General features: G+C 42.5%; 1 protein-coding gene across 1 annotated transcript; it reads left to right on the forward strand.

Moving 5' to 3' along the window:
• Window positions 1–13,149: 13,149 nt before the first annotated feature.
• Window positions 13,150–54,342, forward strand: cplx1 (complexin 1; the record flags this gene model as incomplete). Its single annotated transcript, XM_084455981.1, has 3 exons — window positions 13,150–13,180; window positions 46,810–46,985; window positions 54,145–54,342. 3 exons carry the CDS (start codon window positions 13,150–13,152, stop codon window positions 54,340–54,342), a joined length of 405 nt encoding a protein of 134 aa, XP_084312107.1.
• Between the last annotated feature and the right edge of the window lie 17,747 nt (window positions 54,343–72,089).

Raw genomic sequence — 72,089 nt, forward strand, 5'->3', positions numbered from 1 at the left:
ACTTCAGGGACTATGTGTAATTAATTATCCTTAGAAATAGAAAAGTTAGAATATTACAGTAGGTTGATATTAGCCCTTTGAAGTCTTGGGCTATTTTGGCTGTTTTGGGGCTTTTTTTGATTTTGGGTTTATATATCACATTTAACATGACAAATTTGGTAGGCTGTCATTTTTTTCAGCACAATCTCACCTATATGACCGGACAGTTATTTTTCATATGTCTGGTAATCACGGTTTGTTTACATTCTGCACTGTGTTGAAACAGTCAGGTGATTTGATCCTGCCAGTGTGATTGGCCACTCCTAAGGGTCAGACTGACTTCCACCTTATTGCTTCTCTGGGGTTTTCCTCATTTGTGTGATGAAGAGCTTCCCACCACTTTCATTTGAGATCATAAATCCAGGTCGACATGTTGCCTGTTGTTTGTTGGCTGCAATTTGGGTTAATTCGGTTATTGCAGAACCTGAATCCTTCAGTTATTGCAGAACCTGAATGAAGTGCCTCCAGATCCCATGTACTGTAGTAACAATGCCAATCTGAAAACACTCCTTCTTGCACCCTAGTCCTTCGGTAAGCTCTTACACCTCCCTGTTTACATCAGATCAAGTCTTCATATGGATCAACATGTGAGCTAGGCCAAGACATTTGATTTGGAATCCGGCCTTGTGACACTGGCCTCCTTTAAATGCACACAAGCACACACAGCCTTCCCCTCCTGGTAACAGGTGAGCGTGGCTCAGCGACGAGCCAGTGAGCATTCCTCATCCGATCCCGTAACCACTGGAGCAGCACATGAAGACAGGCCGAGGTGACCCCTAAGGAAACGCAATCCCAGCTTCCCCTGCATGTCTATAGCTTATGGCCGTATTCAACTACTGTGCCTAAAATCTCATGGAGAATTCCCATACTAAATGGACTGCACTTATATAGCACTTTTCCATCTTAGCGGCACTCAAAGCGCTTTACAACTACTCATTCACCCATTCACACACCAATGGCGGTAGCTGCCATGCAAGGTGCTAACCTGCTCATTGGGAGCAATTGGGGTTAGGTGTCTTGCTCAAGGACACTTCGACATGTGGACAGTCAAAGCTGGGATTCGAACCACTGACCCTTCGATCACTGAACGACCCACTCTACCAACTGAGCTACAGCCGCCCCTAAACTAGACTAGTGTCTATAAAGCTGGACAGACTGTGGAATAAAAATGTGAATGTTATCTGGTTGATTGAGTGCCTTGGTTTAGATCCCACCATACCACTGCAAGTCAAAGATTTAAGACACCTCAGTGGGATTCTCCAGGGTGATGAGTCAGGCATCCATTAGTTCTCTTTTCTTTTGTAAACTGTGTGTGTGTGTGTGTGTGTGTGTGTGTGCGCGCGCGCATGTGTGATTTCCCACAGTCCAACAGTTTTTTGCCTGTGGACAGTTTTATGTTTTACTGGAAGTGCTGCTGCTGGAGTTGAGCGCTTTGAAATAAAAAAGAAAGAATACTTGGTGCTGGAAGCTTTGAGGAACATTTTTTCAAAGACAGATTGAATTCCAAACGAGTCGAAGACAGAAGGGTTTACTGAAGTATGAGTGTATGTTTACTGAAGTATGAGTGTGAAAAATCAATCAATCAACCAATCAATCAACCAATCAACCAAAAAAACAATCAACCAATCAATCAACCAATCAATCAACCAATCAATCAAATACCATCTCAAGTGATAATCAGGGGTGATACACGTGTACATTGTGGTCCATGGTTTACCTGACTTGGCCTGTCATTTGATTATCAGGTATTCAATCAGCTGCTCCTGCTTTGAGATGAAATAGAAGGAAATGAGGACAGTGGTAAAATGTTTTTTTTTTCCCTCCCAATAAATTTACAGATAAGCTGGAGGCATCAATATGGTGCTCTCTGGACATTTTATGTAGGATAACTGAGCCAGTTGTGACCTATTTCAGTCATACAGCAAATAAATAATTGTCTGTTTGAGAATGCTGTTTCTAGTCATGGGATTTGGAAAAATCCTCTAGGGTGAATTTCGGGGAAAGTCTAATTACCTGTTTCCCCCAATCCTGTTCAAACCATTGCTATTGGGATTCTTTCAAATAAAACGAGCTAGAGAGATACAAAAAAAAAGATGATTAAAATTCTCTGTGAGCCCTAATTTCAGGACACACATCAGTCTGTTACAACTGAATACTGAAGGGCCTTCAAAATGTGAACATTAACATATGAAAATGTGCAGACTTCAATGAATGTTGAAAGAGGCCATACAATTCTGCATATCCCCTGGGTTCCTGGTGAAATGAGGCAATGAACTATTTAGGTTATGAAGGTATTAAAGGGGTAGTGTGCTATTTTGGACATTTAGGCCTATATGTGGTCTGTCTAACATGAACCTAAAACATAGAGACCATAATTTCACTGATCATTCCAGTATTGAGCTAGCTGCAGTTTTTCTGCAGGCTCTCACTGGGCTACAATGGAAGTCAATGGGGTACCCGTAAATGCTTAAAAACTTTAAATGTGCTGTTCCGAGACTAGAAACACAGGGTGTAATCTTACCGGTCTCAATATGCTCTCCTGTGAAATGTATCATAATCCAAATATTTTTGCATGTTTGGCATGGCTTTGACATAAGCATTCCCCTGGCGCTTATTTTCACTGCTCCCATGGAGGACTATTTGCAAGTCATGACAAACACCCACAATTATTGCGATACGTACTGAGACTGGTAAGATTATACCCTATGCTTCTCATCTCGGAAAAGCACATTCATCATAGTTTTTCAACTAATTTACGGGTGCCCCATTGACTTCCATTGTAGCCCAGGGAGAGCCTGCATACAAAAATGCAGATACCTGTAGCTCAATACTGGAACGATCAGTGAAAGTATGGTCTTTATGTTTCAGGTTCATGGTAGACAGACCACAAATATGACTAAATGTCCGTCCACTACCTCTTTAAAGCTGGTATTGTTGTACCCACGGATACCTTAAAATCCAGCCTATAGAACTCACCACTGGAGATCAGTGTATACTTTGTTTGATTTGATCTCATTGGCAATACTCAATTAGACCTGACGAAGGCCCAGATAGGGTTGAAACGTTGCCATCTATCATCAGTTATTCACAGTTCAAAGTCAACCCAGCACCAAGTAAGATGTGCATATGATTACCTAAGTAGGTTTTACAGTTTTTCAACAACACTAAACCCTATTGTCTGAACCAAATGCTCAGTTGCCTGAACCCATTTATTGAATTGATCACCCTTTTGGCAAAACCATAAACACTTTTCACCTAGTTAGACACAACTTGCACATTCTCACTCACTAAAACACATTTTGCTGCACTTGTGATGCATAATGGTAAGCACTATGGATGCACCGATTGCAAAATTCTGGGCCGATGCCGATGTTTAAAATAACAATCCGGCCGATGGCCGATGCCCCATGTTTATTTTATTTTATTTGTATTCCCCCTTTTGTGCCAGGGAAACAAAGAAATGAAGTGTGTCCAAAATGCCAATTTTTATTTCACTTTAATTTGAAAGCAAACTACACGTGCGTTTGCGGCGTTATGTCACGGATCTTCTCCGAATCTGTAGCTGGGTAGGCTACGTTTTGCAACAAAAAAAGCCATAATTGTTGCGAAATAACATCGGCCACTACCATCGGTGAATGTCATTTTATTTGCCGATGGGCCGATGGCAGTCAACAAGGCCAACATTGGCCGATGCCGATGTTCGGCCGATGCATCGGTGCATCCCTAGTAAGCACAAGTAGCAAAGGTTAAGCACAATTATACAACGGTTAGTTCTGGTTCTTGATTCTGATTGGCTGGAAGCCGTGTTAAAATACTTTGTAACACACACCTGGGACCGCATATCATTCCATTTTCAGTATGAATGCGCCTCCCATTTGATCCAATGCATTGTAGTTGTTCTGCTTTGCTTCGTGCCTAACAACGCCCCCTAGCTGTTATAAAATCACTATAACACACGGCCTCTCGTGGTTTATTGCTTAATTAAAGCACAGGTGTCAGTTTACACACAATCACATAAAATTGATCACACTTGTTCCTAATGATGTGATGAAACCAATATAAGCCAGTTTAGAGAGCACACGTTGTTGAAGGTTGAACAATGGACAGAAACAGAGGAAGAGGAAGGGTGTGTGTAAGAGGGGAGGGGGGGGGTGGGGGGTTATTGTCCATGGAATGACATTGAGGGAAGCAGGAGAAAGAGTGCAACCCAACATCAGCAGATTCACTGTGTCCACCATAATCCAGAGATTCAGAGCAGAGAACTGGTAATTGCTTTTTTTGTCATTGAAAGTTTACAGTACATAACTTTTCCAATACAGTGAAGAAGGCTAGGGAGGGAAGTCCATCACTGTTTGTATGTTACTGCATGTATGTTTTTGTAACTGCATGTTCACTTTTTGTAGAATTGCAAGACTGCCACATGAGGGTGGAAGGACACCTTTGTTCTCCCAACAGCAAGAGGCCCTCATAGTTGACATTGTCCATGAAAACAATACCATTAGACTGTGTGAAATACAGCAGAGAGTTATTGAGGATGTAAACTTTGAAGGAATCAACAGTGTCAGCCTTTCCACCATTGACCTGACCATGTCCTCAAACGCAACAGGGTGCGCATGAAGCAAGTGTACAGAGTACCCTTTGAGCGCAACTCAGAAGGAGTCAAAGAGCAACGATTTCAGTATGTGCAGGTACTGTAGGTGTACATTCAAACACATTCAGTGTTGATGGTTTACAGGCCAGTACTACTGTATACTACTCTCAAGCTACATGACAATGCAATGTATGTAAATCAGGAGGAGTGCATAAATACATACATACATACAACGATTTGTATGTTACTGCATGTATGAATACTAACAATGTATGTAACAATACATACTTACTTACTGTTACCTGTTACGGCTCGCCCGTCCTTGGCGCTGCCAAGGGTCCTCTCCACGGCGCTCGAACTCACCCGAGTTTCCAAACTCCCACCACTGGGATTGGGGCGCGTTCCCGCTCCCCCTCACCTGACTCAGACCCGGAGGTCCCCAGCACCTCCCCTCACCGGACTCAGACCCGGAGGTCCCCAGCACCTCCCCTCACCTGACTCAGACCCGGAGGTCCCCAGCACCTCCCCTCACCTGACTCAGACCCGGAGGTCCCCAGCACCTCCCCTCACCTGACTCAGACCCGGAGGTCCCCAGCACCTCAGCCACGCCTTACGGCGCTGATTGCTATTGACGAGCTACGGCTCGGCTCTGCGCACACCTGTCCCGAATCACTCATCACCGCACCTGTTCCTCATCCTGCAATAGGCTCTGTGCACCAGCTTCACTTCTTCCTGAAAGTCACTTGTCTTCTTTATTTCCTGTCCAATATGATTGGATTAAGTGATTAATCAGGTGTGCACTGGTTCTGCCGCACACCTGATTAATCACTTAATCCAATCATATAGGACAGGAAATAAAGATGCCACGTGACTTTCAGGAAGTAGTGGAGCTGGTGCACAGAGCCTATCACCTTCAGCCTACTACAAGAACCCGGTCTACACTCCACTCATCACCAGATCTTACCAACCATACATGTGGTGTAGTAGGCTACAGCCCTAGCCTACATTTTTGCCGCTCGTAAATTGTAGTGCTTTTCCCTCGCCTGCTAACTGCGCACATTGCTGGGTAGACGTCTACCTTCTTTTTTTTGTTGCTCATTGCCATTTTGCCTGTGATCATTATCACTCACCCTCCTTTGTCCTCCTTGTCTCTCCAGAACCCCGGACAGTGTTGCCAGCTTCTTTTGATCACATTTGGCCACAATAAATAGCATTGGGCGGTTGGGTTGGAAAAAATAGCATTGGGCGGGCGTTTAAAAATATATATATATATTTTAAAACTGGCTGGACAGACGTTTCAATTTTATCCAATGATGTTAGTAATAGGGTGGGAGATGTGCACCTAGTCCAATAGGGGTGAGGGAGCTCTCCCTGTTCAATGCATTTGATTCACACCGTCAAGGAGAAGGCCCGAGGTCGAGGTCGGAGTCAAATCTAGCTAGCTACCCCCGAAGAAACCTAAAGATGCCAACGTTGGGATGTGGGATCAGCAGGTTTCTGTCATGATCACCGCATCGATGCCTTTTGGCTGCAGGTAGAGGCCTTTAAAGATGCCGGAGGAAATCTGTGCTTTCAGGATGTGGCACTTGGCGCAATCATATTGCTCACTCTGCCCATATCAAATGCTCATGTGGAGAGAGCATTTTCCCAAGTGACGCTAAAGATGATGGCAGAAATCGCATGGGATTACCGCTGCTTTCTGCTCTCATGGACGTGCGCTCGGTCTACGGAGCGGTTTGACGGCTGTTCCACCCTCCCCGACAGTTGTTGGGGAGCTTTGACTCAACCATCTATTAATACTTGCTAATTAGCAAATTCACCACATGTACATAATTTTACATTGACAAGTTACGTAAGAAGTTGGAATGGACTAATGGCCTGTTCGGCGTGACGGTAAGACATTTTTTATTTAATACTATAGCAGGTGTTTCTGGATGTCGCATCATTGAGTGATTCATTACTTGTGTCTCTGCCTGCTTGCCTGCCTGAGTGTCACACTCCTGACTCGGTTATTGTAGGCGAGCAGGCAGGCTATTCATGGGTGGTTATACAGGTGGTTATATAGGCCTACCATTGGAAGTTGTGTAGTCTAGTCCACTTGTTTCTTGTCACCACTAAAGCTTGTTATCTAGCTTGTCATCTTGTTATCTATCTCTCTTGTCTATGACCGCAACATCGCCGTTCCTATATTCATGATATAGCCATGCTTCTCATGTGTTATTATAATTTGTTGCCTGCATTATATCATTTTGACTATTTGATGGGATTACGCATCTTTCTCTCTCTCGTAGACTGTGTGTAGGCGTGTGTTGCAGTTTACCACATGAGTTATTATTATTTTCACTATTTCAACAAAGGCATTTTTCTTAGCATGCACTGCTATATATTATATACTATAATATTTGGGTGGTTTTTTATCACATTGGGCGGATTTTGAGCACTCATTGGGCTGGAAAACATCACACCAATCTGGCAACCCTGACCCCGGCCCTCCTCCACAGCACCGTGCCAGCCTGCACCAGCTCCACCTCCACCCCTCTACATCACCGTGCCAGCCTGCACCAACTCCACCTCCACCCCTCTACATCACCGTGCCAGCCTGCACCAACTCCACCTCCGGACCTCGTCCACAGCACCGTGCCAGCCTGCACCAACTCCACCTCCGGACCTCCTCCTCAGCACCGTGCCAGCCTGCACCACCTCCACCTCCGGACCTCCTCCACAGCACCGTGCCAGCCTGCACCAACTCCACCTCCACCCCTCTACAGCACCGTGCCAGCCTGCACCACCTCCCCCTCCAACCCTCTACAGCTCTCTGGAGCGCAAGGACATTTTTTAAAATTATTATTAAGTGGCAGTGTTTGCGGCACCTATTTTTTCACTCCCGTTGTTTTTGTGGCAAACCTTTTTGTGGCTCCCCTCCTTTGTTCTATTAAACCGCCCGCTGGGCTTTGCCCGTTCTCCTGTCTCCCAAGTTGGTCTATTGGGTCCTAGGCGAACAAACCCTGACTCACACATGCATAGGACTACATACATGCAGTAATACTCTACAGCACAGGTCTGTATTTCTGTAGCATTTACAAAACTATATTTCTATAGAGTGTCCGAACTGTATTCCATGGAAAGACCCCGTGAATAAATCTTTGTCGATGAAGCTGGGTTCAATCTGACCAAGAGGAGGAGGAGAGGCCGGAACATAATTGACCGATGGGCCATTGTTGAAGTCCCTGGCCAGTGTAGTGGCAACATTTTCAGTTTTCCACAACCTTTTCAGCCTAGCCTACAATCACTAGCCAGGACCTAGAGACACAGAAGGGCAGCCTCCAGCCTGCCTGTAAATCCTTTGTATACATTGGTGTATATCCTGTTATGCACTGTATGTATACAGTATTTAGAGGTATATGCAGATGCTGGTTGCCCTGCAACTGGCGCGTTTTGTTTTAATATCTGTGTTGCTTTTATGGCTCTGCGTGTTACTAACCCTTTTCTGCCTCCCCTCTCCCTAGTGCCTCTCTCTCTCCCTCCTACCTTCTAACCAGGTCCAGTGGATGCCCCACTGTCACCCGCAGACCACCCTGAGTCTGATAGATACCCCCGTGTCTGCTGTGGATGTCCAGTACAGCCACTAACCCTGTCCTCCTCCCTAGTGTTTCTCCCTCTTATACTCTAAACAGGTCCTGTGGTCTCCCCCTGTCTCCTGCAGGCCACCCTGTAGCAGGCCCTGGAGAACCACACCCCCCAGTCCACACTATGGCTCCTGGAAAGGCCCCCTGCCTCCCCATGACTAGCTCATTCCCACTCTGTGCATTTAGTTAACACACACACGTACACACAGACATACACTAGTCCACTTCCGGCTTTAGGCCTGGACCTGGGCCCAGTACCCCCTTCCCCTCACCCTAATCCGGGTCCGTATGCTTTTCCTACCCCCACCCATATCCCTGACCCCTGCCTCTACCTGGAACCAGGCACACACACTCACACTCACGCACACAGACATACACCAGTCCTGGGCTCAGATCCCCTTCCCCTCACCCTAATCCGGGTCCGTATCCTTTTCCTACCCCCACCCTTGAAGTTAACGACTTCAACGAATACCTGGGTTCCTGGGTCAACTCATCAGAACAGGACCTTGAGGTGAGAAAAGCACTGGCATGGAGGGCCCTGAATGGCATGAATAGTGTGTGGAACTCCAATCTCCCTCGACACATCAAACTGAGCTTCTTCCATGCGACCGTGGAGTCTGTCCTCCTATACGGCTGTGAAACTTGGACCCTGAAGCCCACCCTGCAGAAGTCTCTGGATGGGTGCTACACCAGAATGCTGCATGTGGTGCTAAATGTCAACCAGAACCAGCATGTTACCAACAAGCATCTGTATGGGGGGCTACCAAAGCTGAGTGAGAAAGTGGCATCCAGGAAAATGAAACTGTCTGGCCACTGCCACAGACATCATGAACTCCCAGCCAGCAAGCTGGTGCTCTGGGAGCCGACACACGGGCACCGATTAAGAGGACGTCCCACACCAACATACGTGGATGTACTGAGGAGGGACGCAGGAGTGGACAGTCCTGCGGAACTGGCTGGATGTATGGACAACCGATGTATGGACAACCGGATTGGAGACTTCGCTGTCAAGCTCGTCTGAGGACGACCTAATGATGATGACCCTACCCGAACCCCTGCCTCTATCTGGACCCAGGCACACTCACACTCACGCACACACAGACATACACCAGTGTTTGCCATGTCTCTCCTATGATGTTTTTAGCCCTTTTTGCTCTAAAAATGTAATTTAATGTAAATGATTGCTCTATAAATGTTCTTAGCCGTTAGACAAACATACTCCAGGAGCTTGCTCGATTGTCTCGTTGAGGGTCAGGGAAGAATTTTTTACAGCTCACCCCTGGGTGATACTGTACTGATACAGGCCCCTGGGTGATACTGTTTTTTTTGCTTCCCTCTGGAATATGTAGGGGTGGGACCTATGCCCACCTCCCTTGTTCTCTGTAAAGCACATTGTGTTGCCTCTGTGTATGAAATATGCTATAGAAATAAAGCATTGATTGATTATCACATTATGTGCTGCCATAAGCAATCGTGGGGTTCTCCACCATCATGCCACCTTGGGACCATATAACACCCAACGTCTTCTTACATTTCTGGGTGGTCTTGGAGATGTGTTGTTTGGGCGTGAGCAGCAAGAGGAGCAGGCAGAGCATCCTGTCTATGTCATTGTGTGGGACAATGTCAGTTTTCACCTCACTGTCCAGATCCAAGAGTGGTTCAACATCAACCAGCAAGAGTGCCTCAATGTTTGCCTTCTACCGTATTCCCCTTTCCTCAACGCAAGGTTTATGAGTGAGAACCCTACACCAGGGAAAATCTCCTGCAGGCTGGGGAATTGGCCTGTGATGACATAGGTGAGTGAACTCTTTATTTGCTTCCCTCTGGAAAATTAGGGGTGGGATCATTGTATGCACATTCTCCTTTCCCTTCCTCTCTGTAAAGCACATTGTGTTGCCTCTGTGTATGAAATGTGCTATACAAATACGTAATACTGGATCTGAGGGTTTTTCCCTCGTTGCTTGGCTAGGGAGAATGTGCTATGTGATGTGGATGAAGTCCTGTGGCCTGACCCGGCACCAAGACATGATGCTGAGGCCGAATGATGAAGCAATTGTTGAGTTTGATTTTGTGCTTCTCATTCATATTTTGTCTTTGTCCTTTTTCTTTATTTTTACTGTATGCAAGTGCTGAATGTGCTTGATAAAAATAAAATATAAATGAGTTTTTATTTTATGCGAAATGCATTTACTTTGTAAACAATAATAATAATAAAAAAATGCCTGCAGCTACATGCCCTGAACATCGTGTTTTCCATTCTTTGATGTAGTGTGTAATGACTGCTCAGTAGTGTTTTTAATTTTGACCGGCTTGGGGTATGATCTGACAACATTGTTTGGTTTTGAGTACAGATTAAATTGTTTTGGGACGATTGTTTGGTTTTGCAAGAAGAGTCAAGAGGTTTTGTGAATGTAGTTTGAAAATTGGGTTTTGTGTTGAGAAAAGGGTGGAGTGTGTCAAGAAATGTGTCTAAGCAATTGGGAAAAACTGTAAGACTCAATTAGACGACATCACTATTGTATTCATAGTCAGATGGTGATTGTGATGAAACAACTAAGGCAAGGCAAGTTTATTTATATAGCACATTTCAGCCACAGGGCAATTCAAGGTGCTTTACATGAGACATTAAAAGCATTAAAACAAAAAGCAAGACATTATAGACATTTAAAACAAAAAGCAGGAAAAATAGAATACAGGAATAAAAGTTACAGTGCAGTATACAGAAACATCTTAGAAAGCAGTGGCAAAAAGAAAAGTCTTCAGGCTTGTTTTAAAAGAACCAAGAGTTGCACAAGAACTAAAGCACAAGTCTGTTTGTTTTGTGCATCACAGTGCTGTGTGACCTGATGTCATATGGGAGTGAGAGGGCAGTAGTGGGCACTGTTACTGTAGCTCTACAGTGCTGCTCTACTCTCTGTGTGGGAGGAGAACATATCTTTGAATGTCAGCTTTGAAATTCCATTGGAGGATATGACACCCACTTCCATCTGTAATCCAGGCTATTACACAGCTCTACTCTTGATATGTGCATCTTCACTAAAACAAATGTTTTGTAACAAGGTCTTCCTGTATAGTTGAATCAAGTTTTCAACCACTGTACTGTGGCTGAATAACATTTGTCATGGCACCCTGTTGATTTGTCTGCATTTACTCGAATCATATACTTTAATGGTGCATGAATGTCTGTCGTCTGCCGTCTGTCTTGAAGTAGATGTATAGTAGGCCTACTGTATAGTACACCCATATTATATTTATTGTACAAATACTATAGTAGACTACACACACTCCCATCAGCAGCAGCATAGAGAGAGAGAGAGAGAGAGAGAAAGACGGAAAGAGAGAGAGAGAGAGGGAGAGCAAGTCCCAGCATTGCTTGGTAGAGACCAAGAAAATAACTGGCAATAGGCTATGGCAAATAAACCTACACATATTTGGCTACATCTCATCTGACACTCAACGCAAACACACATTTCAGAGTAGGCTACATTTAGGAAGCTGCTGGCTAGTGAATGTCGCCATTTAAAACAACATAATCAGCAAACATTTAGGTCAGAGACAGTTAAATACAGTTGTCCTATAGGTCAGAGAGTTAAAAAATAAATAATAAATCTGGTGGAGACGGGAGGCAAGGTTACAGTGGGTCATGAAAGCATCTGCAAGGACTGGCTGAACGACTCATGAAGATATTAGCGAGAGGGGCGGTGCACGACTGGCCAGCGTCAATAATTGATCGGTCTCTTTCTGTGTGAACGTGGGACGTTTCTGCTCCATGTGATTGAGATTCAGTGAGTTCGTTCATCAGCAGCAGCTGCAGTTCCCTTCATAAACACTCTTATAGCTCCTGTGCAAGAAGAAGCAAGGACGTCCTTTTCTACTCGGGAAGCTGGAGATGATACGCGCGAGCAGTTAACAAACAGGCTTTCACAATCTTCAATTACAAAACAATTTAATTTCGGAGAATCTTTGACTAATCGTCTTTGAAATTATTCTAATCGCCGGAGAGGTAATTATGACTGCTGAAAGAAAATCCTAGTGTCGGGTCTACCCGGTTGAGTGGGAAAAGAGAGCTATCCACTGGCTATAGTGCTGAAACCAGCCTTTGAACGAACAAGGAAGTGATTTTGAATTAGGCTACTGCGATCTATTATTTGATTATTTGGGTTTCACCGACAAAACGCATTATATTACTGCATACACAATGCCATAGCCTAATGTAGCCTACATCTAAACGCATGTTCGTGTATATAGGCACGACTATCGTGTATCAAACACCTCTCATCAACGGACACTGGGTTTAGGCAGCTGCGTTCACTTTCACATTGGGGTCGGAAATTAGCCTACTATTTACCTCTGCAATTTTTCAAAAAGTTTTCTCATTATGAAGAAGATGTTTATATTTGTATAGATTTTATATTTGATCATTGTTTTTGATAGCCTATAGGCTACTCTAGGCAAAATTGAAGACCTCAAAGACATAGTTGATTTAAGTTAAGGTGAGCTCACAGTTCTCGAGATTTGAGACTTTATGAACACGCTATTGTAAACATACTACATGCTAAAATTGCTAAATTAAATGTGAAAACAAAGGTGCTGTTGGTATTTTGATTGTGTTTAGGTTTTGTGTGGCTTTGGTTGACCTTGGTGTCCTTCATTTGGCGCATTGAAGACAATCAAGATCCTTGATAACACACTCAACTCACAGTATACAAATAGCACTGACTGTAGATTGCATGTTTTAAAAAGTTATCTGAGATGAGGTTAGGTCAAGTTTCAAGTTTGAATCTCATATTTTATTCTATTTCATTTTAGATCTGACCCTAAGGGACTATTTTCCTGTTCCACCTGAATGTAATATCGTGAGGATAAAGAAGGCAGGAATTAAAAGCCATCGTCATGAATTTTGTTATGAAGCAAGCTTTGGGAGGTAAGTTTGACCGTTTCATATTCGCCTACTGCAGCAGTGATGATTCAGTTGAAAGTGGGTTACAGGTCCATAGGGCTATAGGAGAACCTTGGCTGCCGCTTGAAAACCGGAACATCATCTTTTAGTTTTTGCCCTTAAAGCTTTAAGTTGTGTTGACATGTGTGCAGTAATACACTCACTTGACATTGATTGTGCTTTTAAATGGGAGTTCATCATTTTCACGTTTGCAATACCCTTTGTGCCACCAGTGTTGGGCTAGGTCCTTTTGTCGGTCCCTGTTGCTTGCTCTAACGGTTTTTGCAATACCCTTTGTGCCACCAGTGTTGGGCTAGGTCCCTTTGTCGGTCCCTGTTGCTTGCTCTAACGGTTTTGCGCATTAATTTCATCCTCTGCAGAGAATCTCCGCACATATGTGGCTGTGGTGCAAAGCCCCAGGCCAAGAGAGCCGTTCACTGTAACGCTCTGATTTGGAACAGAGGTTGAACTGATATCATCAAAAGTACAGTCTGTTCCATAGCTACCTGTGGCTCATAACAGTTAGAAAAACAGGTCTCCTCCAGCATAGGCATATGGTTTTTATATTAACTTATAGGCTACATCATGATTTATCCTACAGAGCTTAATTTCTTGACACATTGTCAACCTGTTAAAGACTAACTGATCAAATTTAATATAAGTAAATCTAATATTTTACAATTTAATTCATGATAATGAACAAGTCTAGAGAATTATGGTGTTTTTGTGTGTGGAAATAACATGTTATTGTACAGTATATGCATATGCAAATCAGTCTGTAAAAAGTGAGAAATATTGTCCAAGTGTCTCATATAGATATAGGGAAACCTATGCTGCTATAATCCAGTGATCTGTTGTTAATCTGTGTACAGCTACTCCATCACCCCCACCCCCTTCGCCATATAAACATGATTTAGCATAGTCATCCTTCTAAATCCATCATCAGGGCCTTTTGACAAGTCAGCTCTCAGATGAGATTCATAGTCATGCTGGTTAGGCAGACCGGGGCTTGAAAGACTGAAGGAACAGGATTTGTTTCATTAAACAGCTGTTGGATAAGGATGGTTGTCAGGGGAGGCATGGGGTAGGTGCCCACATCCACTTCAGTCCAGTACACAACTCCATCGATAAAGAAAATGAGTAGAATTCAGTGAACTGTATGTGAAGGGATTTCACACTTGGAGAAGCTGAGGGATGTCAAGGTCTTCACCTTCAGCTGTTTTTATGGAGCCAAGTTTTCTTCTGTCTCTCCCTGGAATGGTTTCTGTGGGTGGTTGATCCAGTTTGGCTGCCTGTTCCCCTTAAGAGGAAGGAACTCCTTCTCTTCTCATCTATGATGAAATTGGATTGTGCCTTTGTTTGCCAGAGCAGCCAGGTCATTTGAGCACCGTGTGTTATCATGTTCACCACCCTGTTGCACGTATGTGATCTGCAACATTGTCCAAGCGAGACTGTGCAAAGCGACAGTGTTATGTGCAGTCCACTGGGAGGTACTGTGTGGCAATGCAATTGCGTGGTCTGCTTATTACAGAGACATTTATTGCGCAGTACATCAGAAGAACTGCTCGTAAAAGGAATGAGAATTCTCGCTGCCCCTCCCCACCCCGCCACTCCCTGGTGGACCACGGAGGGGGGTGGGGCGTCAAAGATTAAAAAAAACAAGACAAATTGATCTTAAAACGGCCTTTGATATCAACAGGGCTGATGCGGCTGTAAATCAACTCAGACCTTGGGCCAGGAGTAAAGGAGTAAAGGTGTCTTAATGTGCGACTTCTCCGCGGCAGAGAGTCTCTCTCCTGACTGTCACAGTAAATGTAAGGTTGAGGCCAGGCAATCACAATCTGCCGAGTCGCCAGGGGTATTTGGTCGGGGGGATGTGAGGGGATTAATAAGCAGACCTTGGCAAGTATTTGATAATAAAGCCAGAACTGAACTGGAATTATGGCGACCTAGGGCCTGTTGTAAAAGATGCAGTGGTGCAAGGTTATCCTGAGATGGGTGGACACACACACACACACACACACACACACACACACACACACACACACACACACACACACACACACACAAAAAAGGATCCAATCTTGCAGTAATCAGGGGGAAGTGTGGGTGTGTGTGTGTGTGTGTGTGTGTGGGGGGAGACAGACCTCCTGTGTGGAATGGATGTAACCGTGGGTAGAATTCACAGAGATATTTGGAGGGTGTACAGCAGGAATATACACTAATATGCACTAGTGTTTGTAAATACACACATATGGAATTATATTGGACACACACACAAATGCACAAGCACACGTGCATGCACGCACGCACACACAAACACACACACACACTGCATGTCTGTGGGTGGCACAGGCACACACACACACACATACACAAACCACAGACACATACAGTACACATACACACACACACCTTGTGGGGGGCAGTCATGTGGAGACAGGCTGCTCTGGCCCTCCCCATTAACCTGGTAATGAGACTGACATGGTGACACATCCTGGTGAGCTGCACCTCTCCACTGTCATCCATGTCCACAAGGTATGAAGGGAACGAAGCAGGAAGAGCTCAATGGCCACAACACAGCAGAATGACAGTAACAGTGTACTGTAATACCGTCAGGAGAGACTGGGCTACGATAGGTAACCAGACATAGATTGGTGATGCTCAGATTTTACAGTAAGCATACAGTAGAATGAATTAGGAGAATCTATCTATCTATCTATCTATCTATCTATCTATCTATCTATCTATCTATCTATCTATCTATCTATCTATCTATCTATCTAATCTATGACCCTATAGGGTTCACCTCTATAGATTAGGCTAAAGGACTTGAACGACATAACCCCATCAGCGTTAATATACAGTCCAGTATGGATTGTTAGACATAGAAGCAAGGCAGCCAGATGTATTGATAACTCTCCTTACGTGGTCCAAAGCTAAGCTCCTAGCCTCTTGGAAGACAAAGCCGGAGCAAAGCAAAGCTACAGTATCAATTGTATTGGAAGAGGGTGTAGGGCAGTCTAATCATGATTCATGTATTGGAGTGTGTCCTTATCAGTCCCTTGGCTGTCCTTGCAGGGTCTCCTGAAGGTCACAGTATGTGTGTGTCCCTGTGGTCATGTAATAATCATGATAGATTGACACAACTCATCCTGGGAGTATATTGTGGACTATTCTTGCCCCCACTGGACTAGATGAACACTAAGGGAATTCCCTAGTGGTTTCTAGATCCTAACCATTAAACCATGGGGGTTTTCAGAATGTTCAATGTTGACCATCTTATGCAATTCAGTTTTTCTGTTAGATTCAGTACAATGGGCCTACATATTTAATCAATGCCAGTTGTACAAGCAATCTCATATTGGACATGGTATCAGAGATTGTGTTCTCCTCTGTCGTCTCCTCTAAAAGGTGAGTAGAATCAGATTTGGAGTGGGAACACAATTGAAAACAACTGACAATTTGATCTGAAGCAAATGTTGCCAAATGACACCTGGATAGTGGCAACGCTGTAGCGCTGTTACATGTAGCTGCTGTGTCAGGCAAGGATGACATCTTCTTACTATAGTTCCAGGAAATCGCTCCTGCTCTGTGCTCTCTCGACCAGAATTCTGCGTGCAAGTCTGTAACCTGATTATCTCGACAACCGGACACTGTTTGAAGTTAATATGTGGCAGGTGTATTGCTCAGGACCCAAGGATGTGCATGTGTCATGCGTGAAGTTGTTTGGATGAGCTGTTCTCGAATTGACAGTGCTATGCCAGTTAAAAGTTGTTCCATGCAGCAGGATACACTCCGGTCCACTGCCACAGTCAACACCATACTAAGGTGTGCTTGAGATTGCTACCAGGAGCTAGCTAGATAGCTACAGATAGCCTTCCATTAGCATTCTAGCTTACGGTAGGAATAAAGAAAGGTCAAATACGTAATGAACAGAATATGTTTGATGTGCATTACAACCAAGCGTTGTAGTTGTTACAGTATGTTTGTCCTTCCACTGGATAACACACGAGGCTTAGGTTTACAGGAAAGATGGAAGCTAAGCTAGCTAGGTAGCTAGCTACAAAGATGGATTGGTAGATATCGAAGCAAGGCAGCCTAAACGTGATGGATGTATTGATGGCTGTCCTTGCAGCCTCCCCTGAAGGTCACAGTACGTGTGTGTCCCTGTGCTCATGTAATAATCATGATGGATTGACATAACCCAACCTGGGAGTGTATTATGGGCTGTACTAGTCTAGTGGGGGTTGGCCAATGAACACTGTCCACTAGGAATTCCCTAGTGGTATGGATCTAGGGGTATAACGATACACTAATCTCACGATACGACATTATACACGATATTGGGTTGACGATAACGATACGATACACTAAGGCAGGGCTGAAAATTAACACCCGCCAATGGCGGGTAAAATTTCCATTTGGCGACTAAATTTCGGAGGCTATCCGCCATGCTGGCGGGTAAATGTTTGTACCAAGAGTCATGTAATAAATTATGCGCGCGATGTCGTCACATCAATGCCATAGACCGGCGTTCTGTTTGTTGTGTGTTGCACTTAAATAGCTCCCCCACTGCACCAAATAAAGTTTTCAGTCACATGACTGTTGCGGAGCCTCGCGCACTAGGAGAGACTGGTGACGCGAGGCTACTCACGCACAGAAAATCGTTCCCATTTACCTCAGAGGATGTGTGCTACTACAGTCGACTACTACTTTACATGATGACAGGCTGTGAATATGTTACAGTATATATATTTTGTTCATAAACACATAAAGACCATGAGGTGAAGGCTTGGATCATGTATATCTCATATTTGTGTAGGGTTAGGTAGTTATGGATAATTCTACACCGGGGAAGTGAATGCAAATGAATAATTGAATTTCTATGGATTCCAATGTTTCTAGGCATCAAATTGAAACAGATGTAGGCCTATAATGTGACAAAAAAGGCAATTTATAATTTTGGCCGGTAAAAAATATACTCGGCTGGTGGATTTTTTCATCTACCAGTTGGCAGGTGAACCAAAAAGTTAATTTTCAGCCCTGCACTAAGGGCAGGTGTGAAACGTTGCAGTAGCGCTGCTGTTCACACCAATAGTGCATTTCTCCACATCTCTACTCCACTACACTTTGTGAATTTAGAGCTTAAAGGAGTAGTAAAGGGAAAATGCATGTTTAGCTCTGTTTTAAGGTTACTTATGATCATATACAATGGTTCAGATCAAAATGTTGACAAAACTAGCACTTTTGAGAAAGTCTGATAATTGCTCTACCACCGTTTTGGTAATACAATGGATGTGGGTGGGCACCTTGAAAAATCATTCAAAAAACATGTTCAACTCTCAATTTCAAAGACAAGAAACTCACCGAGGTGTAAGTTGGCGTTCTGACATATAACTTGCCATAAAGTAAGATTCTAGTTCATCTGGAAAGGCTTTTTTAAATATTTAGCATAGAACTATTTAGTCGCAGCACATACGTGTGTAAACTTCCGCAAACTAGGTAGCCTAGCAACATAAACAATAACAATAGCTACCGTAAGTAGTTCCGCTTCCTGAATCCCCTCTGCGGATTGATCTACACATCTACAACGGCTTCAATACAAGTCAATGGATTTCATAAAATGATCAATAAAACCCTACAGGATTCATACTTTGCGGCGAATTTGATGTCAGAACACCAACGGACACCAATTACCCCCTCGGTGAGCTTCTTGTCTTTGAAATCGAGAGGTTAACATGTTTTTGAATGATTTTTCAAGGTGCCCACCCACATCCATTGTATGACCTAAACGGTGGTAGAGCAATTAGCAGACTTTCTCAAAAGTGCTAGTTTTGTCAACGTTTTGATCTGAACCATTGTATATGATCATAAGTAACCTTAAAACATGGCTAAACATGCATTTTCCCTTTACTACTCCTTTAACTGTTGTAATATCATGGATAGGCCTAGACAAAAGACGTGTTTGTTACCAGCGTTGTGTAGCCAGCGTTCACTGATATACAATAAACATATCACAATATTGTTTTCACCTTGACGATACATATTGTGACGTTTCTGTATCGCGATATACTGTATTGTGGCACGATATATTGTTACACCCCTATATGGATCCTAACCATTAAACCATGTTGTTTTCAGAATGTTGAATGTACATACTGTACTGTACAGTAGACCAGTATACTGCTGTGCCAGTGAGATTCAATGCAATGCAGCATATTTTATGTCAATTTCATTTGTACAAGGAATCTCGTTTTGGACATGATATCACAGATTGTGTTCTGTCTCCTCTAAAAGGTGAATGGAATCGTATTTGGAGTGGGAACACAATTGAAAACAACTCACAATTACATTAGAAGCAAATGTTGCAAACTGACACCTGGATAGCGGTTAGGGTTAGAGTTAGGGTTTTTACTAACCCTCCATGAATGAATGATGTTGAGGAAGACTAAATCAATATGAATAAAGCAGGATCATAAAGGCATTATTACAATTACCATTATCATCAGCATCAACGGTAAACAGATAAACAACATACGCACAGCGCACACATACACACGCTAAAACTATATCTGGGAGGCGTTGCTTAGTCATCCGTGCAACTGAATGAGCTATATATATATATATATTTTTTTTTTTTACCACAACACGACACAGCTTCAGCTCCACGAGACTAATTATGTATGTTTCCAAACGGCTTCTTTTTTTCTCCCTCACATTGCCTGGGTATCAAAACAGTCTACTTGTGACTCCGGGGGGTCGAGTCTGCATGAGCACCGCCGTTTACTGATTTGCGCGTTGACCTAGAAAAGACTAATGGCGCACACTGAGGCGGCAATTTTTAACTAGGTAAGGAGAATGGGTAGAGTGACCAGGAAACGTGTGGGAGAATGGTACTGTGAAGGGAGGGATGGAGGGAGGGAGGGAGGGAGGAGAAGAAGAAGAAGAAGAAGAGGGGATGAGTATAGCAACCATGACTTGGCCAGGTGGTGTTTCACCCACTGGTCCAATGAGAAGATAGCAGGGTGATGTAATGGGGGGGGGGGAATGCTGTTATGGGCACTTACATGCAGCTGCTTTGGCAGGCAGAGATAATGCACACACGTACACATACGCGCATGCACAGACACACACACACACACACAGTCTTGAAGCTGTTCTCCAGGACAGACAGGCTTGCAGACAGAGTGTGCTGGGGGGCGGGGCATGGGGGTGTTCAGACAGAGTCTGCCCAGCAGGACTGAGAGCGTTTTTCAAGGGTCAGCAGCTGTACACTCTCCCCCTGGCCCTACTTGGCTGTGCCAGGGTTTCTTGGCTCTGGGCTCTCTACAGCCGCCTCTGAGCCCCCTGGTGCAGAGACAAAACACCTGCCACAGTCACATGTTGAGGACACACACATGGGCCAACCTCAGGTGGTGAGAGTGGGCAGCCACACCTCATCTTCCTTACCCTCAACACTGGTGCGCCCCAGGGCCCAGGGCTGTCTGCTTCCAGCTGCTGTACTCCCTGTACACACGTGACTGCGTAGCCACCTTTGATTCCAACTCCATTGTCAAGTTCGCTGATGACCAGCTATGGTCAAGTTCGCTGATGAACATCACTGCCAGCTATGGTAGGCCTGATCTCCAACAATGATGAAGGAACCTTGACCTGGAGGAAGTAGGGTGCCTGACTAGGTGGTGTCAGGACAACAACCTTCACCTGAATGTCAGTAAGATGACGGAGATGCTGGAGGACAATGGGAGGGAGCAGGAGAGGATCTACAGCCCTCTAAACATCAATAGGACCCTAGTGGCAAGGGTGGACAGCTTTAAGTGTCTTGGTGCCACCAAGGACCTGACATGGACTACAAACACAGACACCGAGGTGAGGAAGTCACGGCAGAGACTGCACCACCTCAGACGTTTGAAGAAATTCAGTGTCTCCCCAGATACTTCCGTTTCTATACACAATTTAGAGCATCCTGTCTGGGAACATCACTTCCTGGTATGGGAGCAGCACCATGCAGGACGGAAAGGCCCTGCAGAGAGTGGTACGGTCAGCAGAATATATCATGCAGGGGGCACTCCCACAAGTCCAGGACATCTACTGTACATCAAATGGTGCAAGAGCAGGGCCAGTAGAATTGTGAACGACTCCAGCCGCCCGGATTATGGACTCTTTTCTCTGCTGCGGTCGCATCCACAAGGCCAAATTAGAGAGGCTCAGGAGGAGCTTCTACCCACAGCCCATCCCCGATCCTGGGGCTTCAAAATGAAATTATTTTTCACTCGGTTCGTTGCGAGCAAAACCAATATTTAATGTTCCTCTTCTTGCATTTCGCCCCCCAAGTGGTGTTCCTGAACCAGTGAGAACAAAATAAAATACAGCATTTTTTTTTCAGTAGGCCTAGCCTACAGTACATATGTACAACTAATTTAACACTTCTGGTCGCGAAGGTGTGTTATTATACAGTCTGTGTCACAAGAAAGAAACGAAAGCACTAGTGAATGTAGTAGTAATGATGATCTCGGGGAAAGAGAAAACCTCAGGCTAAAATGCCTGTTCCACACTAACTGGGAGTGTAATGACGCTCATTGCGAGTTTGTCTGCCTGGCCATGGAGGGCTCTATATGTGATCACAAGGACCTTGGATTGGATCCACAAACTAACATGAAGCCAGTGTAAGGAAGGAGGTTAATATAGGGCTGATATGACATGACCTCCTGGACCTAGTCAAAAGCCTGACCAAGCTATTCTGGACCAATTGTAGACAGACCAGGGATGACTTACTGAAGCAGGTGAAGAGTGAGTTACAGTAGTACAGTAGATACTCACCTCACAGTAGATACACACCTCACAGTAGGAACTCACCCCACAGTAGATACACACCTCACAGTAGATACTCACCTCACAGTAAATACTCACCTCACAGTAGATACACACCTCACAGTAGATACACACCTCACAGTAGGAACTCACCTCACAGTAGGAACTCACCTCACAGTAGGAACTCACCTCACAGTAGATACACATCTCACAGTAGATACTCACCTCACAGTAGATACACACACCACAGTAGATACTCACCTCACAGTAGGAACTCACCACAGTAGATACACACCTCACAGTAGATACTCACCTCACAGTAGATACACACCTCACAGTAGATACACACCACAGTAGATACACACCTCACAGTAGATACTCACCTCACAGTAAATACTCACCTCACAGTAGATACACACCTCACAGTAGATACACATCTCACAGTAGATACACACCTCACAGTAGATACACATCTCACAGTAGATACTCCCCTCACAGTAGATACACATCTCACAGTAGATACTCACCTCACAGTAGATACACACACCACAGTAGATACTCACCTCACAGTAGGAACTCACCACAGTAGATACACACCTCACAGTAGATACTCACCTCACAGTAGATACTCACCTCACAGTAGATATACACACCACAATAGATACACACCTCACAGTAGATACACATCTCACAGTAGATACTCACCTCACAGTAGATACACACCTCACAGTAGATACACACCTCACAGTAGATACACATCTCACAGTAGATACTCACCTCACAGTAGATACACACCTCACATACCTCGTTCTGGCTCTGGGCCATGAACCACACAGTGCTTTGATCTAATCTGATTCTGCTTGACATTTCATTAAGTTGACATTATCATCAGTAATTTCCTGCCATTGCCCCATCAGGCAACATAATGCCAAGCAGCACTTCAGAATATCACACTGCTACTGTTATTATTATTTTGCAGAGCTATTTTGAAGAGCACCGTGCATTATCACAAAATAGTAATAATTGCTATTATTCTGCCTTTCCTTTTAAAGTACAGCACTAAAACTGAGATTTGAATAGAACAAAGGAATATAGTTTGTTTCCTGTGGTTCCAAAAATATTGAATATTTGTTTATTAGGTACCTCTTTATTTCGCTGCCCAGTGAGGTTCTAATGTTGGGTCGATTATGTAAAGGAACCACTACTATCGAAAATAGACTGGTGATGTCAGCCATTAGATAACCCAGTTTTCCACTCGGGTCTCCGACACAGTGTGACACTTTCCCCTGTACCGTCCAGTGGGAACAGTGCATCATCGGCTGGCAAGGTGTAGAAGCCCTTTGGCCGGAACAGTATTGACCCTCACTGTTTCTCCTTGACAACCATCCAAGATGGCCGCCTCCATCGTATGTCATCTTGGCCCCATTTCCCACAGACAGGTTTAAGCAGTCCCCAGCGTGGCGGGGGTGAGATATGGTTCCCTCGGCCCTCTCCAGCCTTCTGCTTGTCCCCTACCCCCTCCTCTCTGTGCCTAAATCAAACATATAGCCTCGGCTCATCAGCTACTTCCACCCACCTAGACTCAGTTGAGGATGTGTTCAACAGCCTGGCTCTGTTATGGTGCACTAGGGCCATTTATCATGATATTGTGTGTGTGTGTGTGTGTGTGTGTGTGTGTGTGTGTGTGTGGACATGCTTAATTGTGTGCATGCCTGTGTGTGTGTGTGACTGTAGGTGTGAGAGTGAGAGTGAGAAAGAGAGAAGGTGTGTGTGTGTGTGTGTATGTGTGTGTGTGTTGGGGAGTGGGTGGTAGTAGGCGGTGTATTTGTGTGAAATATTGCACAAGGTCAAACTGAAGTCTTAGTAGATCACATGTCATACGGTGATAGACCACCCACTGGTTTTCATTTTATTAAGCAAGGCTCGCATTTTCACCCTCACCACGCGGTACCCTAGTAAAACTGGGAATAGAAATGTTACACTCCCAGTTTAAGTACTGTATCCCAGTGCATTGACCCAATAAAACCCCATATAATCACGACTTACGGTTGACAGTTTCACCACAGTTTTGTTTTCAGATTTTCTATGAGAATTTCCCTCAGGGTGCTGCATTATGGTTCAATTCGAGGGTTCACCTGAGGGTCAATGCGTCTCTCCTTCAATTAGATCAATAACCCGCCCATCGCTCTGCCAAAGACTCATTATGTGAGCTTCTACATGTACAGTATTCCCATATGGTGCACCGACTGCATTCATTATTAGAGTCAAGTAAAGTGCGAGCAATACGCCTGGTTGGTTGTTGCTATGCTGAGCGTACCTCCAGCCCTGTAGCTGTGGGGGCCTATGGAGAGGGACATGTGGACTGGGTTTGGTTTGGCTGGTGGGGGGGGGGGGGGGGGGGGGGCTGAGGGGGCAGAGTAGTGCCCTGAACTCTGCTGATAATGTGGAAGCCTGCGTCACACGCCATCTGTCCAAGAGGAGATTCCTCCTCCTTCACTTTCCAATAGATAAGAGAAAGAGAAAGAGACTTGGTGCGGTGAAAGTGGCCGGCTAGCATTTCAATTGTTGAGAGAGCTGGTGGTCATCAACCATCAGAGATGGTTTTTGTCTGTTGGCGGGTGTTTAGGATAGGATCATTACGCACATAACAGTTTGTTTTGGGGGAGATCTTAATCGCTTATCTATCAAGAGGAGTGGAGGGGCTATTTCATAATGGAGTCATTGGCCCTTATTTACTAAGCGATCGCAGGACAGAAAAGTGAGCGTACGGTCATTTCCACGCCAAGTTTGGCATTTATCAATTTGGACGTAAGCGGGACTACGACCAAATCTCACGTCAAGTCTCAGCTTGTGTACGCAAGCTTGAGAATATGAGACTGATTCTGACTGGCATCTAAGCGCAGCACAACCACATAGGCATGGCAAAATATTATATTTTGTAAAGGCATCTTCTATGTGTCATATATCCCTAACATACATGGGTATTTTCCAATTGTTTGCAAGTAACAGTAACAGTAATGTTGGAGAGATCACATGCGGACGCTGTCGTACCATAATGTCTGCGCTTGGATCCTTTGATAAATGAAGGCCATTGTGACCTGTTCCTTGGATGTGACTAATGCATGTGCAACCTGTTTATGTGCCAGCCAAAACTGATTATGACTTTATAAACAATTCCAAGGCCCACTATGAAACAATATGAAGATGAGTCCTGTGCTCTCTGGTCCTCATCCACACTCAGTGCCCTTGCACTAATATGCCCTTCAACACATCTGCTCTCATAATTCATATCCTGCTGGAGGGAGATAGGGAGTTAGTTACTAATGATGGAACAGTATATCTTTCAACTGTATTAGGTGCCTGTGCCTGCCTGTGTGGAGCAAAGCTAGATTTGTTTGGAGGCACTGGGTATTGTTTTGCCTGAAAATATTTATTTTGGTGTTACACAGCCAGACTGTACTGAGCAGGACCACGGTTTGGACCCACTATTTGGGTATAATACAAAATTATCACTGCCTGTTGAAAGAGTTCCTAGGGAACTGTGTTTTCTTTGTAAGGCGCATTGGAAAAAATATTTACCGATTTACTGCAGGGGATAGACATGCTGATTGCTTTGCAGACCACTTCGTACACATCGATAACACACAGCATTTTCCCAGCATCCAATTTAAAAATTCCCTTGCTTGAGTGTTTTACTCTGTGGTCTTTTCAATTCTGAAGTAATTCAGTCCACCTCCCTCGCTCATGAGTCATGAATAACAGATCTGTTTTTGAGTTGTTTTTGTGACTTCATGTGACTTTTATCAAGATATACAGGCGAGAGATGTGGGTGTTTTAGAAAAGAGTGCCGTGGGCGAGATGGAGAACCTCTTCTGACCCCAGGAAGCTCGATGGACTCCCTTAAGCTCACAGCCCGACACTTAGCAGCTTGTCAGAGAACCGGAGCAGCCATCACAATCTGTTCAGGTCAAAGTTCAGTTACTCTTTCTAACTTCTGGTTTATGCTTACAGGGTATTGGTGAACTGAAATAAATAGTTCCACAAATCTAATGCATGTTCAGGGAATGGATTCTTTGAGGTGTCATCTTTTGATATGTGGGACTGCTTGCGCGCTTTCGCAGCTGGAGAAATTAGATCCTTTAAAGCTTATATTCTTAGCATAACATTTTTAGCATATGTGCATTAAGCTGACATAAAAATAAAATATTCAACAGTAACAAATAAGTTGACTAAATCCCCGGAGGACATTTTCTGGTAATGGGTAAACATGCTCTAACGTCTGCTGCTAAGATGGATACTCCTGGAAAACACAACACCAAAGCAATTCTAGTTAGACTGTAGATGTGAAATAGAAGGCATGGCATGGGAATGCCACATTTGCCTCAATTTGTTGATGGTTAATTGGCTTGGGCAGAAAAGTGGATGGAATTGATAACTTACATCTATGTTCCTGGCAATGAGTCATCAACAACCATCTGAAATAGTGACTGCTTTAGCACCTATTGGAGATGTGCCTCTCACAGCAATAGCAAATAATATCGCTATATCAAAACAGATTGAAAATGCAGTGCTTACTTGCTGATGGATGGGAAATGGGCCTCCCTTTGAACCACAAGAATCAGAAAGGGTTGAAATAACTCAGACATTCACACAAGGGCGAGGGAGTGAACAGAAATCAACGGAGATTGTTTTGTGACACAAGCTGAATCAAAGGCAGCACTCTCATCCATTCAACTCATGTCTTTGTAGACAATTATCTCACTGCAATACAGTATGTCTCTGTTCAGACATATACCAGTTGAAGTATTATGTCCCCTTATATGACAGAACCATGTGAGGTCCTATATTTTGGCTACACACACACACACACACCTTCAGGCACTGGGATCGAACCGGGGACTTTGTGATCCCCAGCTGGCTGCGCTACCTCCTGAGCTATGTGCCATAATCACTTAAGAGTTGCATCTGTGGATGCATCATATTTCAGGTCAGAACAGGAATGTGAGATGATGTGGAACACAATTCTCATCACAAAAGAAATAATTAAATCGGCTTTCAAGCCATTATTGTGTATAACTGCACTATTTAACAAATGAAGTTCCTTCCAATTTTAATAAGGTAACTGGAATACAATAGGATTGTTTTTTGTTGTTGTTTTGTTTTGTTTTTTACCCTGCTTTTTACTTTTCCTTGGTAGCGGCACACAGTGATCTTCCGGAGGGTTCATTGACAGGTTGGCTATCAGGACAGTGCACAGTTCTGACATCAATGCTAAGCTTTGTCCTCTCAGACAAAGGCACAGAGATATCTCCTCAAACATACCCAATACAAACAGCAATACAAATGAGCCGAATAAAGACCTTTTGTGTTTTTTTCTTGCATGCAATAAGGTATTGATACATTTTGGGTGCGTTTTGAATCAGCTCTGTGCTATTCAGGGTGAAAAATGACAAAGACAACCCTCTACTTCTGTCTTTCATGTTTGAAAATACACCAGTCATGGACGTAAAGAGTAAAATTAAAGTGTAGTCAACCGTATACAGTATGGTGGTTCCACATAAATGCATGAACTCACAGATGACATTATGCCAATGCAGAGCCCAGACAAACTGCAATATGGATTTCCAGTACTTTGCCCATTACCATGAACACGTACACTAAGAAGCAGTGGACCTAGCTGGAATATCGGGAAGGCTATACATTTTCAAGATCAGTAATTACATTTTACTGGGATTCTCTCAACTTCGTTACAATGAATGAAACACAGTCAGCCAGACTCAGGAGGTGATTAGATTCATCCATTTGCAGCTAAAGCAGACGTAACAATATAATGACTCCAAACAGGCCCGGATGTCTCTTCCTTAGAGATTAATGGCTACCATGAAATGAATAAAACTACTGTATTTAGGGGCCAGGCAGCGTATCTGCCGGAACCCTATTGTATTTGCCAATATTATTATTATTATTATTCTCCATCTCCCACTGAAGTCTGAATTCCCGTGGACAAAAAATCACCAAACTTTGCAGATAGCTCCAGTCCTATACCCAAAGTCCTCAACCTGCATTGTAGGTCAATAAACTTGAAGGTGGCGCTACAGCAACAGTCTCAAGTTTAAAACTTTAAAAAATCATAACAAATCAGCCATAGGTGCGTACGTGCACGTGAATGTAGTCCCAAGTGAGACAAAACGTTCATATGCTCTGACCTTGCAGGAATTTTGAAGTCCATCACTCAGATTTTTTCATAAACTGTAAAACCTATCAAACCTATCTCCTCCCACATTTTTTGTTCAATTGACACCAAAATTGATATTCTGTATCTTCAGACTGTCCTTACCAAACGATCCTCACAGATTTTGGAAATATGAAAAATTGAGCCCACAGCGCATCAAAAAGTTTTACTGTTCTGTATACAGTTCCTATGAATTCTCACCAAATCAATGTCTGATCATCCTCATAAAAAGTAACAACATTGGCAACATATCTTATTTCAAATTTTTTTTTTTTTTTTTTTACAGTATTCTGAATTATACCCTCAAACGGTCAATGGAAAAGAACATATCTAAACCTAACTCCTCCCACATTTTTTTTCAATTGCAACCAAAATGCACACACTGCATCATCAGACAGCCCACACCAAACGATCCTGACAGATTTTTGAAATATCAAAAGCTGAGCGCATGATGCATTAAAATGTTTTACTATTAGCAATACTGTACATTTACTACAAATTCTCGCTCAATAAATGTCCAATGTTCATGAAAAATCAGAAAATTGTCATGACATGGCAGATGTAGTATGATTTCTTTCAGAATTTTATCTAAAAAAAATATGTTTAATTCTGTCCTCTGAAACCAACACTTTCTACAGAGAAAACTACACTACCCACAATCCAACACAAGCTCCACCAATCGGAGACATCACTGTTAGCAACCCTACCCAACCCCGAGGATTACAATGACTAAATTGATTGATTGGCCACTGACTGAGCACACAGCTGCTGAAGTTAATGTTCAACTATGAAGAAAAGCAAACAAAACTTGTAAAAATGAATAAACATATCTCATCCCACATTCTCAATCAATTAACACCAAACTTGCTACATTGGATCTTCAGACTGTCATTCACAAACTCATTGACCAGATTGTTGAATTAGCAAAATGTAGCTTACAATGCATCAAAATGTTTTATAATACACAGTACTGTCAACAGCTTTCTCTTTCCTTTGTTGTATATTATGAGACTGATCACTTCAGCCACTCATCCACATTTTGAAGGGCATACCATCATTATACAGTATGATGCAACTTCTATTGTTATATCCTTTCCTTTGTTTCAGTGTGTATACTTTAATGAACAAACATCTTTTCACGTGGGCGTTTACATATACCACACGTTCAGTGTTTTATGATGAAACAGATTATGACCTCTTATCCTGCACCCTGGTGACTAGCTTAGTCAATTTGTGAAGCCAAACATTAAACTAATTAGCTCAGTGAGATAGAGGATGTTGGTTGGTGTCAGAGGTTACAAGTTCGATCCTCAACTGATGCCAAATGAACATTGGGATGTCAACTTTCTGGTTCTCTTCCTATTCTCTTATTGCTCCTAAATTTGTCTGGAATTGCCCCGGCTAATCGCTGCGTAGCAGGTTTACCTCATTTCAACACACGTTTGTGTGTGAGAGCATTTCTACCTATTCCCATGACAGGTTTTTCTTCCATTAAAAAAATGTTTTAAATTCTGAATAATGTTGGCGAAGCACGACATTTCATCATAGTATAATTTGTAATTCATGACATTCCTCCCTGGGTTTTTCATTTCTGTGGTAATTATCACCTTAAATGATGAATGATGCAATTACATCTCAAGAAGACAGTATTATTTTTCAAAACCACACTTGTACGTAAAGTTTAAAAGAAAATTTGATTAAAACAGGAACACAATCACAATTCAGCAATATCATAAGATGTAGATGAAGAATAGATGGCATACATATACTGTAGAACATTTCATGTTAAATGTGGTGTACAGCATTCCCATGTGAGGTCCTGGTACTGTACATGAGTCCGTTGTCTGTGCTGAGAGACACTAATGAGGGTAAGAGGAATTAATGTACAGACTTTTGAGGGTGAAAAGGGGCTAATTTGGAATGCAGTGATGATGCTATGCTAATCTTAAAACCGCTAATTACCTTTCACTCCAATTGGATAGAAAAAAGAAAGAATGTGATGATGGAAGGTATTGATTGATTAGTGCTCTGTAGCGATCTAAAAACGTGAGTTGTGACAACACCTGTTGTATGTATTTGATGAGACGTTACACAATAAAACTGTATTTCTATGGTGGATGGTCTATCTCTGTTTACACAGGGCATGCGAGGCTGGAGATTTGTTGTTGCTGCTGCTGCCCAAGGCCTTCTGGTGCAAATCTCCCAGCTTTTATCACCTGTTAACAAAACATCTAAGCTACTCTGAGACCAGATAACTCCACATCTGACACCATCCAGGCTACACTTGCCTGCCTCAGACCAGGCACTGAAAACCTCCAAGGGTCAACATAAGCTGCCATTATCCCCTAAAGGAAAATAGATACATTTTCCGAGTGAGCGACTACTGTCAGATGCATTCAAGTAATGACTCATACCGGGGAGTGAGGAGGGCAATGTTGATACAGTATGTAATGTATTGTATGCCAAGCTGTAAGCGTACTTCTCCAGGCGGTGAGTCACATAACGTACAGTATGCCGCCTGCTTCTGAGAGGGACGCCAGGCCAGCTAGCTCAGCAGAATGCCGGAGCGATTGCTGGCAGACGCGAGGAGTGGAGGGAAGTTGACCCAGGGCAGTGAGCGCGATGATGAGCGCGTGTGACTAGGGAACACCTGATGCTCACTTCAGCAGAGAGCCAGGCCTTCAGGGAGGACAGAGGAAGACCCTCTAGTGGTCCAGTGGAGGATGAGGAGAGATCGATCATGCCCCATGGCCGGCTCCCACTTAAACGTCAAGACTTTTGCAACTTTTTCTCTCGATAACAAACTGAGTGTCAATTTTCAAGGCCCTCTTCTTCTTACCAAGTTTAACTTGGACAGACACTAGTTATTGGCCTAACCTTTGTGACATTACATTAATTCGAAGAGGGGCATGACTAAAAACCATAGCCAGTGGTGTCCATATTCTCCTGTTTGTGTGTGGCTTTCATAGCAAGTTGTTTGTTTTCATCAATTCTTGCTCACTCAAAGACACTTTTGTACTGTAATAGCGCACCTCTTGCTCCTGTGTCTATTTATACCTCTGATATACCCACTGCTCTCTCCTCAGCTGCTTCCTGTGACGCACAGAGAACCCATTAATAGCTAGAGGACATTGTTTGGGTCAAACATGAACAGACACGGAGCTAGAAGATAATGTATTTGTTATGGTGTATCTGGCCTCCATCTGCCAGCCAAGGTCAGTGGCACTCGTGAGTAAGCATCTTCAGATCTAGAGTCCGGACCCATTTCCTCTCTCGTCTGATTCAGCACCTTCAAATCTAGCGTCCTGCTTATTTTCCTCTCTCTCTCTCTCTCTCTCTCTCTCTCTCTCTCTCTCTCTCATCTCATCTATTAGGCCAAGTGCCTTTCAGTCATCTCACTTATGGGATTTTTTCTTGATATTTAGAGCGAGAGGGCCTTGAATCTATTGGAAATTGTTAAATAATCCATTGGTGATCGCAATTCTGAGTTCTCCCCTCTCATTGTCTCTCTCTTTCTCAGAGAGACACGTCAGAGAACTTGTAGCTTGGTCAGCTTGGTGTGTATGCCGCCGCCAAAGTTACCCAAAGGTTTGAGGTACTCCACCACTTCAACGCGCACTGCGACACGAAATGGTTATGAGACAGTGAAGTGAGGGTGTATGACATCGAGGTATTCATTACACTGAATGTGCGTCGAAGTATTTGCCACTCGACTCAAAATCACTGCGAGTGATTTTTCGACACGTCACCGTGTGTGTACTGTATTTGGGAAATGTTTGAATTTAAGCGTCATCTTTACTTAGAAGTACGCCAGTATGCAGCTTGACAGATTTTCACTTGGGAAACTTTTCAGCATCACTTTGAGGCTTTTGTGAAACATCCATTAGCATCAAAGAGGCATGACAGCATGGTGCATAATGTTGTCAACAGTATCTAGTCAAGGCATTTTGACATTGGGTTTAATACTTCACACATTTGGAGAGGCAGTTGAAATAAGTCAAATAGTACTGTACCATTGTAGTGTAGAGTATGAAACACGGTATGCTTTAAGTTATTGTGATGGGCCCTAGTCCTCGGAAGAGTACAATCAAGGAATGGTTTACTGCACAGTATCTGATTGTTGAAATATATTGCTTCATGACATAAATATTGCAATTATCTTTCAATACCAGGAACAATGAATCAACTATTACTTTGTGCCCCTCTGGTACTGAAAGACCCTAGAAAGAATAACACATTGATTTATTTATTGATTGATTGATGGATGGATTGCAATCAAATGCTGCCCTAATCTTGAAGAACCAATTCTCACCCTTATATTTTCATGTGGAGAATAAACCCAACTGTACTGTGTGGATCTCCAAAGACTCCATGCAGACATGCTACAACCTTCCAGGCTCAACTGTCAGAGACATGCTGTGAAAGGGATTGGTATGAATGTGATTTTCCTATGTCACATGCTTAGCCTGAGCCACACAAATCCTGCCCATGGATGATAGGAGACGGGCGGATTCATCTCATGTTTAAATAATGGTGTTAGTTATCTTTTGAATCAGAGTACACCAGCGTGATCGATGAGTGTTCTCACTGAGTCACGGGGAGGCTGGTGATTATGCAGAGGAGGAACTATGGATTCTGCAGACTAATTCATGGGGAGTGAGTCTCCAGGGCCGTTGAAAGTGCAGGGATAAAAGGTGAGGAATGGAATCATAGCATCTGATACACATATTGGCATGGAAGCAGGACGGGAAACCGCTGCTAAAGGCAGAGCCGTAAGGCGCAGGAAAGGGAAGGTTTAAGTGAATGGGCTTAGAAGTCATGCATTATATGGAAAAATACAGACTCTGGGAGCATCTTAAAGCCGCCTTTAGTTCAATAAGGCACTTATTATAATGCTTATTGCCTAAGGTGATGGTAACTTTCCACTGGTTCCCAAACATCCAAAGGGTTTTATTCAAGTGGGATGGCAACTATGGAGAACAGATCTGGTTTTGGAACCTCTTATCTTATCTCAACAGTACAGTAGCTGTCTTTCTACCACAGTTGAAGCGACCCTTTTTACGCCGATTTCTTTGACAAGCGTGAATTATGACGCTAATTGAAATGCATCTTTAAAGTAAAATCCTCCATAGAAAAGAATTTTACTTGAAGCTTTGCCAGACTGCCAGTTGAATTAACCATGGCTTGCTTTGATTCCTAACAGTACTACAGCGCTCTTTTTCTCCTTATCCTTATTCCTACTACAGCTCCTTCCTTCTTATCTACAATTCCTTTTCTCACGTTTCTTCTGCGCGTTACACCTTCAAACAGAGAAAAAAAGGTGTTATCGCAAAGCCTGAACCATCAACATAAAGCGTTGGATATGCTTGCTGTTTAACACAATGTCTACTCTACATGCAGACAAGCGGATATTTTGCGGCACTTTAATTTCTGAGGACCTGCACAGCCAACCGCATCCAACGCACCACCAAAGGAACACAAAATACACCTTGCATAGGTAGCCATCTTGCATAGGTGAACGCGTAATTAAAAGCATATATATTGCGGCCTTAATCATTGTAAGCCAAAGCTTTGAAAATGCTGGGATAAGTATACCAGCTCTTCTAGTAGGAAGCCATTGTCCTCACTGTGACAGTGGAACTCTGTAATGCAGTGGTGGTCTGTAACACAGCGGTAGTCTGTAATGCAGCGGTAGTCTGTAATGCAGTGGTGGTCTGTAATGCAGTGGTAGTCTGTAACGCAGCGGTAGTCTATAATGCAGCGGTAGTCTGTAATGCAGTGGTAGTCTGTAATGCAGTGGTAGTCTGTAACGCAGCGGTAGTCTGTAATGCAGTGGTGGTCTGTAATGCAGTGGTAGTCTGTAATGCAGTGGTAGTCTGTAATGTAGTGGTAGTCTGTAATGCAGTGGTGGTCTATAACGCAGCGGTAGTCTGTAACACAGCGGTAGTCTGTAACGCAGCGGTAGTCTGTAACGCAGCGGTAGTCTATAACGCAGCGGTAGTCTGTCACGCAGCGGTAGTCTGTAACGCAGCGGTAGTCTGTAACGCAGCGGTAGTCTGTAATGCTTGCCAGAGCAGGTCTGTGGCTGCGTGAGGCGTCCCACCGCTAAGCTGAGCTGGAGTGGAAGTGGTGCCAGCCTTCTCACTCATGTAGAAAATATAATTACAACACATGCCAATCTAGAATGGATGACTCCTCTTTATTCCCAAAATTCAGACTGACAGTGCGTTCACACAGGCAAGCAGGTAGACACACTGTTCTATGTGAAAGTGTATCGACTTAGCCTAATGACAGCTTTACACAAGACTGTACAGTATTGTATGCTGGAAGCCATAAGTCAAGGAGGAAAGTAGATTTGAACTTACAGAGCTGTTAATTACTCAACAGAGTTGTTAGTGGTTCAAATATGTTAATATCACAGGCACAGATTCACAGAGACTCACTCAGCATATGCACAAACATTTTACAGCTAAAACAAAGTACAGCTACTGTAGGTTGAAAGACATGATGACGTGTCTATGGAACATCTAAGCATACAACTTTTCAATAGACTCTTCTGTGAATTCTGATGGTTTTGCTACTGTAGCTGCAGATTGAGAGGTAACCTGAGGCTGTTATAACAGGTCATAACAGAGACTGATTAAGAGAAACATGAAGAAAGTGATACACATCAATTCAGCTTTATTGAAGTCATGCACATCATTACTTATGCATATTTTATTCTAATTGTAATATGTATTAATGAAATTCAGAGGCAATGTCGGGCAGCTGAAAGAAAATGGAGGATAGGCTTACAGTTCACTGCAGTATAGAAACCAAGTCTGCCTACAACAAAACAACACGCCTTGCAAGAAAGGATTACTTTTCCAAGATTATTACAGAGAATGTTGAAAACTCTAAAGTATTATTCTCCACTATAGACCAGCTAATCAACACTCTCCTCCGCCCTCCACAGCTCTCAGCACCACAATGTGAGGAACTCACACTGTTCTTCCATAACAAAATAGCATATTATATTATAATATCAAATAGAGCCAGTATTACCTCTGACATGAACCTAGTTGACCTCAGCAAACCCTGAAAAAAAGATGTAACCATGGGGAAATGTACACGTATCACATTACCAGAGCTTTGTATGATCGTCACTGAGTGTGAGTCCTCTACCTCATGTATTGACCCTGTACCTATATAATTCTTTAAGAAGTGTTCGACAGTGTTTCAAATCTTGTCCTAAAGATAAACATGTCTCTTCAAAACAGCTGTTGTTAAACCAGTACTAAAGAAACCCAACATAGATGTTATTCACTGAACAACTACAGGACGATATCCAACCTCCCATTCATTAGTAAGATACTTGAAAGATAGTCTCAGTACAAATAAACTCCTTTTTCAAAGAAAATAACATCCTGGAGGAACTTCAATCAGGCTTTAGGACACACCACATCACTAAATAATCAGTGACCTCAGACTAAATTCTGATGCAAAATAAGGTCTCAATTCTTGTCCTATTAGATCTAAGTGCAGCATTTGATGTGATCGACCATGATATCCTAATCAATCGCCTTGAAAGGCTGGTTTGTCTCTCTTAGTGTGTGTTAAGCTGGTTCAGAACATACATCAAAGGGAGAAAGTTCTAGTCAGTCAGGCTAGAGTTCATGTGTCTGAGAAACATCACATCCTTGGGGTTGCACAAGGGAGCTGCCTTGGTCCATTACTATTCTCACTATACATGCTACCACTCAGGGATATCATTAGAGAGCACAATGTATGTTTTCATAGTTATGCGGATGACACACAACTGTACATCTCTGCTGTACGATGCTGCAGCTATTCTTTAATCTATGAAAACATTCTCGGTACCACGATTTCACTTAATATTTGTGGTGAGATCCACGATTTGGTATCCAGTGTATTCCTATGGGACGTCACACTAAAACATGAAATAGAAGCGTTGTTTTTGATAGGTTGTTCTCAGAGTTTTGTGGTTGGTTGTTCACATTGGAACACGTGATGGAAGAGGGGTATAAAGTTGCGACCGCATTTGAGGGTATGTTGGATGGATCAAACAACTTTGGTGAGACAACACCGCGTGCAAAACTAGCTGGCAAAACTAGCAAACAACAACGTTTTACAAGCAACTAGCAAACAACACTACTAGCTAGCCAACTAGCTCACATTCTTACTGTCATTATTATTAGCTAGCATTAGCTACTGTTCTTATAGCTACTGTTGGCATTAGCTAGCTCGTATTCTAACGCTAAGGCATTAGCTAGCTAGCATTAGCTAGCTCGTATTCTAATGCTAGATAATGCTAGGATGCTAGCTAGCTATTCACAGTGTATGAGCACCATCCACATCAACACAGGGGATAGACGTGGATATAGGGATCAGGCTAATTTACAAAACTGGACCCAGGAGTGGAGCTACTCGGACGGCGCTTAGTGGGCACGCTCCGCATATCGCAATACCCCTTGCTCAATACTCGCTGCCCGAGGGCCTCCACGCATGCGTGCACGTGCATAGGAATACATTGGATTCCAAATTGTGGATCTCACCATGAATTTTTAAGTGAAATCATGGTACCGAGAATGTTGTCATAGATTAAATAAACGCATTTTGTATGATATTGGGTTGCTTCTAGCAATAAATAAATGGATGAGCAATGACTAAATGAGGACAAAACTGAAATCCTATTGATCGGCCCTAAAACAAAAAGAGAGATGCTGTTTAAAAATCTGGGGAAACTGACATCCTGGATTAAACCTGAGGTTACCAGTCTTGGTGTTATCCTAGATTCAGATCTAAGTTTAAACTCCCATATTAACCAGGTGACGAAAACTAATTTTTCCCACCTTAGAAACATAGCTAAAGTACGGCCATTTATAAATCAAATGGATGCAGAAATATTCATTCACACTTTTATTTCAAGCTGACTCGATTACTGTAATGCACTCTTCACTGGCCTTCCCCCAAACAACCACCGAGACTTCAGCTCATTCAAAACTCTGCAGCCCGACTATTAACAAAAACCAAAAGGAGAGAGCACATTAGCTCAGTCTTAGCTGCTCTGCATTGGCTTCCAGTAACATTTAGAGTTGAATTTAAGGTCCTCCTTAATGGGGGAGGATCAAGCTACATTGCTACTGTACTCTCTTGTCAACTACGTGCCTTCAACCATCCACTGCTGGTCTACGAGAATTTCCCAGTCATAGTCGGAAGAAGATCGGAAGTGCAGCTTTTGTTAATTGTCTATGGCCCAAAGCTATGGAAAACAATACCTATAGATATCAGGGAAGCCAGCTCGCTGAATAGTTTTACGTAAAAGAAAGCTAAAAACGTATCTCTTCACTTTAGCTTTTAACTAGCTCCTTTTGCACTTGCGGGCTCCTCCAGTATAACATTTTATTAAATTGTGCACTGTGAACAGACAGTAATTGCTTGAATGCGCAGATCGTGTGCTTCAACCTAGTACGCTATAGGACAATCAACAGGTTTCGATCATACAAGATAGACCAAAGCCAAAGGGAGCTATAGGCCACTTCCTCTAGACGGAGTCAGACATAGGCGCACAAAGGACGTCTAGCGGGTTGAATGTCAGATGATTTGCTGTGTTTACGACCTACAGTAGTACTGCGGGATTAGGTGCTTCTTATGCGAATGACCCGCCGCTTTGAATGACGAAGTAACCTAGATAAAGGTTAGCTTTTGTTGACCTGTCGCTTTGCACGGCGAAGTAACCTACGGTAAGGTTAGATTTCTGTTCTATCTTCCATCTTATTTTTCTGTTTTGGTTTATTTTATGTCTATTTTTATGTGAAGCACTCTGTGCATGCATACTCTCACTTTGAGCTGCAGTTATTTGTAGGAAAGTTGCTATACAAATAAAGTGTATAATAATAATAATAATTATTATTATTATTATTATTATTGTTATTATTATATGTATGCCAATTAAAACCCTTCTCTTTACCATGCATTCCAATCTGAACAGATTATTCATGAGAACAGGATAAACCCAGTTGGATGGAAATATCCGTAGATTGACATCAACCAATAGCTTTTAACCATAACACCTGTAAAAACTGTGAATAGAAGCATCATACACCATCACTGTGCAACAGCACAAGGAAATTATAATTAGGTCCAGAATAATTTGCTATTTAGCTGCATGACCACGGGAACAATTTAATGCATTAATTGATTGGTGTGGGTGGTTCTAACTAGTGACATTCAGATGACCCCAGCTGAATAGATGTTTTAATTGACAGCTGAATTCTGGGGGCAGATGGAGTTTGACACCATGTACAAATTACTTAATGAGCTTGGTCTAATGACTGTTAAACCTGTTGAACCACAAACAACTGTAGTTCAGACAGGCGAATCAGACCTTAGCAATATCAGAAACCTATTTTTGGAGCCGTATTCATTCAAAATGAGTTAATGTGCTGGCTTTTGCAGAAGACATGCCATGGCTACTACTCTGTGTCTGAGTTTGGTGATGAACTGTTAAAGTGAAATGCTGATTCTGCTTTCTTCCACCTGAATATCAAGGCTTTCAGATTTCTCCTTGAAGGAGAATGTAGTTGAGCTCTATGTTATGTCAGTAAGTTCTCTCATAAAAGCGTTTAATGTTTAACTATCATCTCATTGCCCCCTGTGGGCAAAATGGCTGGTTATTTTTAGACTCCGGATCTAAAATGACTGCTAAGGGATCTGAAGGTTTCATGTCTGCCCTTCAAGAGCCTTGAAGCAGTGGAAGAACGACGTGTAACTCACACCTTAAGAATGAATGTGCAGAGACAAAATCTTTGCAACACATTTAACAAGACATTATACTGTCACCACCATGAAGAAAACAGCACTGTGTGTACTGTGCCATGGAAGTACAAGTGCCCTTCAACTTCTGCTGTTTCAGCACCAAAGGCTGCATCTCATTCAGATGGAATGAACCATCATCTCCATTAAGGGTGTCGCGATATACCAATATATCGTGATTTTCGTGATTTTTAAAATGAAAATACTGAAATTGGGTAAATAATCCAGTCCATGATATATCATATTTAAAGGAGTAGTTAAGGGAAAATGCATGTTTAGCCTTGTTTTAAGGTTACCTTTGATCATATACAATGGTTCAGATCAAAACGTTGACAAAACTAGCACTTTTGAGAAAGTCTGATAATTGCTCTACCACCGTTTTGGTCATACTGTACAATGGATGTGGGTGGGCACCTTGAAAAATCTTTCTAAAACATGTTAAACTCTCAATTTCAAAGACAAGAAGCTCACCGAGGGGGTAATTGGTGTCCGTTGGTGTTCCGACATCAAATTCGCCGCAAAGTATGAATCCTGTAGGGTTTTATTGATCATTTTATGAAATCCATTGACTATTGAAGCGACCGTTGTAGATGTGTAGATCAATCCGCAGAGGGGATTCAGGAAGCGGAACTACTTATGGTAGCTATTGTTTATGTTGCTAGGTATGGAGGACCAAACCTGTCAAAATAGCATGTTACCATGGCGATATAGCACGGTGAAAAGTGACACCTTCGTAGTACGGATAAACCAGGCTTGAACCTGAAGTTATCACGCTAACCCCCGTAATCCTGTTTCGTAGTACAGGGCCCAGGTTAGGTTTGGCTACTAATGCCTGGATATGAAAACCACGCCCCCCTAGCATATAAGTAGCAAGCAAACAAAGAATAAATAAATGTGGAAAAGAATATGGAAATAAATGAATATGGAAATAAATGCAATAAATAATGAATCAAACAATAAATAAATATATAATTGTATACATTTATATCAAATTTAATGTATTTATTTACACATTACTGCATGCATTTATTCATTCATTTATTTATTTTTGTGCATATTTATTAATTCATTTATTTATTGGTCATTTGTTGAGTCATTTATTTATTTATGTATTTTTTTTTTTTTAAATTTTGACAGGTTTGGTCCTCCATAGCTAGGCTACCTAGTTTGCGGAGGTTTACACACATATGTGCTGCGAAATCATAGAACTAAATAGTTCTATGCCAAATATTTAAAAAAGCCTTTCCAGATGAACTAGAATCTTACTTTATGGTGAATTATATGTCAGAACGCCAACTAACACCTCGGTGAGTTTCTTGTGTTTGAAATTGAGTTTAACTTGAATGATTTTTCAAGATGCCCACCCACATCCATTGTATGACCAAAACGGTGGTAGAGCAATTATCAGACTTTCTCAAAAGTACTAGTTTTGTCAACGTTTTGATCTGAACCATTGTATATGATCATAAGTAACCAGGGCTTAACATGCATTTTGCCTTTACTACTCCTTTAACAACAACTGACATATTAAAATGAAATACTAATGTGAATTAAAAAAAGATTAAATTCATTGTAATCAGTTTTCACAGTTTTTGAATAGAAAATAATGGAGCAAAATAAAGTTTAAGATGCATTTTATGTGATCACATTGGTCCTCATTCCTGAACATTTTCTTAAGTGTCTTCTTAAATGTCTTCTTACGAACTTTGTAAGACCAACCCTAAGAAAGATCCCCGCCGGATTCATGAATGGGTGGAAATGTGTTCCTAAACCGCCAAAGTGTTCACAGCTGTGCTCCCCTTCTTAAGTTGAATGCGCGTTCTCGTACACCTGGATTTGCATACATAACGCCCCGCCAGCCCCTTACTACAGGGTCGTGTGCACACAGAATCCCCAGACAGCGCGGAAAAAGTTGAGACGTTCCCAATTGACATGATTGATGTTCAAGGCGAGGCCTTGTTGTGGCGTTTTAAACGCCTTTCCCCACTTGCTCCAGCACGCATGCGCACAGGCCAGCGCGCAGACTGGCTATTCTCCGTCTGTAGGCTACGATCGGATTTTTGGTGCCTAGAATATTGTGTGCAATATGGCTGAATATTTGTCAGATTTAGAGGATCTAGAAAATGAATTAGAATATGATGGACGTCCATATCGTTTTGAGCCAGAGTATACGGACGAAGAGCTCCTTGAAAGGAGGGTGAGGAGACGGAGAAAATAGTCCCTCTGCGCGCTGTGTGCATGCGTGCTGGAGCAAGTGGGGAAAGGCGTTTAAAGATCATATAACAGAGGCTAAAGACCACGTATTTGAAAACCACAACAAGGCCTCGCTTTGGGGAATCACAACTGTCGATTCATAAAATCAGATTGATGAAAACAACCGTTTAGCGGCCGAAAATAGATTTTTAGAAACTGCATTCTCAGTGCCCCGTCCACCGCCATTACATGGATATACTTGGCTCGCGCTGGATTTTAAATTTCTTCTACATGCCTCCGAACTACACCAAAGTGATCTCGGTGAGTCAAGCCTCTTATAATATGTCGTAAATAAGGTCCAGGTTGTCAAAAACGAGCATTGTCCTTTAACTTCTTCTTAACTGCGTTCAGGAATGAGGTCCATTGTTCTTTGTAACAATTGCTGTAGATATTGTGATATCGTTATCGTGATATTTTTTGCCATGATAATCGTATTGTAAAAATGTTGATATTGTGACAGCCCTAATCTCAATACATCATCTCCAAACTGAAGATCTGTTTTTGTTTCAGACAGAAAGCTCTCAAAGTGACAGAAAATGTTTAATGGCACTAAAGTGTCTCTCTGTCCTCTGCATGGTGGACTGCTGTTCACTCACTGCTCCGCTCTCCGTTACTTGTTATGTTATTTATTTTTTATTTATAATGCGCCCCCCAACCAACTGTTACATCAGCCCGGGGCACAGCCCAGGTACAAAGGGAGACAAACAAAAACAAAGGACTGCAAACGAACAGATTAACAAGAAACGCCAGGAATTGGAGAGTGGCTGGCTGCTGTCGGGCGTAGCGCCGCCTTCATGCTTCCTAACAAAGCGCTTCACAATACAAATAACAGATAAAAAGGAAGAAAGAGCGATACAAAATGCAATACGACAATTATGACATACAAAATACAGTACAAGGCAATTACAATGAGAGGGAAAGGGGGGGGGGCAGCTACACAAGAGTAATGACTTTTACAGAACTGCATAGTCTCACTAAAGTTATGAGGTGACTTCTGCTTGCAGTGTGGATTTTGAATGCCTGGCCAGCATTCAGAGAGGTCCTCGGTCTGAGGGCATTAAATGCACCCTGTCCCCGTTAGCTCGTCTCCACACTGAGAGACTGCCTTCCAGTAACAATGGCAGAGAATGAGTGATTTAATGCTATAATGATGTACCTCCTACCTCTGCACCCCATCTACCCTGGCTCATTTACTTAGACATTGGGTATCTATACCTCAGCTCCTACCCCTGTATCTCCAACACATAACCCCCCCCCCCCCCCCCAACCACCCCTAAGCCTCATCTCCAGTCTGTCAGCAGGCCACATCCCTCAGCCATTGGGGCACTCTCACCCTTCCCCCCCGGAATGATAGATAGAACGCCAGATTGGACCATTAGTTACTCCCTGCTCACCCCTCACTGCCATGAGTATAGGAAGGGGAGAGAGGAAAATAGCTTTAAGGGATCTTAAGATGGAAGGTAAAAAAAACGCACCCAATCTAGAGGGAAAAATCACACGTCACCCACTGTAGTGTGTCATTCAGGGGCATCATTGAGGATGTAAAGGGGGGAGGAGTCTGTGGTTTGTCAAATACTCAGCACCAGATGCCCCATATTATTTTCTAACAGCCCCCCCCCCACTACCTCCTCCATCTACCATGTACTGTTTTCCCATCAGTTAATAGAGGCTCAGTCTTTCCCAGCTCATTTGTGTGGGTGTCCGCCCCCCTGCCTGGCCTAGGGGCGGAGGTTAATGATGATGAAGAGAGCCGCTCATCGGGGGGTTGGGTTGGTGCTGCTGGTGGTGGATGTTGCAGCGCGGACGTGTGACAGATGGAGACGAAGGAACACAGAGTCCTTGAGCTGGTCCCGCTGCTCGCTCGCTCTCGCCCGGGTCACGTGACTGGCCACCACAGGGAACACTGGTCCAACGCTGCCCCCCAGTCCTTCAGAGAGGAGCAGGCGACCTTCTCTCTCTCTCTCTCTCTCTCTCTCTCTCTCTCACACACACACACACACACACTGTACACACAGGCATCCAAACACACAAACTGCATACTGTCAAGAATGGTACAGTACATTTTGTTCTTGTTCAAGTAACATCCACATTGGGCTACATCCACACACCTAGAGTAAAAGTGGATACGCACACACACATGCACACATATCCTGTCAAGTATTACATTTCCTCCCCTTTTTATGTCAAAGTCATCCACTCCAACTCAACTGCATGCCTACAACACTGCACACATTAAGCTTCCACGTGACCTCACTATTCCTGACCTCCAGTTCTCCCTGACTCTTTCCTCCTCAAACTATTTTAATGTTATGCACACTTATCCACATGTTCTCTGCTGATATTGCCCTTTGGGTCTAAATTGACTTTAGGAGAACCCTTTTCCGCTTTGTTGCATTAGCAGTTTTAGCTAGCTTGCCAACACTGACACTCCTCTTAGTGTCAGCAGCAAAGCGAAACCAGTGGAAGGCAAATGTTAGAATTTAGACCACACAGCTGGCAGCGATTTGGTAACGCTAACACTTCTGGGACGTCGGCTGTCTCATGCCACTACACGGTAACTTTGTCAAAATCAGACGAGCTAATTAGCCTCGAGAGCCGAGATTAGCCGTGTGGTGCAATGTGAGAAATATGACGTTAAAATGGCATTAATTAAAAACAGATAATAAAACACACAGGGGTCCACAATGAGGAGGTGCTCTGATAGAGATGCTGTTGACAATACAACAGGCAAGTAGAGCAGGGGATCCATGGCCGTGGAGATACAGTGGTTTGTCCTCTATTATGCACTTCATGTAGGCCTAGGCTAGAGAGAATTTCATGGGCGTGAGAGTGCACTGTTATTGTTAATCAACCAGCGCCTTGGTGTGTTTTATGTAGAGATTGCCAATAGGGATGGGGATATGGGTCTGTTCCTTGACCAGACCATCTGGCCCAGGTTTTAGTTAGTACAGTATGTTGGTTTCTGCGATGCCCATTGGCTAGATTCCTTGGTGTTCCAATTTCAGACGTGGTACAGGTGCAAACCATGATACAAATTATTCATACACTCATTAGTTTTTATAAGCTTCATATTGTTTGATGTACAGTATGCTGTGTGAACATATTTGTGCACATCCGGAGAAAACATGGACACAAACTTGTTGCCATGTGAGAAATTTGAATTTAGTTTGCTCTGAAAACCGAATGACTGTGCATCTGCTGTATCACCTCAGGTCAGCAGCAGAGCTACAGTAACGCTGACAGTGCCAACTACCCTGGAAAGAAGATTTAAGAAATTGTTTAGACAGGAAAATACTTACTACTGTATATTCTTACCAAGTATGAAGTAGCAGTGCAGCGCAGTCTGAATGAATGACCCCCTTGATGCAGTAGCATATTTATATTATTGCTCAGGATCATCCTGCAATGAGTCAGCGTTCTCTAGAATATATTTATATAGGCTACAGTACATCAAATATATTACCACTGAACGGCATCTTCGACCTAAGGTTCAACTCCATTCCGTGCAGTCTTTCGACCTGTGGCTAATGTAATGTGAACAAACTGGACATAATACACAGTAAGCTGTAGTCGCTGAAAAGTGCCTGGTGAGAAACATACATACAATGGTGTTGCACAAAGCCTCAGAGATGGACCCTTTGTGAGATGTTCGCACGGCCTAGTGACTTTGTTTGCTGCGCTGACTTGCTAATGAAACGCCCGGCAGACAAAGCAAGTTTATTAATTAGCGCACCTCTTCTCAACATCAGGAGGGATGACGCTCTCTCTTTCCCACTGCAGGACACACAGGTGGAGAGCAGCCAGCGACCGACAGGTCACCACGGGTGACTTGTCAGTTTCTGGTGTAATCCAGATGGTCGTGTCTCTGCTTTTCTCCTCTGGAGAGATCTGGCTTGTCAGATCTGTGTGCACACTGGAATAAGACAGAGGAGCTAGTGGCGAATGTGGAAGCCAGGCAAACAGAGGGAAAGGATGGTTGGACTTTTGAGCGTTTGTATCATGCTCCTGGCGAGTCCCAGTCCTCATTAAGATCAATTCCAGTGAGTTGGGGCCGAGCAAGTGTCACAGGGCGTTTGGCGGTGCGCCTCCAGCTGTAAGAGTAGAGGGGTGAAACCTCTGAATGAAAAACACACTCTCTTATGCATGAACATGGCAGACCTCACTGGGGTGTGAATGCACACTGGAGCAGCACACATCTCAAACCGGCTTCCACTTTTGCCATCAAAACACTGACTAGTCATCTGGGAGCTTACATGTACTGGGTGTTCTACTTAGCATGGAGCTCCTCTCGTTGTGGTAGCTAGTGCTGCACCCAAATGAAGTCTGAGCAACTGAGCTACAGCAATATTGAGCTATTGCATTTGGAGAATGTGGTTTGAGCTCATTCTGCATGATATTTCTGATGAGATTCTGCTTGTCATTTATTCGTATTATGCCACCAGCATCTGCCACAGCGTCACTTATGCAGGCTAATCAACGTCATCATGATTATGGGTAAATGTGTAAAAAGTTGTGAAGCACAATAACTCAAGGGTAAAAAACAACAGAATGTTACAGATGCGATTGTAGCTGTGTGACGTTGCTTGTGTCTGGAATGTAGGCTGGCGGTCCAATCCCACAGTTTTCTGCATTGAATTAACTACAAGAGAACCTCTCTGCTCTCAAATTCAAAAAAAACATCTGTCACTGTTACATTTTGACTGAACACTATTCATTATCCCCTTCCTTCTCATCCCACAGCTCTCACTGTATGCAATGTCCAGCATTGCATAGCTAGTGCTTTTCATAAGCCAGATCTCTCTCAGGGTAAATGCCTTTTCAGTAGATCTTTTGCCGTTCTTCCAAGGCTGTTTCTACTCTCCATCCCCAAGTACCAAGTGGCCACAGTCCATTTTCCCACAATACCATTCAGATGTCATTTACCGGAGCATACTGTATCTGTCTGTTCTCTCTCGCTCTGGGGTATCTCAAAAACTCTGCCAGGGGAGAGATCGGTAGCTGGATGAGACCTACTATCTGCTGATTATCAACCATTTCCAAATCCTACAATAGAACTCTGAGCCGTAATAAAGCCCTTTGTTCTCATGTCCTGACCCACAGTCCATTTGGAACAGCTGTGTCTGCCGTGTGAGCCTCCGTGAGAGATAGACAGACACAAAAGCTCTCATCAAAAGGACTTTGAAATAATTCATGGCAGGGTCTTTGATCTAAGTTTGTGTCTGTGTCATTCACCACTTGTTCTCTCTGTAGTGTGATACTGAGGCTCAGTCGCAAACATGGCTGCTTCTGCTCCTCACTTTCAGAGGTGTTTTAGACTTACACAGTAGCATATCGCAGATGAAGAGGGCAGAAGCAAAGGAAATGCAAATATGAACGCATTTCTAAATGTGCATCATGGGTATATATTCTCAGTGATTGTTTGAATTCCATCTTCGGATTTCCTCATGACAGACTAATGCATGTTATGACTTTTGGTTGTTTTTTTTATCTCTCTTCTCAAAAGGAGCCACCAAAGACATGGGGAAAATGCTGGGTGGGGAAGAAGAGAAGGACCCTGATGCAGAGAAAAAAGAGGAGGAACGACAAGAAGCGTTGAGGCAGCAGGAGGACGAGAGGAAGGCCAAATATGCAAAAATGGAAGCAGAGAGAGAAAACATCAGACAGGGCATCAGGGACAAGGTACTGTAAAAATAGCCACCATGTTGAATGATGAATGGTATGTAAATAGAGTAAATCTGGTGGCCTGTTTAGTACTCGCATGCAACTGACTGTGTGTGTGTGTGTGTGTGTGTGTGTGTGTGTGTGTGTGTGTCTGTGTGTGTGTGTGTGTGTGTGCGTGTGTGTGTGTGTGTGTGTGTGTGTTTAAGACTTGGTTTACAATTATGGTCAGTGGTGTAATATAATTGTTATTGGCCTCAGTGCAAATATTTTTTCATGCCCCTGATCCCACTCCATAACAAAGAGAAACCTGCATCCTACAGGCCCTGCGCTCATCCATTAGATCCATCCTACAGGCCCTGCGCTCATCCATTAGATCCATCCTACAGGCCCTGCGCTCATCCATTAGATCCATCCTACAGGTCCTGCGCTCATCCATTAGATCCATCCTACAGGCCCTGCGCTCATCCATTAGATCCATCCTACAGGTCCTGCGCTCATCCATTAGATCCATCCTACAGGCCCTGCGCTCATCCATTAGATCCATCCTACAGGCCCTGCGCTCATCCATTAGATCCATCCTACAGGCCCTGCGCTCATCCATTAGATCCATCCTACAGGCCCTGCGCTCATCCATTAGATCCATCCTACAGGCCTTGCGCTCATCCATTAGATCCATCCTACAGGCCCTGTGCTCATCCATTAGATCCATCCTACAGGCCCTGCGCTCATCCATTAGATCCATCCTACAGGCCCTGTGCTCATCCATTAGATCCATCCTACAGGCCCTGCGCTCATCCATTAGATCCATCCTACAGGCCCTGCGCTCATCCATTAGATCCATCCTACAGGCCCTGCGCTCATCCATTAGATCCATCCTACAGGCCCTGCTCTCATCCATTAGATCCATCCTACAGGCCTTGCGCTCATCCATTAGATCCATCCTACAGGCCCTGCGCTCATCCATTAGATCCATCCTACAGGCCCTGCGCTCATCCATTAGATCCATCCTACGGGCCCTGTGCTCATCCATTAGATCCATCCTAGAGGCCTTGCGCTCATCCATTAGATCCATCCTACGGGCCCTGCGCTCATCCATTAGATCCATCCTACGGGCCCTGCGCTCATCCATTAGATCCATCCTACGGGCCTTGCGCTCATCCATTAGATCCATCCTACGGGCCTTGCGCTCATCCATTAGATCCATCCTACGGGCCTTGCGCTCATCCATTAGATCCATCCTACGGGCCTTGCGCTCAGCAAAGTCATTAACAGATTGCTCAGATCCAAATTCCTGTGTGTTCTCTATTGAGAGTATAGCCAATCCACTGAGTCTTTCTAGTGGAGCTAGATGGTATTATGGCAATGGTAAGCTATAGTTAGCCTCCGGGCTCCGGTTACACGTCAACGTTAGCATCCGATGACAGTAATTGGGTATTATGAGTCTAATCTATCTAATTTCCTCAGTTTAGCAGTACACTCATCCTGTTTTCTTTTATCCTTCTTCTTGTGGGTGCCACTTTTTTGTTTGGGCTTGCTATACATTATTTTGCTAACTTTAACTTTTCTCATTTGTCGAACACTCGCTAAAACCTTTGAGGGTAAGAAACAGTTGACGCCATCCACGCAAGGGAGCACTGTCATTGGACAGACAAATTAATTCAGCATTGTTACTTGGTTACTTTGAATACTGCGTGAACCAGTCAATTCACGAGAGGGCCCACCTACAATAAATAGGCAGAAAAAAACATTTTTTCCCCTGACAGCTTCTGGGCCTCGATGCAGCTGCAGTGGTTTTACCATCGATATCTTGGAGTACAGCTTTGATATTTTTCACATGGGCCTCTCATGAAATTTGAGATGTGAGCAATGAGAGAACATGGTTCCTTTTGTTTCCTGCCGAGCATTACCGGCTGCTTACATGAATACACAAGAGTCGTTCCGAGCTTGCCAGAATCACTGGATCCATACTGTAGCTTTCGCTTAGGCTCCATGCATGCTGGAGAACAACAAGCAGGGAGGGATTGGGGCTCCAGAATTTCAGTCACGTTGTGAAGCTCAACTTAATCCTGCAGTAGATGAGACCCCACAGGGTTCGCTCTCCACCAATCAAACGCTACATTCCTCTCATCCCTCTCTCTTGGCACAGCAATTGATGGGGAAGTTGAGTTGTTGTACAGTAGGTGGTGATCCCGACACGTTACCCCACACATATCAGCTGTAATATCAACAGATTTGTTGTGTAAAGAATATAGAAACCAAAATGTGAGCACACCTATTATGCTGAAAGTAATCTCTGAAGTAATCTCCACAGCTGGTGTGTGTGTTGGAGACGGTGGGACAAAATATGCAAATCCAGGGCTGTGAACGCGCAGTACAGAAGACTGGTTTCATCCTTCCCCATCCTTTCACAGCACGTTTTCTCCCAGGAAACATAGCCCACGTTTTGAGACTATCCTGCACCAAGACACTGAAACCCAAAGCATGTGGCAAGCGTCAAATGAATGTTCCACAACATTACACAACTTAATTATAATCCCAATGTTTTGTACCAGTTGCAGCGAAGCATCAGCTGCACACAAATCGACTTCAAAGTCTACTTTCCAGGGTGTTGGCCCGTGGCTTGACGCACATGTTGTGTGCTTTGGATATTATATTATATATATAATATCCACTGCTATAAACATGTATTAACTGGTGGTCATGGTACAGATAGAGAAATCAGAGTCTCTGGAGTATTTTATTTCAAAGTAGCTTTCTTGTGTTTGCTGTACCTCTTGCCCTTTCTCTCTCTCTCTCTCTCTCTCTCTCTCTCTCTCTCTCTCTCATGGTTGTGCTAACAAAAGGCTGTGCCAGTAGAAGTGAAGACAGCCAAAGCAAAGTCCCTCCGTAGTCTGCACTTTCCATAATTCAACACCCCAAAGCTTCCATTCATTCCTCTCTATGAATACTTCCCTTTTTCGACGCAAGATTAGTACCATCACAGCTCACTCAAACTCGTTAAAAACATTAAAAACTTTTAAAGTCTGAAAGCTAAAATCCCGACAGTGCAAAAGAATACATATTTTCCTGATGAGAACTGTATGTTTGTGGTAGGCCCACTGTATAGTACTGTATGTAAGGATAACAGCAAAATGTCATGTTAAGATTTTATATCACTCAATCCACATACAGTTTGAATGTTAAATGCACGTAAAAGCTTGTTCATTCTTTTATTGAATGTGCAACATTGTTCACACACACATACACACAAGCACACACTATGTACTCTCTGTTCACATAGCCTTTCCACTCTGGCTAAGGGGTGACAGGTACTGTCATCCTCAAAGATATTTATTTCCACAGAATCACATTAGCATGCTCGGGAGAGCAGTGAAGGGGTCACAAGAGAGTCCCTCCAATTTTCTGCTTCTCCACCCCAGGATCAACTGTCTCCCAGGCAGCGAGGCAGGCCACCGGCTCCCGCTGTGGAGCCACACTCGCTTCCTCATCACCCGGCACTAACCCTGCATGAGCAAACAGAGTTACAGATCCAAAATGGCCGCCCGATCACCCTAAATTGCTTGGTTGACCTTATATTGTTGACGGAAATGTTAATTGGTCTCGTCCTTTAACATGTATTTTGTGAGATTGTATGATTAATATTACGCTGAATCTGTTCCCAGAGTATTGCTCTCCCAAATAGTATTCAAGAAGCAAGAAGTATCATAGGTAAAATCAGAGTTGTTTTCATGAGACGTCGGACATAAAAATTAGTGTTGTTTTATCATATTAAATCAAGTCTCTGCGACTGATATTCCTACTAATATTCATCTTACTTTTAATATTATTTTTTATCCATGAAGAACATATACTTTGAATAAAGATAATGAGACATTAAGGTTTTGGTTTCGCTATTAATTGATGTCAATATAGCAGGTAGAGTGCCAGTTTACTCACTAGCAGATACATAAAGTGATTGATTTGTGATTGAAGTGATATTAAGTGTCTTGGCGTGCCAAATATAGGATATTTCAGTGCAGTTAAACTTCTACCTTCACAAACAGAAGAATCAATATCCACACACAGGCACACACACACATTCATAGATGCAGTAATGTTTCAAGTAATGTTTCTTCAAGTCAAGTCTTGTCAAGTCAAATCAAGTCAAGTTTATTTATATAGCACATGTTCATACAAGTAAATGTAGCACACAGTGCTTTACAGAATAAGAAAAGGTAAATAAAAACTTGGTTCATAGTGTATGGTACACAGAACAATAAAACAAGTCAAGACATGAAAAAGGAAGTTTAAAAGAAACAGTGAAAAAGTTTAAGATTGAGAAGATTTTATTATAACATAAGTACAGCTACATGATAAAAGTGAGATTAAAAAGGTATGACACGATCTCGCTTAAAAGTCCCCATAGATTCAACCATTCTTAGGTTTTCTGGCAAGGCATTCCAGAGGCTGGGAGCATAAAAACTGAAGGCTGCCTCCCCAGGTCTCTTGGTCATGACTCTAGGGATCATTAAAAAGTCAGTGCCAGAGGACCTCAGGGACCTACTTGGTGTATATTATCTTAAAAATATGTCTGACATGTTCAGGTTCATGATTATGGAGTGATTTATAAACTAATAGAATAATCTTAAAATATATTCTAAACCAGTGCAGTGATTGTAAAATTGGTGCGATGTGTTCTTCTGGTCTTAGCGAAGACTCGTGCTGCAGCATTTAGTATCATTTCAAGTTGACTAATAGCTTTCTTTGGAAGACCAGACAGGAGTGTTAGTGATAAAAGCATGCAATAGTCTTTCAGTGTCAGCCTGGGAGAGAAAAGGTTTCACCTTAGCAATGTTTCTCAGGCATAAAAGGATGTCCTTGTCACATTCTTAATATGGGCCTCAAAATTAAGATCAGACTCAAATATGACACCTAGACTTTTGACCTGGCATTTGGTGTTCAGTGTCATCCATCCATCCATCCATCCATCTTCATCCGCTTATCTGGGGTTGGGTCGCGGAGGCAGCAGTTCCAGCAGGGGGCCCCCATACATCCCTTTCCCTGGCAGCATCAAACCAGCTCTGCCTGGGGAATCTTTAGCCGCTCACAGGCCAGTGCGGAGATGTAATCCCGCCACCTGGTCCTGGTTCTGTTCAGTGTCAGTCTTTTTTAATGCCCAGATAGTCTCTCCCTTTCAATTTCACCAATGATCAACGCATAATTTTGTCCTGGTTTAACTGAAGGAAGTTCAGTGACATCCATACATTTCTACTGCATGAGCAATACATTATACCAAGTGGTCAACTGCTCTGTAATCATCAGGTGTCACAGAAATATAGAGCTGGGTGTCATCTGCATAACTATGGTAGCTAATATTGTGCCTCTTAATGACATCACAAAGGGGTAGCATATAGACTGAAAAGTAAGGGCCCTAGAATGGATCATTGTGGGACCCCACATGTCAATTAAGTGTTTTTTTTATAGCTGTGATCAGCAAAGGTGACAAAAAACAATTGGCCAGTTAGATAGGTCCTAAACCAATCAAGGACTGAGCCAGAGAGACCGACCCAGTCTGCCAACAAGGATATCATGATCTACAATGTCAAAAGCTGCGCTCAGGTCTAGAAGGATTAGGACAGAGAGCTTTTTGGACTCAGTGTTGATTCTGAGGTTGTTCACAACCTTGACCAGTGCTGCCTCTGTGCTATGATGAGAGCGAAAACCACACTTAAAACGATCAAGGAATTTGCATCTAAAAAGTAATTTAACTGTTTGAATAAAAGAAAATCTAGAATTTTACAGTACTTAAAAATGTGAGGTTGGAATTGGTCATGACTGGGTGATATTCATCCTACTGTAATGTCAGTTATCTTGTAATATCTCTGAAATACGCTATAAATTCCTTACACTTTGAGGTAGAGAACATGTTGACAGCTGTGTAGGAGGCGGGATTTCTCAGGCTGTCAGTCATTGAAAAGGGCACCCTGGAATTGTTTTGATTTCGAGAAGTGATCTCTCCTAGCATTTCTTATTGCCTTATTAAACATTACATAATGATGTTCTTGAAGAATATTGTGGTGGACCCGAAGCTTGGTCTTCCTCCATGTGCACTCAGCTCTTTTGCATATTCTCCTTATTCCTCCATGGAGCTTTTAGCTACAACCTTTTTTAATTTCACTCAATTTGTCAGTGGTTACTAGATCATTAATGTGAAATCCCCACTTCCTGCGTTGTTACGCTATTTGTGTTCATTATTTTGACATTTTCAGGTGCTACAGAGTTCAGATAGCGTTTCTTAACAAAGCATAGTGTGTTTATTTCAGCTTAGGGTATCAATGCAGTAAAGAAAATACAGAAGTGGTCAGAAGCATTGATTATGAATAGATCCAGTAACATGTTGACTAAAATCCATGGGGTTCAAGAGATTGATAAAATCCCTGGCCTATGATGATAATAATGTTATCATAGTTTGTGTGGATCATAGACACAAGTTCAGAAAAATCTGCTAGGAAGGTAGGAAATTGCTCGGGTGGCCTATACACAGTTACTGTCAAAACTGGAGGCTGGCAATTTAAAACTATAGCGTGATATTCAACAGAGGTAAGATGCTCCTGCAGCTCAGAGAATTCATAGCTATAGTGGCTGTCCCTCCCCCCTCCTCCTAAGATGTTCCGTCTCTAGTTGTGTTCGAAACCGTTCTCTATTCATTATAAAGTGCACTATATAGTGTATCTGACATATTTTTCTAGTGTTCGAATGAGTTAACCAAATTAACTCAATGGTTAATTTAATTCACTATATAGTCCACTACAAAATACCCACAATTCATGGCGATTTCTAGTGAACAGAAGATATACCCTACAATTTTTCCACTATACCATTTTTACTGAAGACGTGAAGAAGAAGATGGTATCTATCGGTGGCTAAGGCAGTTAGCTCTAGCTAATGTTACAATGATTCCTGTAGCTGTTATTCTTGCTGCTAATGCGAGATAGCCTCTGTTTATGCCTGAGAAAGAGAAGTTGAACCAGCAGCATCAAAATAGCTACAGGAATCACTGCTTTAGCTAACCGGCTATCACGGTCTTATTGTGCAACTTTACAGTTTGCTATCAGCAGACAGAACCATAGTTGACAAAACCACACTTAAACATCATTAGAATTTCAACAATTTGCTTGTGTGTTTTTTGCTCTCACAGTACGGCATTAAGAAGAAGGAGGAGAAGGAGGCTGAGGCCCAGGCTGCCATGGAACAGGCCTCTGAGGGCAGCCTCACTCGCCCCAAGAAGGCCGTCCCGGCTGGCTGCGGAGACGAAGAGGAGGAAGAAGAGAGCATCGTTGACACGGTGATGAAATTCCTCCCTGGCCCGCTTGTTGATATGTTCAATAAAAAGTAACAGTATGAGATTGCTAGACGTCTTACTGCAACTTACTCCCCGTCCACTAAAACCCTCCCAACCTTGTCTTACCCTTCCTCCAGCCATAGTTCTAATAGTCCAGGATTTGAGCAATGTACCCTAGTATTTGTCCTTAAGTTAAACTACTGTATCTGATTGGTGTCTAGTTCTTTACACTTGGATCGGGCACCGTTATTGAAACGGTAAAACCATGACCCAATGCTTGAATCTATGTAATATCTGCATTGATCTGATACATTTACTTGAAGATAAATCTCATGCCAGGTTTTCAAGGTATCCAGGTCTTAGAATATGATCTGATATTAGCCATCATCAACAGTTTTTGTTTGTAAATAGCCTCTGGTTAAAAAATTAAAATAAAAAAATAAATAAAAATAATTTATGTGAGTAAAAGGAAATATACAGTACAGTATAAAAACAACTAAGAGTATAAGCCATATTTTAACTTCTAAGAAATTCTCCGAATCATATCAAAATTTGATTGAATTTTGTTCTTATGTTCTTGATTGAAATACATGTAGTGTATATAAATACATACTATGTTATTGCTTTTCCATTAAGATGACTCATTCCTGGGTTCTCTGTCCCCATGTACTCATAGGTATAAATGAGAACATTATCACTGGTATTAGTATCAATATTGTAATGCAGAAAGGCAATGGTGACTTTATTTGACAAGAAATGTTTTTCAAGCATGCAGCTGTTTAACATTTGTGAAGTACAGAACATATACAAATATCATTCCATTTGTTATGATGAAGTAAAGTACATTAATTTTTGAGGCAATAACTGGGTTTCAGTTTGGTTTCAGTTTCCATGGACACCACTCTAACCATGTTCGCTACACATGAACAGTCATAACTGTTCTTCCATGAGATAATAAACATTAGCACAAAACAATTAGACAAAATTACTTATAGAGTTCACTAGTATTTCTGTATGATGCCTCAAAACTGTCTAACATTAGCTTGGGTTCTAAATGAAGGATTTGAGGATCAGGCTGATGTGATTGGATGTAGAGGGCTATGTGTTTCTCTTCTCATTCCCATTTCTAAATATAGTTTTATTTGATGTCCATACATGATCTGCAACCACAAGTATGATGTGAACACATTTTATGTGAACAGACAGTGACAATGGTGCAATATATTATTCTAAATGAAGTTGTGCTGTGTCCGTTGGTTAACTGAAGGGAGTGCAATCCCAAATCAGCTATAACAGACAATCTTCATTGTTACAGTATGTTTTGTTTCAGCTTACTGTATTATAGTGTGCTAGTTAATGTTAAGACACAGCGTTGTTCAACTAGTTACAACAAAGCCTTTATAGTCCAGCAATGTTTGAGAAAAACATTGGTATGGGGTTGAAGGGAAAGAGGAGGAGGATTTGTTTGTAGGGAGTTAGTCGCAAATCACATAAACCAGTGTGGGTCCTTATGTTTTTACTGGTTTATCATTCAAACAATATTTGTTTTAAACTGGAAAATGCAGGATAAGACAGGATTAGTAAATCAAACTTAATGCTGTTTTTCTGATGAACAACACAGAAATCTTATTCAGATGCAAAGAGGGTCTTTTCTATAGAAAGAAAGATGGGTACACAATTGAAAAAAAATTGTATACTGTAGGTTTGTCCTCTTGTATCAAAGCATGTGTGTAAATTAAGTCTTAGTAAGGACAAGCTATAAAGCATCCAGGTTTAGGACCAGGATACTTAGCTAACTCCCTAATTCTCTCTCACAAATATTTTCTTTTTTCCTTTTTGTATGCAGCAGTGTCTTTTTCAAACATTCCGAATATTTCTGACATTCCATTAGGCCTGCACTAGTTCCATAGGGTCTTGGACATTGTTGTAGAGATGATGCCTTTGTTGTTTGTACTGTATGTCGTGATGAGTCGCCTAAACAATAGTTTCAACTTATTCATCCTGAAAATACTAACTACAGTAAAGTAATGAGTCTCGATATAGAAAAATAGTACGAAACAACACATGACCAAGTAAATGTCATAGCTATCTAGCCTGCCATGTACAGAAAAAGCCCTATGTGAAATTGAAGAAAATGCAGAATTGGGCTAGCAGTAGCTCACTAACGATCCATAGTTAATTGTTTACACAGATCTCCTGTTAACATTGATGCAGAAACACAGCCAGTCTGCAAGGGCGTAGATCTAATGACTCCACAGAATCAAAGTCAGCAACATCAGTGTCAATCCTAACTGCATTCTGAACTTTACTTGTTTGCTTGGAAAGCACTTATTGTAAAACAGTTTCACAAATGATATTCAGAAAATGACTGCCAGAGTTTGTATTAGACTTGTGATGATGCTACTGTATCTAGCTGCGAAGTCTGCCTTTAGAAACATGTGATTCAGTGCCTGTGAGTTGCTGTGAAATAGGAAAATTCAGCATGACTTCAAATCTTAGTGAGCTCTCAAACATTCAACCGCCTGCCATATTTATAAATGTATATGAAGGCCACATTAACGAGAGGTCATTTATAGAGCACATGTACTGTATTAATTTGTGTGATTTATATGTACTTGTGAACTGCCTTCTTCAGCCTCCAATTTATTAATGTGCAAATACTTAGCTGATAGTAACGACCAATACTTGTTCACCACATATCTCTTAGTCATTGGCACATGCATGCATTGACAGCATTCAGATCCATTGGTTATTGACATAATTTATTCTATTAAACCAAAGAATAATATTTTTTCTAAAACACTAAAATCATTCATATTTTATATTTATTTACTGTAGCTCATGTTTTGTTTATTTTAAATTCTCAGGTATTCTAGCTTTTTATTTAATTTTTACATTAACATTTTAATTGTATAGTTAGTATGTAGAGTAATCACCACAACCAATCTAGTTTAAGGAAACATTTGATCTTAATTTATGGGGGCCAAGCACACATCACTTTTACATTTGGGGTCAAATGAATCTGACTAGCCCTATTTTGATACAAAGCAAGCTAAGGTTACTGCCTAACTGCTCCATATGGTCCAGCAACACAAAGGTGTTAAATACTCTTGTGGCTTGTGGAGGTCTCACTATACCTGTACAAGGGGGCACATAGGTCAGCCACTGTTACTCTCCAACAGCAGGATAACGCTTTACTCCAGATACACAGATGTCACCAATGACATGTCGCTATCAACTACTGTATGTAAATGTCCATCGATTAAGGTGAAAATGGCTTTACAACCACTGCCAACCATTTTGCAATCTAATACGACTCCAGGTCAGATAACTGTTGGTCCAGTCACTTTTTCTTTCCATTTGCATCCCATTTATTTATCATCATCATCATCATCACAATCATAGATCCATTTACATAATTGATAAAACTGCCTGACAAATATGCCACCTAGAAATATTCCTTTTGTTGTGACTTGAATGTACTGTATCTGTCTGATGTTTCTCTCCCTGCGCCTGACTGTTCCCTGTGTTGAGAAGATGCTTATTCTGGTGCAGTTCTCTGTCTGTAGCCTGTCCTGTTTCTGTCCTCTGGTGCTTGTACTTCAACAGTCTGTTTATTTTGTGCATTTTTGTATTGTGAAATCTTCTCACCCCCCCCAACCCCTCTCTCTTTTTATCTCTCCCTCTATGTGGTTCTCTATTTGTTGACAAATGTATGCATGCTTAGGTGTGCGACGTAGGCAAGGTTGTTCAAATAATTGTTTGTGTCTTGTGTGTTATAAAGCTCCACCTGTTAGCCTCACTGCATGCCATTTAGCCAGAGATTTGAGTCTGTAACATTTCTGCCAACATGGAATCACCGCACACTCTGAGAATAAAGTGATTTCATATAATTGTTCATCGTCCTGTGTTTCTGCACACGTCAAGCTGACTGCTCCCTTTGTTCTTGAACACTCCTAAATATTTCAAAAGCAGAAGTAGAAAGTACCTCTGATGGCACCCACAAGATATGTGGCTGATCGAGGAGATAAAATCTTGAAATCGGCAAAACTCAGATTGCACTGCGTAAGGTTTGAGGAAGTACATGTGCAAAAGACTTACAAATGGATCACTTGTATTTGTCTCTCTCTGTTAGTCTCGAGTGTTTTTCATCTATGCATGGCTGCTATGCATTTTCACGTTTACCAAGGAATATGACATCTATTCAATAAAAGCGAAAAGGGCTGTGAACAGAATCGACTGTGTCGTTCAAATGATGATTGAATCCCCCTTTTCCAAAAGATTTAACAGGCAATGATGTTTCAGTGAGTGAGCTTAAAGAACATCAAAGCCATGCAAATAGACCCTCTCATAACCAAGTCCGTTTGCTATCAGGAAACCTAGTAGTCCATCAAACCAATCCACAAAAAAGATGATGGAAGGATGCCCAGCAAGGATTATGAACGTGAATGGGTTTTTAGATCATGTTAAATGCCAGAGCAAAGAACACAGACATAGCATTACATTAATCAATTAGGATGATGTGACATTTTGAAGCACTTATTGGCAGAGATTTTGCATTTTTTAATAAAGGGTGTTTAAAGGATGCTGCCATGTTTGCTCAGAGTTTCCATGGGCTTTCTAGTGTTTCTGAGGTTCCTCTGTGGAAGGTTAGCTTCTGTTCCATCCATACTGTATCGTCCATGTAATTCATCCACATATCTTGTTAGTACAGTATCGAAGGCCCTGTCCACACCAAGATGTTTATTTTATAAACGTTTTTCGTATATAAAAATATTCCCATCCACACAAGAATTTTTATAAAAATATCAGTATCCACATGCATACGCATAAACGCAAAATAAACGCTGCCATTGAGCATTCCACACCAGTAGTCGGCGATATAATTTTAACCCTATAGCCCCGCTGGCCAATAAGACGCCAGGTAAACAAAGCTACTACCGGTTCTTCCGCCTTACTGCGAAGCGCATGATGACGTGACAAATACAAGAATCTCCGTCTACTGTATCTCGTCCCCACGTCAAAGAATAAACGCCGTTTTTAGAAATCTTCACTGTGGCCGGAGTTTTTCAAAATGTTCGTTTGCAGGGGGCAAAAATGTGTTTGCGTGTGAACGAACCCCCCAAACAGAATATAAAAATCCACGTTTGGCAAATAAACATCTTGGTGTGGACAGGGCCTTAGTTTAATTCATTAAATACAACAGCAACAGATGATGATGAAGGTAGACATGTACAGTCCTGACAAATGCAGTTACTGTACTGATTCAGTTGAGCATTTGAATTATTGCATTTGGAATCTGATAGAACTGTAGATACACACCTAACAGATGTTCACTCCTATAATTCAACAGGAAACAGGATCTTCAGCTGTTGTATCTCTAGTGACAGATTGTCGTATGTTCTGCCGCTCATCCATCAGAGATATCCCCCATCTAAAAAGATTTCTAACATGCAATCGGTGATGATGCGGTCCATCATTTCAATTGAAACTGTAAACAAAAAACAAAAACACAAGGCTAGCTTGTGTGATAAAGGTGATATACATGTAGATACCATTTGTATGTAGACAAAAACACGCACAGAGTTTTTAGACAGGTGTGGAATAAAAGTGATTGTGAAAATTGTTTAATTGTGAACATTAATTTCGGGTCCGCGATTAATGTTGTGTTTATGTGTCAGAGATTTCGTTCCCCCCTCTAACAAGGCTAGTGAGCCAGTAGTGTTATGAAGTTGGAACCATGCAGTATCTCTGCATGACCCCCCCCCCCCCCTAAACAATTCTCAAAGTACTGTACCGTAGAGAAATAAAGATAATATTTGTGTTCTGCTGTCTAGCAGTCTCAGTCCCTCCTCGGGCTTCACTGTGAGAAACAAGGAAATTAATCAGTCCCATTAGCATTCATGCTCAGGGCTGACCTCTTCAGCCCAGCTTCCTGCCTGGCTCTCCAAGCACCACTCACACTGCAGGCGAGCCGGCCCTCTATTGGTATCCAGCAGACACGCAAAGTCAATGTCAATTAACTGTTCTCCACTGGGCACTGGCTGCCTGAGCCGGCCAGTTACAATGCCCCAGCTTGGCCTCCAGGCCTCCAGCTCAATAGAAAAGGATTTCCCTCCTGACGGTGGCTGTAATCGCCTGCTGCCGGCCTGGGATCTCCAGAAACTGGGCTTTCCCAGATAGACCAGAAAAGCATTGACGTTGAGGAGTGGGCACAAGTTGAAGTTGACTGTCAATCAATCAATCAATCAAAGCTTTATTTGTATAGCGCATTTCATACCCAGAGGCAACACAATGTGCTTTACAGAGAACAAGGGAGGTGGGCATACGACCCACTCTCTACATATTCCAGAGGGAAGCAAAAAAACAGTAATCACCCGGGGGCCAGATAAGTGAGCTGTAAAAATTCTTCCCTGACCCCTCTCAACAAGGCGATCGAGCAAGCTCCTGGAGTATGTTTGTCTACCGGCTAAGAACATTTATGAAGCAATACATTGCATTGAATTACATTTCAGAGTGAGAGAGGCTAAAAGCATCATAGGAGAGAGAATATTCTACGGACATGCTACGACATCCACAGTAGACACAGGGGTATCTATCGGACTTCGTGAGGTCTGCTGGTGACTGTGTTTGGCAGGTCTCAGGAGCTTCAATAAACAAGACACTTTGCAGTAGATTTCACAGCGATTATTGTGTATACTGACTGCGGGTTTGGCCATCTGAGCATGAATCTTTGCCAAATTTCTTCCTAGATCAAATCAAATCAAACTTTATTTGTATAGTGCATTTCATACACAGAGGCAACACCATGTGCTTTACAGAGAGCAATGGGGGGATGGATATATTGTACTTTAGACCTGGGTGTGGTACAAGAGAGAGAGACACTAGGGTTAGTAGCTGCACTGGGTCTTTTCAGCAGTCGGGGGGAATTCTACCAGATACAGGGTGGTCCGCAGAAGACAGGGGGGTGTCCACACGATCTGTTTAGAGAGGGAGAGACACTAGGGAGGAGAGAGGAAGAGGAAGGCAGGGGTAGTGGCTGCACTGGACCTCTTCAGCAATCACTGGGGTGATTACCAGATCAGACATTAGATACCAGATCAGACATTACTTGTGAATAATGCATAGAAATAGAATGATGCATACAAATGGAAAGCTCTCCACTGACAATATCAGCATTTCTTAAATTTCTTCAAATTCACCAGACACAGAAGGCTTTAGTGCACATCCACACATATTCTCCTCCATTTTGCATATGATTTGCATGCATATGAATGATTGGGATTGAGAGGGAAGCCTGATTCATTTCAAACCCACCAGACTTCCATTTGACTCTCATCTGCCATCCAGAGGGATCCCTGCTCGTCCAGCAGGTCTCAGAGTCCCAGGGAGCCAGATAGGTATCACTGAGCCAGGGGAGCCTCGGACTGACAACTCCATTGACAGGAGATGGGAGCGGCCGTGACGGCTCAGATTAGGCTGTAATGTGCTCAATTCATTAATAAAGTAGCCCAGAGAGCTCAGGATCAGGAACCAGGCGTGGAAATCCCTTCTCCTTCCAACGGTGACAGGACTCTGTCAAATAATAGGCCGTTTAATTTCAGAGAGGAGACCTGGAGGGTCTTCTCCATTTCATTGTGTTAAAATGAGCAGCATAGGTCTTGGTAAGATTAAAAATCTCCCATTTTAGAGAGCTTCTGACCCCAATTAGAGAGTGTGTCCCCTCCATCTCAGCCACTGGCACATGGCGATGGCCGGACTGTGGCCCCCTCCCCTATAGCCTGCGGATCCTGCATGAGAAAACAACGTGAGCCACAAATAGACTGTGAACGCTGGCTGGTGAAGACTGCATACCTTTCTTCTCCAGGTCTCAGGTCTTATCTCAATGAGACTGACCTGGTTAAATAAAGGTAAAATAAATAAAATAAAATAAAATAAGAAGTGATTTATCTAGAAAGTACATTCCCCTACACAGGACCTAGAAATAGCATGTTTTCTAACATTATACGGATACAGAAACAATCATTCATCATTTTAGTGTAATGTCTTACCTTCAAAACACATCCTTTGTTCACTGCCACACTGTAGATACCCAACTGATTAAGATCAGCAGCTTGGTCTGTTTGGTTGCAATGAACACAGGCTGGCTCTAAGTTATAGGGAACCCCTGATGGGCAATCACATCAAAATAGAATATACTGTACATCATCTCAATATGTATCTTTTAAACCAGTCAGTGACCCCAAGCAGCTGTGCAGCATGTGGAAGAACATACGGTATTACAGTGTAGATCTAACACAATGTAATGGTGATCTTATTATTCTCCTACATGGATTGTGCACTGACGACTAGGTTTAGAAGACATACCCTTACATCTGAAACATGGCCTCGCTATCAAGATTGCGAGATTGATGTATATTTTTCTTCACAGGGCTTTCATTACTTTTAAACCAGCAAAATATTTCAGTATATGTGTGCCTTTACCTCGCAGAGAATGCTGCGTTGGGATTACGCTCTCTTGAACTGCAAAATTGAACTGCCAGCCATATGGAAATGAGTGAACAGAGGGCAATGCTGTGAACCTGACATCTGAATTTCAACTCTAAAACAGCCATAGAGTAGAGTGTTAAGTAAATCCCTCTTGCATGGTTATTGAGGCTTGGAGTATGCACTGTAAGGAGGGAAAAAAAACACACACACACACACACACAAATCAAATGCAGTCTGCTGTGTAAAGAGTATCCTCATTACCAACATGTATCTGACTGATTGGTGAAACATCTGGAACACTGGTCCTAAATTCTCTCCTCAGCGCTGCATCTGCCCACTCCCACCATTCCAGACCTGAATCACACCATTTTCTTCCAATCAGAATACTCATTATTATATTGTGAGAGCCTAATTGCCTCAGATTTAATATAAGATGCTCATTTGTTCCACACTCAAGAGACAGGGCTGGGTCTATGCAGAGAAAGAGCCTTGGTGCTGCTGAAAATAAATAATCAACTTTGAAACTGAAACGCAGGCTTTGGTTTGGTTAGTAGTGTTGCATGTAGAGTAGGTAGGGAGTATGTTCAAAGAGTACGGAGTATGCTCTCTACAGTAGGTCCTAGAATGGGCATACCATTTCTGTCTAAAACATTATTATGGTCACATGAGCGTTATTATGTAGATTAAATCATATTCATTAATTCAGTCAGGCATTGCGAAGAGATTACACATTATTCCATTACCTCGCTTGTGCAGGGCTTGAAACACATGTAATTTTCTCCACAGCTACTGTACAGTGTGACAACAATGGAATGTCATCCATTCAAAACGGATCTAAAAATGGAAACACTGCACAAAAAAATAATGAGAAAATACTGTACCAAATTATAAACTGAACTCAAATAAAACAGCCGAGCCTGACAAGCATTGTGGTAAAGAGGACAGCGGGAACAGCCGTGCTCCACTTGTTAAACTGACACCAAATCAGTCGAAAATGAACAGTGTGATGTGTAGGCCTAATTGGAAGGGGAAAACTGAGACCGCAACACTTATAGTCCCACATACTGTAAGCACTGAGCATCAAAGAACACACGTACCAGTCCGTAGAATCATTCAACACAGACCCCAGAGCGTGTAGAACAGGAAACTGGTATCTACTGCGGTGCATTTTTCACCGACTGGCCTTGCTCTGAACTCCCATCTCTGGTGAAACATCACATACAGTAATGTGGCTCTCATAACTCAGTGATGTCAGTTGAGTCAAGGGACCATCTCTCTCTCTCTCTCTCTCTCTCAGAATGTGCCGGGCCACACCATGCGACTGTTCAAAGTGTTTCACCGTAACAGTGGCCAGGGAGGTATCCAATGTGCTCCAGTGTCTATCTGTGATATCATCACCCTTATATCACGCAGTGTAATATGAGCATATGGGGCTGAATCATAAATTGAGATCCATATCACTGACTTTCGATGACTTTGATTGACTTGTACCACTGACTAGTGACGTAACGTGACATTCCTCCTGACCTTGCTTCCAAGCCGCTAAATCAATCGACTTTGGTAAAGATTTGTTGTGTACCACAGTCTCAAATCTACCTGTCTCCCCTGCCACCTAATTGCATTGTGTGGCCTCTTGGAAGCAAATTGATGAGATAAGAATGATATTGCCACTGTGCTGAACTCCGCATTCAGTTCTGTTCATTTGAGCATCAGCACAAAATAATATCAAGCCTCAATAAAGGCTGAAGGGATTCGGTCTTATTTCTCTAAGTATCAAGTGAGCTCTGGCACAAAGGATCCCTGAGCAAGTGTTTGCCTCTATCTCTGCTATTTTAATTGGATTTCTTTGAAAGTTCAGATGTCGTCTATCTCATGGGGCACTCGTCTCGTTTGCACCTTCTCACTCGGTCTCAGCTCGCCTCGTCACCGTAAAGCTGATGAAATCGCACATTGTTGCTGGAGGATGCAATTCATCATGTTGAGGCCTGCGTTGATTGATTCTTGTTTCCCAAACACAAAACACCCCTCCCTCAGTGAGCTGCATGCACACATTTATACAAGTACTGGTTGTAGTACTGTAGTAGTATGTAGTACAGATACTTTTCAATACTGTAGTATTCTTCAATAAAGCAACAGATCTTGGTTGTACATGATGTAGTATGAAACCCGATGCTCCCCATGCACAAAATGTAGATCCTATTCTAAGGCACAGATGGCTTGTTTGTTTAAAGCAAATCTAAAATAAAGGAGTTCTCCCAAAACTGTACACTGCAATTGCATGATGCCCATTCTTAGATCTACACATTCAGCTCATCCATAATCCTGATTATAATCAAGTGTTAAACATTCTTGTCATTTACACTACAAGGGAAGATAATCCCCATATAGCTTTAAGCCACCATCTCACAGTACTATCCCAGTTACATACTGTAGGCTACTGTATGCATCGCCTATACAGGTACCTTCATTATTCTCACTGAACACCACCACCACAGATACACACACACACACACACACACACACACACACACACAACACTGCACTCTGCCTTTTCAACCGTCCTGTAGACAGTGCTCTACGGTGCCCTAGAGCGAGGGAAGTAGAGCAAATAGGACGCCAGCCTCTTGTGGAATCAGTGGAGTGAGCTTTAAACATTTATGTGCAAGGCACACATGCGGGTCCCTTGGTAGCACGCGCTGGCCTGCTACCGTATGTGAATCACCGCTCTGGCAGAGATAAAGGATGAACAAGCTTCCGGGGCGAAGCACAATCACACTCAATATGTTATAGCTACAGTACCCCAATTCACTATTTTTCTCATTTCACTTAGAGAGCTACTGTATAGCTACATGCTCTGAACAAAAATAGCTAAGCTGCCAACAAAGACACTGCCCACACTGGATTTTGTTCTATATTTTGAAAGTTAACACCCCATGATATTCATTTTCGGTTGTTGTGTTTTGTCACTTACATTGATTAGCTTGTGTCTTTATAGCGTAGTAGTTCTTTATGACCCAGCCTCGACGTGCATACTAAGCACTCCATGTACATGACTTACTGAGCTCTACTTGGTCATTTCACACAGTCACAGTATATTCTACATGCATTATTAGGTAGCCTAGTTGTTGGGTGAAGCGGTAATCTGGAAGCCTATTAAAGCTGCATACTCACCTACTGTATGGTCTCCTCACTGATGTATGCTTTTCATTTGAATAAGCCCAGAATGGCTGACTCTTACATGTCTTTTATGTGCTTAATTTACATAACTGTGTTTCTTTCAGTAACAAAAATGGTCCTATATGCGACATACAGTACAGTACAGTAGTTAGCCATAATAGCAGATTTGATTGTCAAAGCAAATAGATCCTCATGACGCGAGGGCGGTGAACCATGGGGAACCCAACTGGGGCGGAATCTGCCGAGCGCAGGACGTCATCTCATTCATTCTCTCTCACTGGGCTCCATAGAGCTTTGAGATCTTTCCTTTATCCTTCTTGACGATGTCTGACAGCTGCCAAGGTTTCTCCCTGTCACACGAGGAATTCCCTGTGCAGGAGGGACACATTTCTGGCTCAGAGAAGCAAGGAGATGTTACACGTTACCCAGATGTCTGCTACAGGAGATACTGAAACACAACCAAGAAGCCCAGATCAGAACCATCTCGAAAGCATCAAGCAGATGCTACGCATATCTCAGAATCACTATCAACACATTGGAAATAATGACCAACAGATGTTGGGTACTATGTTGAGTACAGTATTGATACACAAAAAAACAACCCTACATCTAAATGAAGCCTGCAACTTAAGTCCTACTGCAGTAACAATATAGCAAGCAGTAAGACACAGAGGGGCACTCAATAGAATAATAATAATAATAATAATAATAATAATAAAAAATTATTTGTATCGCACCTTTCATGCAAATAAATGCAGCTCAAAGTGCTTTACAACAGATAATTTACATGCTGAGTGCTTCACATAAAATAGACATGAAATGAACAAAAAGTAGGAAAAATAAGATGTAATATAAAACACAAAAGAAAATTAAGATAAGAAATCAAGTAAAATACAACTTTAAAAAAAACACATTTCCATTACCATTTCAATATCACAAAGCACCAAAATCCTACAAATTTGTAGTCTTTTTGTATGTTCCCATAAGTTACGCAATAATGCAATTGGCAATGGTTCCAAACCTATTAAAAAAGTAAAATTCATCCTGGATTTCAACACAATACCCGTTGATATGTGTCCAGATTTGGACACAGACTGTGACCAGTGAAAGATTACTTACTGCCGCCTACAATATGATTGATAGTTCTTCATGGTCCACACATAGGGAATGTTCTAATTATACAAAATGCAACCGTGTTGTTGAATATGTAGAACATATTTGTGGTAGTTTGATGGTACAGTATACGATGAAAACAGCAGTCATTGAAGACATAAAAGTTAAACCTCATGACAGTGAGTTAATATGATGCTATGTAAGATATAGGCTAACTCATTGTACAGAATTAGCCTACGACTGCAGTGAAAGGTGTGTTTGACTGAATATTCAGACATGCTAGCCTAGTTACACCAGCCTGATGGTTCATAAGATCTCAGAGGGGGGGGGGGGGGGGTGTAAATAAATTATGATCCAGGTGGCTGGAATGGTTGGTACACTATCTATGAAAAAAAGATCTATTAAATCCCCTTTCCAAAGTGCTTTCTGACCATACATCACTTTGGGTGTCGATACTTTTTCTGGATGCAAGAGTGATTCAACAACAGGACTCACACAAAGATGGATGATTGCAGTTGGAGCTTGTGCGTTCCCTGTGGACCTCCACCCACTCCTCTCTGGCAATGATCGCTCTACTACTCCAATGTATTAACACTTTAAAGGCCAACCACACAGTGATACTAAACACATTTCTACAGGTTGAAAGGAAAGGAAGCAATAACATACAGTATAGGACTGACTGCATTTATGTTGTTGGAAATGAAAGCTCACTGAGTGGGATGAAAAGAAGGAGGCTTTGAAAAGGTTGAACTCTTAATCAAGCTTCAGGTTTGATCTGAGTTCATAACCAGGGCACTTCCAAGCACCACCAGAAAGCAAAGAAGTCAACCTACAGTTACAAAAATAGATATGAAAGAATGTATTAAAGTGGTCAGAAAAAGCCACCCATGTAACTACAGCCTACACCGAAGGAACCACACTGCTTGTGCACTGTATTTCAAATGCGCAACTTGAGTCAAAAAGTATTTCAGGAGAAAATACGGTATAATCAACAATTTATTGAGCAAGCCTATTACAGTACATGGGGTCAAAACTTCGGCAATACTAAGGTCCACAGGGAGGGGCGGAGTTTATATGTCCTGACTTCAGGCCAGGTATCACATGACAAACACATTTACATAAAAGGGATGTTCGTTAACACAGATCTGATCAACTAGTCTTCTAATTGGTCAACGGGTCACTGAGCTCTGCCCCCTTCCTCGAGCACGGGGGCTTAGGTCCTTCCTGGAATCGCATTCCAACTGTAAACTGACTTCAAAGACAACCATTTGGCGTTTTATTGACTCAAGACAAGACAAAGGAATGCTGACTCAGGACAGGACAATTGTAACTCACATGTTAAGCTAAATAAGTTAACACAGTTCCTAGTTTAGTTTATTCATTATTCTTAATAAAATGATTACTACATGAGAGTAATACAGATGTATTGATGTTATACAGTATGATAAAGTATAAAAATATACTACACTTGCTTGCAGAGACATTTTCGGTGACAGTGACAATATTGGATTTTTAATTATTAATTTGGATCATAGCAGGATAATTAAAAGCTGAAAAATTAATGATGGGCCCCACCTTTGTTTTAATTCCCGTGCATAATTCAAGCCACCTCCATAGAGGACTCTGCAACAAGGGGGAAGAAAATATGATTGGGAGACAAGCAGTACTGCAGAATGGGCCCTTCCCTTAAAGTGAGATATTGCTTCCTCTATCTCACTCAGTTTCTGTCTCTCTCTCTCTCTCCCACTCTCTCTCTACCCTTTCAATCCTCTCTCTCATACTCTCTCTCTCCCTCTCTATCTATCTATCTTGCTCTCTCCTTCATTCTCGCACTCTCCCTTACTCTGCTGCTCTATTATCTATGACCTTGAGAGGGAGAAACTCGAGAGCAGTCCTGTGTTCAGCCGCTGCCAAGCTCAAGGCTGTCTGAAGGGAAGGGACAGAACTGTAGTTGGGATGTCATGGTATTGTACAGCACACTGCAGTAGGTCCTTGGCAGGTATCCTGGTGTGCATAGACGTCCACGTTACACTAAACCCAACAGTAGAGGTGACTGTATACCATAGCCAGAACGCTAGACCCAAAATGAGTCATCGTGACTGTGTACGAAAACCAGTTGGTTGTGGTAAATACTGCAGTTGTAGCTCATACCATCCTGCCATGAACCAGAAAGACAAATAAGAGACTAGAGCAGAGATGTTGACAGGCCTGGCTGTGCTAGAAGTATCAGTGAGGCGTGGGAGGCAGTGATACATGAAGGACAGCGGCTCATCAGTCTTTTTATGCTGAAACAGGGGCGCCTGGAGGCACCGTGCTGCGAGTTGGGCACCAAACCCTGGTGGTGGTTGGTTGTGGAGGAGAGGTATATATTTGGCATGTCATTAACATTACCTGAGCTTGAGATGCCTCTGTAAACCTTTAAGTCATCTGACATTCACAGAGGACCTTCAAATACAGTTAGCCGTCCTTCGCAAAACTATTGTTGTCAACCTGCCGATCAACCTGCCAATCTCCGCTGCACAAGTAGAGTAATGGTGAGAGTATTGGACTCCCACCCGGGAGACTGGGGTTCAAGACCCGGTGGGGATGATTTTATGGGACTATACCCCAAACTTCCACATGTTCATCCTTTCACTCTAACCTTTACCCCTTGCCTTATAGATCAGATCCTGTCCCAACCCCAACCCTTATTCTAACCCCAACCCACACTAGGGACTGGAAGAAGGACACCAAAATCAGCCCGCTGATCTCCACTGCACATGTAGAGTAGTGGTCAGAGCATTGGACCCTCCCAAGAGACCGGGGTTCAAGACCCAGTGGGGATGACTTTATGTTATCATCAGTGTAATTGCTTTAGCAACTGACCGCTTATTGTGCAGGATTAGCATTGGAAGCATTGGAACTTATGTGTCCACAAGCGACAAGACCTATCTTAATCTATCAGACATTATTTCATGTCATTTCAATTCACAGCTATTTCAGTGGCATGACTAGCTTCCATCCTACCAGTCCTGAACAGAAACAAGCCAGCCATGCACATGAGCCAGGCTGGACCTGGCCTGGTTTATTATGATTACTATTTATTTATTTATTTATTACATATTTTATTTATGTGTTGTTGCATTTTACTATCTGCCTTATTTATTCCATTTCATTTTGTTGTGAAGGGCGTTGTGTTACATTCATTTCTGAAATGTGTTATACAGTATCCATACAGTACATCCTTGGATGCCAGTTTGAAGTACAATATTAGTTTAATTTATTGAGTTTGTTAAGACAGCTCACAAGAGGTGGTAATTTTGCAATCCAATCACCACCATTTACCAAAGATCAACTTTTGACTTACCTTTCCATTTAAATTGGTAAATGGTTAATTAGTTAAAAGATGTAATCTTTCTAGAGTTCACAGCTTACTGGACTTTTGTTGATTAATTCACCTGAGGCAGACCCTCATGGTTGACTGACCATAAAGTTGTCCACTGCTTTTAACAATGAGTGGGGGTGAATATTAAGTCTGACCAGTCTAGCTGTATATTGGTTTAAGAGCCGGCTTCCTTATATTAAAACATACTTTGGTAACGCTTTAGAGTAATACTTGTTAATAAAGCATCTGTTCATAGTCTGTTCAACATTTACACATCATTATGACATTTAGAAACGTCCATCCATCCATCCATCTTCATCCGCTTATCCGGGGTCGGGTCGCGGAGGCAGCAGCTCCAGCAGTAAATAAGCCATTCATAAACATAAGGTTTATAAGGTATGGTATTATAAGGTACAGTATGTGATAATGGTCTGCTCACATTTAATAAATCATTTATGAATGACTAATCAACCAGTTTTAAATTATTTACTAATGATTTGTATGTGATAATGGTCTGCTCACCATTCATGGGTCAATATGAATAACCTAAATGCATTGTAAATGCATAAATGTTAGCACATGTACAGTAGTAATACCTCACTTGATGCTTAATACAGGTCTATTTAATTAGCATTAATTAAGTGTTTTGCAAGGATTGATTTAAAGCAGACACTATACTTAATTTAAGCAATAAACCACGAGAGGCTGTGGGTTACAGTGATTTTAGAACAGCTAGAGGGTGTTTGGCACGAGGAGAACAACACAGGCAAGAATACAAGCTAATCAGCTATAACCAAAACATGCCAGACTTAACGTTGATAGCAAACAGCTAGCTGGCTAGCTATGACTGATACTGTTCTGCTTGTTTGCTGTGCAGCATACAGTATAAACTGATGAGTTGTTGTAATGAAATGCCAACCAACTGGTTATGCTAGTGTTTCCAAATAAAATGTATTTGGAATGTTAAGCTTGTTTGATAGCACTGTTATTTTGACTGCCTGTCACAATATAGGGCTATGGCCATCCAATCATGAATGACGGTAGCCAGCTAGCATGTTAGCTTTAGATGAGCAAACAAATTTGGTTTTTGTGAACATGTTTTTTTTACCAACTATTAATACAACAATATGAACTAGCTGCTTTATGTAGCTAGCCAGAGATATGCCCCCCAAATCATTTTACTTGTTTTGTTTATGACAGCCACCAACAAGCACAGCACCAGCGAGCACTCCGTATGATTACAGTATATTGGGTATAACAACAAGTGTCAATGGCCACGTTCTAAAGGGATATGTCTGACTTTGGTGATCACTTTGGTGTAGTTCGGAGGCCGGTAGAAGAAATGTAAAATCCAGCGCGAGCCAGTATATCCATGTAATGGCGGTGGTCGGGGCAACGAGAATGCATCTTCTAAAAATCTATTTTCTGCCGCGAAACGGTTGTTTTCATCAATCTGTCTTGATGAATCGCTAGTTCTCGGGGCATTCTCGCTGCCCCGACCACCACCATTACATGGATATACTGGCTCGCGCTGGATTTTACATTTCTTCTACCGGCCTCCGAACTACACCAAAGTGATCTCGGTGAGTCAAACGTCTTATAATATGTCGTAAATAAGGTCCAGGTTGTCAAAAACAAGCATTGTCCTTTAAGTCAT

This window comes from Borostomias antarcticus (assembly GCF_949987555.1).
Source record: "Borostomias antarcticus genome assembly, chromosome: 22".
NCBI classification, from domain to species: Eukaryota; Metazoa; Chordata; class Actinopteri; order Stomiiformes; family Stomiidae; genus Borostomias; species Borostomias antarcticus.